The sequence below is a fragment of the Arvicanthis niloticus genome, chromosome 22 (genome assembly GCF_011762505.2).
Source record: "Arvicanthis niloticus isolate mArvNil1 chromosome 22, mArvNil1.pat.X, whole genome shotgun sequence".
In the NCBI taxonomy this organism is placed as follows: domain Eukaryota; kingdom Metazoa; phylum Chordata; class Mammalia; order Rodentia; family Muridae; genus Arvicanthis; species Arvicanthis niloticus.
This window is the reverse complement of record NC_133429.1, coordinates 27,643,124-27,715,212: the sequence shown is the minus strand read 5'-3', so window position 1 is coordinate 27,715,212 and position 72,089 is coordinate 27,643,124. Positions and strand designations below refer to the sequence as shown.

Sequence of the window (72,089 nt, the reverse complement as noted above, 5' to 3'; positions counted from 1 at the left end):
GAAATAATTTCAATCATTAGTAAATGACCCCCGTGGAACCAAACAGAATCCAGTTGAAATATGATACCAAGAGGCGTGGATCCATGGTTTGACAGTCACTCACTTGAAGGGATCCAGCAGACGGAGAAATTACACAGAATCAAGTGTGGGTTGAAGAGGACAAACAGGAGAGAGAGGGTGAGATGCAACCGTTCTCCAAGCAGCCAGCTTTGGGTGTGAGACAGATGGTAAAGCAAGGTTGTCTGCACTGTCTGGACAGGAGCACATTGTATAGAACCTCAAATTCAAAGGACAATTCCATACTCACTAACGGCAATACTGCTCTGGGATCGAGCTAGCTTTATCTACTTCAGGGGGCGGGGTAAGAAGCAATTACTAAAACAAAACAGCAGCAACAATAAATAAATAAACAAATAAATAAAGGTAAAAAAACAAAGAAAGAAAGGAACAAACAGAAACAAAGAAACAAAGAGGGTAGGAGGCATGCATTTCTCAATTCAGACTGTTTCTAATTTGGATTAAAATGCTGCTTGTCACAGTTTCGCCAAAGCAAAGGATGGATATTAACCTTACAAGTCTCTTAGGCTTCTCAGTGGCGGACCTTAAATTACCCAACATGCTGTTCCGCTGTTAACAAAATGCCCTCTGCAGTAATGTGAGATTGGAATTGTCTTCCTTCTTACCTGTCACTCACTCTGGGAACCTGGATCTAACACGGCTCTATGTTACCGGATAGTTATTGTTTAACGATTTTCAAGTTGCCAGGGTTGTGATGAGCTCAGTGTGAACAGAGGCCATCAGAGCTCAAGTTTATTTATTTTACCTTTGTTTTCTAGAAATAAAAAAAAAAGAGTTTCTTTAAGAAAAGTTAGAAATTAAAACTGAGTTTGGCTCATAAACATTTTCAGATTAAAAATAAATCTCGGGCGAGTATGGTCCCTGGTGGGTTTGTACAGAGATGCTCCCGCCCCCGGTTTGTTACTGATGAAGATCTGACGTCAGCAACAGATTAGCTGGACAGAACAGCTGGAAGTGGGTACAGACTGCTCAACAACATTCAACATCGTCGGTTTTGAATTACAGTGTAGGGCTTAGGTAATAAGAGGAAGGAACTCAGCGAGCTGACATCATAGCTTTTACATAAGCAGGAATGAGGAAGAAGAGAAGCAAATGCTTAAGTTAATAATATAAAGTCTCTGTTAATAATAATAAAGTTCCTTCACTCTCTCTCCCTCCCTCCCTCACCCCTCCGGTGGTGGTGGTGGCATGTGTGTATGTGTGTGTGTGCATGCGTGACTGTGTGTGTGTGTGTGTGTGTGTGTGTGTGTGCATGAACGCATGTTTTATTAATCACTCTTCACCTGATTTTTTGAGACAGGTTTTCTTACTGAACCTGGAGCTTATAATTTGAGGAGTAGTAAATCTCAAAGATTCTTTTTTCTCTGTCTTCCTAGAGTTGAAGTTATTTCTAGGTAATGAGATCTTGCATATAATTGAATTTTTCAGTTTTAATTTTAGTTTGGGGGGGGTGCAAATACCTGTTATCTATTTTTTCATTCCCCCTTTTCCCGGGTTTTGCTAATATTACTTAGGTTTAGATAAAGTTAATATCTAGATAATTTGAAAGGTTGGGACTTTAATTACCTTGTGTTTACTGAGAAAAAGGATAATTTAGAGTCACAATATAAAATGATATGAAAAGCTGGATGTAGTGTATGCCTATAATGCTAGCACTTGGGAATCTGAGACAGGAGGATCATTGTGAGTTTGAGGCCAGCCTGGTCTACACAGTGAGTTCCAGGACAGTCTAGGCTATAGAGTCTAACTAACTCACCCTACCACACCACCCCAAATAAAAGATTAGAAAATTAATGATTCTTAACCTCAGTTTAAAAAAGTTTGCTTTTGAAGATATTTTATTTTACTTTACTATGGTGAAAGAACATTCATTTTTGAATGTATGAGAATAAAATATTCTATTTTTATACATGTATCTCCTCTACAAGAGAAACCATCTAAAATAATAAATCAGACTGGTACTTGATTTCAACAAAATTAGGCAAAAATAAAATCTGGAATAATTAACAGCAGCTCTTTTTTTTTTTTTTTTTTTTTTTTTTTTACATTTGCTGTTTTGGATATTTGTACACGATGATTCCCTGGCAAAAATGACATCAGTGACAATCTGTATTTCTGAAAAAACATCCAAATTTATGTGTTTGTGTATTTCCCTCTTACAATGTTCATTCATTCTAATTTTGACATATGTGTGTGTGCGCCTGCGCGCACAATCTGGTGTATGCTTGAACACACTTATATTCATCTTACATATATTTATTCATGATAAATATTAAAAAATATTAGCACATGAAGATACCAAGGAAAGCCATACTTGCAAAAAACATTTATTGAATTTTCTTTATAGTAATTAACATTAGAAATTTATACTTCCTTTGCTTGAGTTGAACTTTTGAGAGTGCATATGTTAACTTGGTTTAGCAAATAAAAGCACGGACACAAAGCCAGCACACTTTTTTTTTTTTGTCGTCTTAGTTTCTATATTTGAGACAATGTCCTATGTAACTAACCTAGGCTGACATCAAACTTAATATATGTCTATGAATGTCTTCAAATTTCTCATTCTCCTGTCTCTTTGAGACAATGTCCTGTGTAACTAACCTAGGCTGACATCAAACTTACTATATATTGGAGAATGTCTTCAAATTTCTCATTCTCCTGTCTGTGCTTCCCAACTGTTAGGGCTACAGACCTGTGCCACCATGTCTAGCTAGGCAACTACTTTTCTACTGAAAAAGAAATGAACTATGTAACAGTGTTCTGAGATATGTGTATCTGAATACAGTATTCTAATCCACTGTGACAATGTGACACCTGAGTGAAGGGACAGGATATAACCCTAGTGTCAGGCCATCTTTGTCATTGGGCTACATTGATGATAAAATGTGTTACTTCAAGAAAGAAGCTTTTTTTTTTTTTCTTAAAAGAAAGTCTCCTCAAATGTGATTAAATCATTCAACATTATTAAAGGCTGTATTGAATTGTCATCCCATTTATAATATAAAGATTCTTATTGAATTTTATTCTTGTTAACCCACTTTATTGTGAAAGACAAAGGTAAAATAGGCAATAGAATCATGTCTCTTTGCCTTTGAATCTCAGATTATCAGAAAACTTAGATCAGATGAACAAAGGTGAGCAATGATTTGAAAAATACCATGTGTTTCAGCAAGCATCCTGAGGTGATGGGACTGGAGGGTACCTGCAGAACCCTAAGCTCAGACCTGCTTTTCAGGAAATCACAGGATGAAAGGAAGAAAGTACTTAGCTCAAAGTTGTTCATCTTTCTCGAAAGATCAATATTACTTCCATTAAACAGGTGTTTTAACTGCTATTACTTCCTTTTCTGAAAAACAAAGTTGCCAGCACTAACACATATTCTAAATCTTGATGTAGTCACATTTGTATGCTTATGTACTGTTTTCTTCTTTTGTCCCATTATTTAATTAGCTCTTGTATGTTTCATAATTCAAAGAAGGAATTTTTAAAGAAGAAACCTAAGTTTAAAAGTGATTATTTAGAAGAGTGGCCAACATTTAATACTGACCACAGTGAACCTACCTCCAGCACCCTTTCCTTAAAGACTTTCCTATTCTTACTAATACCTTGGCACGATAGCTTTATTCTGTGCTATTGAAAGTCCTCTAATAGGAATAGAAATATAAACCATCTCACTTCCATTGGTGCCATAATAATAAGCAGTCTACTTTCTGTGACGACCCTCTTCAGGGCAAACCATAGGGCAAATCCTATGGTTTACGTATAAGATTTTCCTTGTAGGATCATGTGTTTGAATTGGGTCAAACTATAAGAGTGCCGAAGACCAGAATGTTGAGAAAAATGCCTACAGAAGAAACCTGGTTAGTGAGATCCAAGAGGGAAGCAACGGCCCTGTTCTCAGTTGGGCTAGAAACAATTTAGTTCAGCATTGTTTCTGTGCCCTAAGAACTTGCATGGGACTGAATTAAAAAGTAACAGCCTAGGTTGTTTGACTAAGGGAATTTCAAGACATGAAAGTTGTAACATGGTTATTTCTTACTGTGTTTAGTGAGAAAAGGTGTAAAATTTAGTGAGAAAAGGTAGGAGAAGGCTTCTAAGGGATAGTCAAGGACAAGGCAGGTTGGAAAAGATTAGAACTACTAGTGTGCAAACAGGGACTCTGCAGTGGGGCCCAAGAGAAAATGTACTTGGAGAGGAGACTCCTTCCCTGAGAACTGCAGTGCACACCAATGCAAACGTTTTACAAAACTTTTATTTGCAAAGTGAGTGCCTGAACATGGAGAGCATCAACGGCATCCTGCTTAGGCAGGGCCACCAAGATAATTGTTTTCTCTGGCTCAGGAGAAATGGTACCAGGAGTCCATCACAGCTGTTGTGAAGGGACCACTGCAGCCTACATCTGAGGCTGGTGGCAGAACTTGACATTGTTCACTGGTGCTAGATTTGCCAGCAAGCAAAACCACCAAAGTTACATTGTTACTGAAGCTTGCTCCAAAATTCCAGGAGGCTGACTATACCGGCAGTGTACCAGGGTTAGACCCCAAGCAAAGAGGTGAAAAGAGGTCATTGTGTGATATTTTAAAGCAAGCCTGAGTAGCATTGTAGACCCCAGGTGTGATGGTTTGTATATGCTTGGCCCAGGCAGTGGCACTATTAGAAGGTGTGGCCCTGTTGGAGTAGGCGTGTCACTGTAGGTATGGGCTTTAAGACCCTCATGCTAACTGCCTGAAAGTCAGTATTCTCCTAGCAGCCTTCAGATGAAGATGTAGAACTCTCAGCTTCTCTCTCACCATGCCTGTCTGGATGCTGCCCTATTCCCACCTTGATGATAATGGACTGACCCTATGAACCTATAAGCCAGCCCCAATTAAATGTCATCCTCATAAGAGTTGCATTGGTCATGGTGTCTGTTCCCAGCAGTAAAACCCTAACTAAGACATCAGGTCAGGGAAAATGTTAGAAATGTTGGGCATGTGCCAAGGAAAGCTGTGGCACGGAGTGGGATTGGCTCAAAATATAGGTCACAACTTCTACGATCTGTGGAGCTAGAAAGGCAGTTCTACTCAAGCACACTGTAGCACAGACGATTTCATCAGAAGCCCTAGATGAAGGACATGGAGCTGCAGGGTTTGGCATTTGTCCCACCGTGGTTTTCTTTTTTTCTTGCTCTGGTCTAGACTTTCTCTGCTATGTCCCCATTTCTCTGTTTTAGAATAGAGTTGCTTGTCTTGCATGTTGGAATGTGAGTTGCTTTTTTATTTTAAAGACGAGAGATTGTCCTGGATCATGGGAGAGACTTTAAACTTTGAAGACCATTGGAACTGTAAGCCTGGGGGAATTGTTGAACTGAGGTTCATAGACAAGATATGTACTTGTGGTCCTCTGCCTGCTTCCTGATCCTCTGAGATTTGAGTATGTAGCCTTGTATTCCTCTTTCCACCATGTTAGTCCTGTTTTCCTCCCTGATAGATTGTACCTTTGAATCGTGAGATAAAGCACACACTTGCTTACATCACTCTTAGTGAGGAATTTCATTACCCCAATAGGCTAAGTAACCAGCACAGTAAGAAGACATTCAATGATGAACACATTTTAATAGATGGATATTTGAACCTGTCTTAGATGTCTCGTCTATAGAGCTTGTTTCTCCGTCTCTGTTACCTGACAATTTTTTTTTTTTTTGACAATTGACAGGAACTCAGGCTAATTTTTCTCATAAAAGTCATCTCTGTAGGAAATGCAGTTGATGGTAGGTTGTGGTTGGTCAATAACGCTAACAGAGAAATGTTAGGTCATTATTTCCTCTCACACCACAAATGATAAAATCCTATCATAGTGTTGCTTGTTCTACCGAAGCTTCTAGAGAGGGACTATTTGAGTTTTGTTCAATTACATTGTTTTAATGCCTTCTTTCTTAAAGGACAAAATGTGTGGACTGGAGAGATGACGCAACAGTCATGAACACTTGATGCTCTTGCACAGGACCTGGGCTTCCCAGGTCCCATGTCGTTTTCATACCCATTCACGATTACAGTTTCAGGGAATTCAATGCTTATTTTTTTTGATATCTGCAGGCACCAGGCACGGACATATTGCACATATGTACGTCTAGGCAAAATGCTCACACTTATAAATTTTAAAAAATCCAAATAAACCTCCACAAAGTATGTAAACATGAGCTTCCATATCTTTATTCACAAGTTGGTATTTCTGGTGTTATTTTCAGTTCTTAAGTCATTTTCTATTTAGTAATAACACACATGTGAATTTTTCCCTTTTAAGGTAGAGGTGTTTGTAAGTATACAGTGGTATTTTTAGAAATATATGCTGCAGGCTAGACATATAAATATGGCCAAAAATATATTCTGCTTTGGAGACCTGGTGTAAATAAAGTTTCCTAGGAGAAATATGATAAATTACCTGTTTTCATAGTAAAAAGTTTAGAACATAGCCATACCCAGCTGTTAGTCTGTCTTTTAGGTTGCTTTCACCCTAGATTTAGAAATAGCAAGCCTGCATATTGTCCTCAAGCTTAAATACTATCTGGCATCTTAAGGGAAAAGTTGGCTAAGCAAATATATATTTTACTGAATTTCTCATTGACTTTCATTGATTACATTATGATAAGATCTGTTGTAAATGGTGGTGATCATTGTAGTGGTGTGCATGTGTGTTCTTTAAATCACAAGTGATTTTGCGCATTTTTAGTATATTAAAATTAAATTCAGTTCCAAGTGCGTTTAAAAATTTGCTTTGCATTGAATAAACTGGTATCTGATTATAATAGCCATGGGTCTCAGAAAAACAGAATTAATAAGGGTACATAGATATGTATAAAGGAGATAAATTATGGATATTGGTTTGCTAAAGTATGAAAGCTGAGAAGCCCCACAGTCTATTAACTGCAAAGTAGGCAACCAGGAAAGGCAATGAGATGATTTATTCAAAAGGACTGAGAATTTGTGTGTGTGTGTGTGTGTGTGGGGGGGGGGCTACTTAGTCCTGGAGTCAAAAAGTCAAAACACCAGAAGTTCTGATTATTAGAGGCAGATGCTGGATCTCTCAGCTCAAGATGTGATTAGTCTGGGCAAGGAGGGATGGAAGGAGAAGGCTGAGAAAGGAAAGCTCACCTTTCTTATACCTCTGAATCTGTTCTGAACTTCGACATTTTCAACCTGTCAAGGGTGGATCTTCTTTCCTCAAGGTTAAATCTGTCCAGGTTCGTACTGCAGTGCCATCAGCTGGGCTGGAAAACAATGGAAATTCCTCTCATATAGTTGTAAAAGCTTTCTTTTCTTAGAGTAGTTGATGCTAGGAAGTCTGATGAGAAGATTTGGTGTTTGGTGATGGTGAATTTCCTGCTTTTTAGAATGGTACTTTCTCATCTCAGATGGAAGAAGAGAGTGAATGAATTCCCTTGGGTTTCTTCTATGAGTGCAGTATCCTACTCACAATGGCTTCATGACCTAGTCATCTCTACAAAGGTCAGTCACATCTCCTATCTCCATTTCTTTTGGGATTAGAATTACAGCATGAATTCTAAATTCCAGCGGTGTGCATGGAAAAATGGAGAAGGACTGTAGTCTCTAACCTGTTAACTCAAATAGCAATCATTTCGGAATACAATCTGTAACACCTACAAATAGTGCCTGTCAGTCATCTGGGCATCCCCATCACATACTGGTACTGATAAAAATAATACTTACTTTTCCCTCAAAATTATCCAGCTATTAATGTATATATAAGTTTTAATTCTGTCTAAAATTGATCATTTTTAATAAAATTTGTAATCTCCCAAAATATGGCACTGGACTGAAGGTCCATTCCTAAGCAATATATAATTCTCATGCATTCTAGTAGAATGTTTTTCTATTTGAGAGTGAAGAAATCATAACAATTATAATTCACAACGGATTGATTTTTGGCTAGCATCCGAGGTGCTTCTGGTAAACGGGAAAACAAACCTCATTTGGTAAGACAGAACCTGTCTGGACTGCTTTTTTCTCTCTGGTGTAGCCTCTTATGGGCTACTGGATTTTTCTTGCTTTCATCCATCTGTATAGTACATGTAAGGAGAAGGAGGAGGAGAAATAGGGGAAGCTGCAAAATCCCATCTTCCTGAGGTGCACAAGGACCTGATTTCGCTATCACTCAGGTCTGAGAGGTGCCTGCACATTACAGTTCCCTAGTCTACTCAGGAAATGAGACTTAATACAATTTCTACAATTGACTCTCTCATCTGAGAGGATGATTAATGAGGATGACATTTAGCCTGATTGTTGTGCTCTTTAGGAAGATATTCTAGACGAAGGACTCTCATTTCCAGGCTCCAGCTGGAGATGACATTGTTTGAGGAAGATGTACTGTTTGGCTGTTTCACTAACCACATTCTCAAGTACAGGTTTCTATCCTGGTCCTTCCTGTCAGATTCACAAGGCATGGTCTATTTGTTTTGAAGAAAGGAGTCTATCAGAGTGTGAGACATGAACTGCATGACTGACTACTTTTAAGCTTTGTTGAAGACGCCAACCCTCCACTTTAAATCACATTGATTGAAAATTTTATCCGAGACACTTTTATTGTAGAATCTCAGTCATTAATTGTGACCTTAGCTGGTAATTTAGGACTCAGATGTCTAAAGTTATTCAAGGCTTACTAACTATGACATTGCTTTTGATTTCTCAGATTTGGAAGGGCCTGCCAAACTGCTCAAACATTTTAAAAATTATTACTATTTTATTTAGCCTCGTGTATAGGATTCTATTATGGTGTGTGTGTGTGTGTGTGTACATTAGTTAGGCACACGTGCCACTGCATGCGTGCAGATGTCAGAGAATAACCTAGATAATGTCCTTTGCATTCCACCTTGCTTGAGACTGAGTTTCTGGTTATTTACTACTGTGTATACTAGGCTCATGCCTGTCTCCGCCTCCCATCTTGACATAGGATGGCAGGCAAGTGTTACTGTGCCAATCTTTATGTCGATTGTGGGGATACAAACTCAGGTTGTTATGCTTGAATGGCAAGCACTTTACCCACTGAGCCATTTCTCCAGTTCCAGATGTTTTAATCTTGAAGAGACTCTTAAACTCTTACACATGGACCCTTGGAAATTATTTTCACTCATTTTTTCCCCAATGGGCATCAAAAATTCTCAAAAATCTTATGTGTTTGAAGTATATTGGGTCCCAGGATTGTTATAATTCAAACTGTAGTATGAGTTTATTTATTTACTTTTTGTTTTGTTTTGCTTTTTGAGATAGGGTTTTTTTCCGTATAGCCCTGGCTGTCCTGGAACTCACTCTGTAGACCAGGCTGGTCTCAAACTCAGAAATCCGCCTGCCTCTGCCTCTGCCTCCCAAGTGCTGGGATTAAAGGCGTGCACCACCACTGCCTGGTTGGCAGTATGATTTTATAAAGAAATCATCACTGATTCTGTGTTGGTGGCAAGGTTCTCTGAAGGAAGCTTGTCTGAATGCCTCCCACATGAAAGCAGATACCATGTTTCCTGATTGCTTGGTCTAAAGTAGGCTGAATTGTTAAATATTTGAGTCCCTCACTCATACCATAGTTGCTAGTATGTTAGTTCCCATGCAGGTCAAAATTCAACTGTTCCTCAGAGGCGTGGGTCTTACATGTGATGAAGGTAGGCTGGGCTGCAGAAGACTGATTTATGAACTCAAGATTATAACACAAAGCAGATCTAAATTTGAGAGGTCAAACCTCAAGACGAAATTTGGGACTGATAGTCCAAATGAGATATAGACACAAGGCCAAGAGACAAGTATTCACCCTTACAAACCAAACAAGAAAGTGTTCAGATTTAAGGCAGTGCTTCTCAACCTGTGGGTCGTGATCCCTACTGTGTCCCATATCAATGCCTGGCATTTCGGATGTTTATATTACAATTTTGTTATGAAGTAGCCACAAATAGGATTTTATGGTTTTGGAGTTACCAACACAAGAGGAACTGTACCAGTGGGTAGCAGGATTAAGAAGGTTGGGAACCACTCGATTAAGGGCTAGAGGGAATTAGAAGACGGCCTAAGTGGGAGCTTTTCAAAATACTCAACTCTTTGGGGGAGAACTAGGCTTATTATTTTTGCAGATCAACCCAAAGGAGCAACCTCTGAGATAAGAATGACCCAGCTCAGAAAACTTTAAGATTGCTGTAACAGAAACATCTGCATGCTGTTCTAAATCAAGAGAATGGCAGCTGGTTCCTTGCTAGCCTACACATTTTTATTACTTCTAGGACCCTATTTATGAGAATAAACTGTGAATCACAGAACTAACTGTAAAAATAGATTCGGAAAGATCCCGCTATGAGTTTGCTGATAATACAAAGGGATTCAGGGAGACCTGTCTCTTTGAAGATAAATATATTTCCTCAAACGGATTTTTAAAAATTTGAATATTTCTAGAGACTGGGTGAATTTCAATTATATATTACACAAATGTCTTAGTTGTGAAGAGACACCATAAGCAAGGCAACTCAGAAAAGAAAACATTTATTTAGGGGCTTGGTTCAACTTCAGACGGTTGGTCCTTTATCAGGTTGTTGAAAGCATGGTGGCAGTCTGGGAGGTGAGCAGGCAGGTGAGCACTGTTCTGGGGCAGTGTGGCTGGAATGGTAGGGGCTGCCTCTATGTAAACGCTGGGGGCCACTCAGCTGCAAAAGCATCTCCTGCAGGAGGACCTGATTGAGGACTTCCTGAGACACCGAGGATTGCTGGTGCAGACAATGCCAATGAGGAACTGCTGTTTAGAAGAGATGCTTTCTTGGGACCAATGGGGGTTTGCGTGGAGGGTATTGAAGGAGCTTGCAACAGTGCTCAGATACTTGCTGCAGTGTTTCCCACCTGCTCCTGGAGCCTGTGTCCTTGACTCTGCACCACCTCACCTCCAACCCCAAAGGGCAGGTAGGATGAGGCTTCCAGTAGTCCAGGGCACAGGCAACAGGGCAGTATCTGAGAGTTTTAAATCCAGATCTCAGGCAAGGCAGAAAGTGAGTGACTGGGCTCTGCCTGGGTTTTTGAAGTCTCAAAACCCAGCTGCAGTGACACAGCTCCAAACAGTTCAGCAGATGGGGATTAGGCATCCAAATGTCTGAGTTTGTGGAAGCCATTCTCTCCCAAACTCCCACAAGAAGATACATTCAGATTCCTTTTACCATTAAAGTCATCATCTTATCAATGATCTATATACTTTGCATCTCAAGGCCTTAGAGAAAGAAGAAAATATTGATTTCAAGACTTGTTGACATTCATATATTTCAGTTATCTGTCATTTTACATGCGTTCAACTTCAACCAGAGTCTCAGACAAACTTTTGCTTTTAATTCTACTAGAGAAATCTGCTTCCTTATTTGCTCTTAAACACACACACACACACACACACACACACACACACACACACACACTCACTTCTGTTTGATAGCTTTATCCAACGTCATTCTCCTTTCTGCTCTTGACAGAAACCTTTTCTGTTTCTTTAAGGTTTCCCATCCTTGACTCTTAACTCTTAAAGAATGACCTTCTTGTCTTGATTGAAATGAAATGGACTGGCTCAATTCTTTCAGACTCCACTACACCAAAGTACACCTTTACCAATTTTGACTTCTATTATTTCTGTCTAAAAAAAAAAAAAAATGATTTTTCCTTCCACGCTCTCTTCTCTGGCTTTGCATCATTATTGATTCCTTCTTTCTGTAAGATTTTTCCATTTTCTCTGTATTGATTCCTTCTACTGAGATGTGAGCCATAATTGACTTTTATAGCACAAAATTGCACATAATTAATTTTAATAACACAAAACTGCTCCTTCCTACATTCGTTCACAAATTAGCATTCCTCTGACTTATCTTCAAACTTTTAAAATGATAAACTAACAGGGTGTCCACCACAAAGCTTTGTTCAGTCCTCAAAGTACAGAAGTCAGAATTGATCTTTTTGTTTAAGCGTCTTTCGGCGTTAGGTAATGTTACCAGCGGCACGTAACCCGTACATCATGTAATGGGCATCTTAATGCTTATTATTTTGTGTAAGATGGGAAAGATTTCTTAATCAACTTGCACATGTTTCACATACTGCTCTTTTTTTCACAATAGCATCAACTGAAATCTTTTAAAATGTAAGGGCACATTTCAATAATGACAACTCTGTATTTTGGTAGGCAACTACATATCCTTGAAAACTTACAGTCATACAGGGACAATTGATTCCTAAAATCACATCTTTTAACAGTAAATTTATTAATGATACTTGAGAATCTCAACTTCAAATCCTTCAGTCTTGTTTTTTTCTCTCTCTCTTTCCTCATTTTCTTATATATTTTTTAAAGATTATAACATAATTACATAATTTCTCTGCTCCATTTCTTCCCTCCAGCTCTGATACACCCCTTGCCTTCTTTCAAATTCATAACCTCCATTTCTATTAATTGTTGCTACGTGCCTATCTATCTATCTATCTATCTATCATCTATCCTCCAAAATACATGCATACATGTTGCAAAAAATTGTTATCTTTTAACTTTCCGTTTCATTATTCATCCCATATTTAGAATTTAATTCACTGCAGTGGCTTCACACAGTTTCTGATATGTCAGTTGCTACTAAATGTGTATTTACTTGTTCTCTGTATAGGACGTCTTATCTGAATATGTCAAAGTCAGTGTTCTATCACGCTTCTAGGACTGATTTCAGTTTGCATATCCAGGAACTAAACTAGACACTTCTACTCATAATAACACTTTTTAGTCTGTTGCTTGTGTATTGTGTCAAATAAAACAAATACTCTTTCACTTCCACCTTAGAAAGATTGACCCAGAGCAGTGCTGTTCCTCCACATAACTGATTTTCCTGTGTAGTTTCTAGTATTCTTCCTCACATTCTTGCCAATGATGGATAGATGTCATTTCCTGAAAATACTCTTAATGAATATAACCCTATCTTTTTTTCTCCAACAAAGGTTTACTCTTTGCATCTTCATTTTTTTCAGTTGTGGCTCTTTCGTTTCTAAAGAAGAGAACAACAAACCAATTTGTCCTTGTTATCTTTTGATGACTAACAAAGTAGACCCAAAACTTTGTGGCTTAAATCAACCTCATGCTTATTAAATCACAATTTCAATATTTAAGAAACTTAGAAATAGCTTAGTTGTGTCTTCTACTTCGAGGTCTCATAGAAGGCTGAGATTGATTTCAGCTCAAGACCTATAGTCTCAAGGACTTATTGAGAATTGATTCGTTTCCATGTTCAGTACTAAGCCCTGAGTGCCACTGGTTAGAGGATCTTGTTGCCTGTTGGTCAGGCATACTCTTCATGCCTGGCCCCACCAGCTTCTTTAATATGACGTATTGCTACAGAAGAGAAGTTACAGCTTTTCATAACCTAATTGTGTGTGTTCTTATTGTTGTTAATCTAGAAGCATGCTGTTATGTTTTTTGTCAAGTGGAAAGAATTGTACATGGGTGTGAATACAGGAGGAAGAACACATTTGGTAGCACTTTAGAATTGTGTGTTCTGTACCAATGAATCTTCATATCATCTTATAGATGATGACAGCATCATCTCCAGAGACCAAGGTTAGCACTGAGGGGTTAAGTACAAGTCTAAGAAGTGAAGGAACTCTGACTTAAACTCAAGAAATTGACCTCATGAGTCTTTGTGTTTAAGTCCCCATGACCTTCTAGGAAAGGAGAAATCATTGTAACCATGGAAACAACAGCCACTACTAACGGGAAAACAACATCAATGATCATAGTTTTTCATTCTAGCATTCACTAGTAAAATTATTTCTCAACTCTCTGTATCTATGGCACACATACCCTATAGTTAAGGCTCTTCCAGCCAATGGTTTAATTGCAACATTAATCTCAACCAATTAGCCAAGGAGGTAAACTCATATAGTATAGCATAGCGTCAAAATATACAGTGGTAGGGGTTTATGCAGTCAAGTTTTATGTGGAGATGGTGCCAAAGGTGAAGAAGGAAACCCTCTCCACTCCGAAGACTGAGATGAAGTAAAAGCTTTGAAAGCCAAAGTGTATAAGGATATAATTAATCTTGTCTCCATCTAACTTCAGATGAATGAGACTCAGACTATGATATTTGTCTCTGTACAATTATGGGGCAGTTACCTGTAATCTCAAACTCTAAATGCCAGTCTGGCTTCTAGCTTAACTGTGCTCCCCAAATATTAGCTATTTGAAACTCCCTAGGTTGCTTCTGCTCCAGCAGTCTGGTGTCTCGGGGAGGCATACGACTCTGGAATGTGCTGATGGTCCATCACAGCTCATGGAGCTATCCTGTTCCCCCATCTTCTATCCTTCCACACTTTCCCTCTCCCCTTTTCTTGTCCTCTTAGCACTACCAGTGACCCCCCTTCCCAGCAATTCAGACTCCACCTCTCTCTACTCCCTCCAATAATTGGCTGTCACCAGTTTTATAAAAGAACCCAGGCTCCTGACACGAGGTTTAATCTCCATTCAACCTGCACCCTTCAGTCACATAGGACACAGGTAGAGGGCTTGAACAGGCCCCAGGCCCTAGAGAGATTTACATACTAATGAGGTACCTGAGGGTGGAGTCAATTAAGCACTGCTCCCCTCCCCTTCCCCCCTCTCTCCCTGCTATTTAACTCAGGACTGCCCTGGGTTTTTTTTTGGGGGGGGAAGGGGGTACATCCATATCCATCCACCATCTGTCATGCCAAGAAACCCGTTTTGGAAACCCAAAGGCTTCCTCCTGTGTTGGGGCTACACCTTGAGGAGCCGTGGAGAGGCCTTTAGTGAGCAGCTGGGCCTAACTTCCAGCTGGAGGAACCCAGATTGTTCCCAGCCAACTACACACAGCTTGGCATGAGGAATCTCCTGCATCCCCCAGCTGCTTTTACCTACACATGAGGATCTGCTCATTGGTGGTAACCAGATCTTGGGAGCCAATATTTAGTATTTCAATACAAGCATCACCAGACCAACCCCCTACGCCAACGAGCAGTGCTGAAAGGTGTCCACAGGCACAACAGACTTGCACACTAGCCACCTTCTGCCAATCCTAGAAGCTACAGACCCCAAAGCTCATGTAGCAGGATAATTTCCTTCTACTGCTACATTATTTGCAATGCTAATGTGGGAGGAGAGAAGAGTGGGAAGGAGGAGAAGAGCGAGGAGGAAGAAGGAGGCTAGCAGCCATGGAGAACTGCAGATGATTTGAGAACAGTCCTGGGTAGTAACTTATCTAAAGGTTAAATTTTGGGTAACTACTCTAATTGTATGGGCATCTTGTTAATTGAGCATTTCCAAATATATAAACCAATTGCATAACCTTTAAGCTTTAAGAGTCTCATTTCTACTGGGTATCGGGAGGATGGTGGGTGTTGTCTGGGGTTCAGCTAAGATTTATGGAGACAGCATGGTGGATGGGCAGAGCCATTTCCCATACTGGCATCTCGTGGGTGCCAGGGCTGGTGTTTCTATATAGCAGGAGCTGAGGACCAGAGACAGAGCATCCGGAAAATGGCGGCTGCCTGGGAACAGCCTGAGCAAGGTGCCAATGTCTAAATATTGCCCGCTATACTCCCAGAAGACCACTCCCAGAAGGACCAAGCAAGCATCTCTGCCCAGGTCTGATAGAGAGGAGGCGCACATTTGACTGGATTTTTGTTATGATGCCTCAAATGTTGCCAAAAACTTAGGATCATCTAAATTGATCCCAGCTTGCTAATTCTGAATACTCATTATTTTTCGAAGAAAAAAAATTGCATGTGACCTAAGTCTTGGAGCTTGCTCATGAGTTAGTAGTATGTGTCACCATTCCTAAACTCTTTGCATATAGGTATGCAAAGCTGTGCCTCAGGTATCTCTAGCCCACATAATATCTGACATAATTTAAACTTATTGACATATTAGGGAAAAATTAATGTCCTGGTCCTTTTGATTTTCATAGTCTTGGCAACACTCATGAGGAGACAATCTCGACAATAAGGGTTTAATATGAATATTAATGGTGACAGGTGTATATGTCAACTTTCTTTCTCTTGTGGTAATTATTTATAAGAAATTATTTATAGGAAAGAATTCTGGTATATTAGGTCCAAGCCACTTAGGTAATGACTCCCATCACCTCAGCATCGTTCCCGAACTCATTAGAAATGAGAGATCTCTGGGTTCAACTCAGTCTGAGTGAATTAAGATCAGTAGATTCTGAATTCCATCAGTGTCTTTAGATACATCTGCATTTATGAAATTTCATGAGCATGGAGAGGCATTCCAAGGGACACTGTGTATCATAGCACAGAGTCTCACAAGGAACCGAAGAACTATCTGTGTTACAAATATTCCATGTGTGGTGTGGTGATGATTTGTAGATAGTGTTGATAGTAACTTAAAGTTAGGGTTTCCAAGGCCCACAAATTACCCATCAAAGATATCATAACATGTCAGAATTTTACCAAGTTCTTGAGGTGATTCATGTCCTTATTTAGATTTGAGAAGATCTGGGTAAAGTGTCCAACATCTTGGAGCCAGATTCCCTATCTTTCTTTTTAATGTGGGATAATGATAGCAACCATCCACTTGCCTTGTAAAGCTGCCATAAGTATTGCATATGGTAATATATGCATAAGCTTTAGCACATTGCTTGGGGCCTAGGAATCATATGGTAATGTTAGCTATCAAAAGCTGCTACACATGCTTGGTGTTGAATACATGCATGTTTGCCTCATCAAATTGCTGGCAATGGTAGCTTCAAGTAAATATTATGTTCCGTTGTTTTATTTTCTTCTTCCTTATTTTTTTCCAACTGTATTTTGGGATGTTCTTGTTTTCTTCCTCCCTTTCTCCTTGCTAGTGCTTACCATAGGAATAAAACGTATTAAGTAACTTTTTACATGAACTCTTTTGAGTGATAAGATGCATGAAGAAGGACCTGGGCAAATACAGGCAATACTGTGACCCCCCCAAGAAACCATTCAAAAGGAAATAAGTACATGGATAATAAAACGACATAGTTTTGTAACTAGTATGAAGAAATAGGTACAAATCAACAACCATTTAAAGTCAGCTATATAGAGTTTATCTAGCACAGTTACAGCGGGACATGACAGCTAGAATTCTGTACAGACTTAATATTTTCTGATTTCAATGTTCTTTCAAACATTTTTTCCTCAGATTTCTAAATATTATTTTAAGTCATCAGTTTTGTTATTAAGTGGTTATCTATTACATTATAGAAATGCTGACATCAGTTTGATTAAAGTTTGCTTCATCGATATAAATGCTTCTAGAAAGGGACAACACAGAAGATAAAGAATGGATCAGAATGCCCAGCCTTGCCATTCACAGGTTATATTTATAGTCAGAGGAAAGGAAAGAGCATGAAGAAGCAGATAGGCTATTATTGGCCCGTGCATTACATAAGTGTACATTAATTATCTGGCTGCATGTAACTAACTGAACTTTGCCTGCTATGATTGCTGAGATTTAGTTATGTGGTTACAAAGGTATGCTAAGGTTCTAATTTGTTTATATATTAAAGTAGTATCCAATTCACTCTGGATGAAAACTACATTGAGCCAAACATTATCACTAAGTATAGAGAAAGGTTTGTGTCAAACTTCCTTCAACTTAGTAATTACAAAAGACAAGGTTTTGAAACTGAAGTAAGTAAGTAAAGCATTGGAAAAGTTTTATTTTCTTGGTAGAGCCAGCATAGTAATTTAAATAGAACAGAAGGTTCAAATTTAAAATAGTTGATTGCTAAACATAATTAACTCTATACTATTTCTTTATTTAAAACCCAGGGAAGAGTATTCTGATTGCTTATGCAATATCAAATGGTTAATCCTAAACACCACACACACACACACACACACACACACATATATACATACATATATATATATATATATATATTTCTCCAATATATATTGTATATATATATACAATATATACAATGTGTATATATATATATATATATATATATATATATATATATATATATTTCTCCAATGACGTTATACAGACTGCATGACTGTGCATGGTGTATGCTGTATTTATATATTTAGGAATGTGTGTGTGTGTGCATATATATGCAAAAAATTTAAAAAGAGAGACCATATAATTGAAAGAGAGCAAAGGTATACATAAGCGTTTTGGAGGTAATAATTATAATCTCAAAACCTAAACTAAACTAAAATAAGAAACATAAATACATTAGTTCCATATTTATATGGAAATCTCTGCTATACTAAATACAGATGTGTAATTTGGACTGGCTCCTGCCTGCATCTCTGACCTCAAGTTTTAATGCCAATCCATAAGTTCTGTGCTTCAGATAAGTCTGTTTTCTACTTCCTGAAAATGCAGTAATAAAGTTAATTACAAAATATTCATTATAACCACAGAGTAAGTAGAAAAATGAGTATTTGATAAATGGATGGTTTATGCTATGTTAATGAATAAAGTGTGTCTTAATTTTTCTCTGTCAAAATAAACAAAAATGGATGTGGCAAGTGTAGAAGCCGGACAAATAGAGTCGGGCAGCATTGTCTCTGTGATTTTCCCTCTGTATTCAAATAATTCTTCTGTGATCTTTTGAATCTTAATTTTGTATTCTATATGGTAAATAGACTTTAGTCAGCTCTTTCCTGAAAGAAAACATTTGCATATATGAGTGATTCCTTGGTGTTTAGACACAAACTGACTCTTAGTTTTCAAGGGCAACCAGGCCTGAACTTGAGCGAAGCTTATCAGTTTGATTCTGTTCTTTTGTCAATCTGTCTAAAAGTAGGGAAATAAAAGAAATGTAGGAACATTTTATTTCTAAGTAAATTGATAAGATAGGAAGTTTTAGCTGGCAAGTGAAAAGGTATTTCAGTATCCTCTAGTCAGGTTTTTATATGAACATTTTCAATACTGGCAGCCCCGGATAGTGTAAAAATGGAGTGTTGGCTTGCATGAATATGATTTTTTTTTTTTTTTTTTTTTTTTTTTTTTTGGTGAGGTCAGGCCATATAAATGAAACTGCTCTGGAGCTCTCCGTGTTGTTCAGCATGGCCTTGAACTCACAAAGCTCTGCTGCTTCCTCCTATGTGTGTGAAAAAAGGCATTCAATTAGCAACTGGCGAAAGTTGAATGAGTTTAGCTATGAATGAGTCTAGACGCGATCAATGAAGTACTACTTGATGTTACAAGCAGATACTTCATATGAGGAATTAGGTTGGCTTGTAGATCTGTCTGAAGGAGGACACCATCAACATCAGTCACCATGTCTCTGTAAGCCAATTTTTTTTTTTTTTTTTTGGCTTTTGTGGCATGTGTTTGGTCTAAGGATCAGTGATTGAGAGTTTTGGCATCTTGTGAAATTATTGTTCTTTTAAATTATAACATCATTTATTAGTCAGCATGTTTGTTTAGTTGCTTCAGTTAAGCAGCTAGAGGTCAAACGTAGCATTTCGGTTCTTATATTTAAACATTACCTGAGTCACAGGGTTCCATCCTCCAATTCCAGGCTATCGCAACCAATGAGATTTCTAAAACTTGGGCAGAGTTTCCTGATGTTCCAACTTGAGAGCAACTTCTTCAAATTTTGGAGTAGAGAAACTAGAACATACATGGAGGAGGGAGGGCTTGAGCCTGCCTTACTCGCTCTCTTTCTGATTCTAAGCCGTTATCCTTTCAACTGTCTCGTTCATAGTAAATGATAAATTGTCCAGTCACAGAATGTCCCAGACAGCAACTTATTTATTTTTAATTTTCTTTTTTATTGGTTATTTTATTTATTGACATTTCAAAAGTCCCCTTTCTTAGGTTCCCCTTCAAAACCCCCCTATACCACCCCAGTTCTTCCCTCTATGTGGGTGCTCCCCCACCTGCTCCCCCACTCCTGCCTCAGAACCCTAGCATTTCCCTACCCTGGGTCATTGAGCCTCCACAGGACCAATGGGCTCCTCACCCAGTGATACCTGATAAGGCAATCCTCTGCTACATATCCAGCTGGAGCCATGGGTTGTTTCCATCCCCCATGTGTACTCCACCCCCCATGTGTACTCCTTAGTCCCTGGGATCTTTGGGGGGAGGGTCTGGCTGATTGATATTGTTTTTCTTCCTATGGGGTTGCAAACCCCTTCAGCTCTTCCAGTCCTTCCCCTAACTCCTCCATTGGGGTTCCCACGCTCAGTCCTATGTTTGGTTTTGTGTATCCACATCTGTATTGGTCAGGCTCTGGCAGAGCCTCTCAGGGGGACGGCTATACCATGCTCCTGTCAGCAAGTGGTTCTTGGCATCAGCAATAGTGTCTGAGTTTGGTGTCTGCAGATGGGATGGATCCCTAGGTAGGGCAGTCTCTGGATGGCCTTTCCTCCAGTCCCTGCTTCACTCTTGTCCCTGCCTTTCCAAGATTATTTTCTTCCGCCTTCTGAGTAGGACTGTAGTATCCTGGTGTGGTTTTCATTCTTCTTAGGTTTCATATGGTCTGTGAGTTGTATTGTTCCAAGCTTCTTTTTGGCTAATATCCACTGATCCCATGAAATTATATTCAAAACTTTAATGTATTGAGAACAGAAATTTTCTTAGAAGAAAGTCTATAACTAAGTTTAGCTTCCTTGGGTCTGCAATGCCATGTTGGTATAGTGTATCTGTATCAAATAGGTAATTTACTTATCTATAATTTTCACTGGATACTAAACATTATCAAACAAGCCCCATCTTTACCACTGAAGAAACTTTAGTACTTAGCACAGTACTTAGTACCCAAGAAAGGCTACTTCATGTTGAATAAATGAATATATAAATGGATAAGTGGGAACTATCAACATGTATTAGTTGTATGTTCTCCCTAATTTATAAAAGAAGAATTATTTAGTAAATTCATTGAGTAAAGTCACACCTGATAATTTCACCCTACATAGTTTACATACTGAACCCCAGTTATGTTAAATAGACAGAGTGAAACTCACCTACCTAAGATACTTTCTACCTTTTTAAACAGGATGGTTCCTGCTATCTTAAATAATTTCTATCTTTCCTTGTTATAGTCACAGTAAGTTTTCCTGCCTTTGGGCGTGATTTTATTAAATGTCTTTATGGAGAAACATCTAGACCCTGGATACCAGCAGCCGGGACCCTGTTAATAGTAATATTTCTAGAATGAAAGCTTGGCTGCATCATGTCAGTGGTTATGGCTCTAGCCACAAACCAACCTGAGAATAATCACCACATATCTTAAAAACCTCACCATTAATTTCTACTTAAATTTCTTATATCCAGCTCTTAATGGTCAGTGCATTAGAGTACTGCATTTTTTGTCTTATTAAATAATTAAAAATTGTCCTTGATGTATCCTCTCTTAATATAGTCTTAGCATGCATAGAATTTCTCCTGCAGAGTAGCTTTTATTAGATTTCATCTGCCTGATAAACCCTTTCTCAGATTCTAGCTTAGAATTTAATTCTTGGGGTTGTGCTTTGATACCTTCAGTAACTGGTACTATTGCAATCTTGCAAGTGGGGTTTACTTAATATTCCTTATTAGAATTAATTCATTATCAAATAGGGACTCACCGCTGGTACTTATCGTAATACTTAACAATGAATAGGAACCCAATGTTGATAAAGGAGTGAGCATATGGATATCTGATTGGGAGAATAAGGAGACTTGATCGATCCCTTTATAGTAACATTTATCCTCCTGTTATGATAATTTGGCCATTCCATTCAACTTCTTCCTTGTCATGGAAAAGATATTGTGTTTTCTATAACTAATTCACATTAGACTCAATTGATATATATATTTATTCTTTGTAGTTGTTATAATTCATATGAGGTAAAGAAAAGTCTTAGCAAATTACATACGATTAGATTATTTTACCAATTTTTGATAAATGTAAGAATTTCACACATAAATAGTTTATTTACATTTTTTTTTACACTCATTATTCCACTTCTGACTCCTCCCATGCTCTCCACGTCTGTCTCATACTAGGGTTCAATTCACCTATACATACATTGTCATATGTATGTATACAGTACGTTTGTGCACTCTGCTGAGCTCACCTGCCATTGCTTGTGTGTATTTGCCTTTAAAGCTGAGTACTTCAGCTTGGGAAGTCTCACGGAGGAATTTTTTTTGCTGAAGAAAACTGATTTTCTCTTCTCTACAGCCAATTACTTCTTGTAGCGCTTTGGCTGAGAATGGGACCTTGTCAATTTTACCTCATTATTTTAATATTAGATTCTGGTTCTTTTAAGCAACGACAACTTGGATACAATTTTCCAAAGATTTCTGAAGTTATTCTCTGTTTTTCCCTTGCACTCCGTCTCTACCGTGTCAATCTGATTTGTTGTTTATCACCTTGTTTAAGGCAGGTTACAAGCTGGCTATTATTCAGACTTCTGGATTCATATCCTTTCCTCTGTAATACGTTTCTGAAGCACACAATGTAAACATGTGTATTGTTTATATTGAACATTATAGCAAAGCAGTCACGGCATTCGTTGTTGTATGGGGAACCTGAAATTTTAATGAAAGCTCAATGAGGAGACTAAGTGGGGAAATGGAGTTCACTTGTTTATCTTTATGTTCTAACTCAGCAAACATTTGCAAAGCTACATTTGACATAAAATTGTTTTATGAGCGCAAAAGAAATGTTTGTGAGCTTGATGAAAGAAGTCTCTATGTTTGTAGCAGAAACTTCAGAGAGTGAGGTTCATATCTGAACAGGGGGCATTTTCATGGGAAGACTTTTTTTTTAAATGATTTATTTGTTTTATGTATATTAGTGCTTTATTCGCATGTATACCTGCATGCCAGAAGAAGGCATCAATTCTCATTAGAGATGGTTGTGAGCCACCATGTGGTTGTTGGGAATTGAACTCTGGACTGCTGGAAGAGTAACTAGTGTTTCAGAGCCATCTCTCCATCGCCATGGGAGGCCCCTTTCTCCCAAGATGAAGTGGTCGTATCAGCTTGTGCCTTGCCTCAGTTTATGCATCCATGACAGAATTTCAGCAGAGCATTGTGATACTGTATATACAAGTATTTCCTGAAGCTCTAAACACTCTTTACAAAGAGCTGATTGGGAATTGGATATACAGAATTTCTTAGCCTATGTATGTATTTAAATCCATAAATAAACACAGAACTTAAAGCTAAGCCAGAGGCCACATACTTTTTGACTAATGTACTTTGAGAAGAAAGCAGATATGTACTATTCACAGAAAAAAAAAAGGAAGAAGGAATATTTTCTCAAAGATTATTATTACATTAGCCTAAGTTATGATTTCTGGCATAAGTATACCATTTTCTTAAAAAAAACTATTGGCATCAAATATTTTATTATAGTAATTTTTTATTTCCACTTATTTTTCAAATCGTCTTTTTCTTTGATGTGTCTCATGCATCCCAGGCTGGCCTTGAATTCCCAGTGCCCTGAATCTGACTCTTGCCTGCCTCTGCCAACTGAACTTTATGCCCGACTTCTTTGTTTTTCTCACTGCTGTGACAAATTGCCTAACAAAGACAAGGTAAGAAAGATTAATTTTGGTTCAAGTTTTTTGGAGACAGTTTGCAATGTCGGAGAATATGACAGAGGAACATGTCACGGCAGTCACGAAGCATAGGCCAGTGAGATATTATACTTGTTCTGACTTTCTTTCCTGTGTTTTCATTTTAGGACTTCAGACCATCGCTTGCACAACCTGCATTCACTCTGGATCTTCTCTCCTCCCTTGCAAGTCTTGGCAAACTCCCTCAAAGACACACCAGTGTATGTCTTGCAGGTGACTCTGAATCCAGTGAAATGGGTCATGAAGATTAACTATCATACTTTAAAAAATTTTGAAAAGATATATCAAAGTGGCTAAAATGTTCTAAAGTATTTTTTTCTTTACTTTCTCTGTTAACAAACAATGGAGTCACAAATCAAAATCTTTGTTTTTAGACAAAACAAATGCTTTGGTAATAGAAACTTTGAATACATGTGAAAGGTTTTATGCTTCCTTCTATTTAAAAGAATGGCATGTTGGTTATTTTGCTTGGCTAGAAAGCTAAAACCTATGAGGAAAAAAAGTAAATGGCATTGTAATGGCTATTTCTGGTTGTCAACTTGACTATATCTGGAATGAACTACAATCCAGGATTAGAGGGCACATGTGTGATCCAGATCTTGAGGCTGGAAGACACAAGTTTCTGACCTGGATCTTGGCATGGTGATCTTGAGGCATCATGGTCATGAAAAGCTTAGGCCCAGGCAAGGTAGTACATGTCTTTAATCCTAAGAGGCTAAGGCATGGAGATCTCTGAGTTCAAGGTCAGCCTGGGACAAAACAAGATCCAGGTGGTGGTATACACTTTTAATCTGGGCCACACCTTCTGCTGAAGACCTACATGAGGACATTGGAAAAAAGAAGATTCTCTCTTCTAAACCTGCTTGTATTTACATACCAGCACATCTTCTGAAATCTATTTTTATGGAAGACCAGCTGAAACAACTAGCCTTGTGGGACTGAGCAACTACTAGATTCTTAGATTTTTCCATTCAAAGATGATCATTGTTGGTGCAGTTGGACTACAGACTGTAAGTCATCATGATAAATTCCCTCAATATTGAGAGACATTCCATAAGTTCTGTGACTCTAGAGAACCCTGACTAATACAGGTACATTATTGGGGTCCAGCCTGGCTGTGAAAGGGGTAGTGTGACACAGTTCCTGCCCCTGGAACATTGCCAGGTCATTGATCTTCACCTGTGCTGATGACAGCTGTTGTCCTGAAACTTACCTGCAATTTCATCTATGTGCTTTACTTTCAATATCTCATTCTGGGGAATATACTTCCCGAATTGCTCAGAGCTAATCATGCCATAATAAATAAAACAGATGCAGTTCTCAGGAATGAGGGATGGAGGAGGTCATGAGGCTGTGAAAGACTAGAAACAGACCTCCCATTTGGCTTTTATGACCATGGGAAAGGATCTAGACTACATAACCATAGAGGGCATAAAAACCCACATGGCTCTTTGTAGGAATTGCTCATTGTGAGACTTGGCCTTGAACGTGGAATTATAGGAGGAGGTACATGTATCCTCTGTTCCCAATGACTGCTGAGTTAATTAGCAAGGACAAACTTGGGGACACTATGGATAGAGAGTTAAAGTAGCCCTAAGAAGAAAAGGCATGCATAGGAAAAGAAGGAGGAATCTATAGAAAACAAGCAAATGACTGATGAAATTGTTTTATAGGAAGAAAGTGTGTATATGATTCAGAAACAAAGAGTATTGAGAGAAGAATATAGATTAATGAAAAGGACATTGGGCTAATGAATTGATATTCCTGGAGAGGTTGTCAATTTTGGACATGAGGCCATGTAATAGCTAGGATGAGGAAACAAAGATTAGATAATTCAAAGATGATGTACAAGCGTATGAAAAGTTAGGACTTCGTTCTTCTCACTACTTGAAGGGTTAGAGACGACAATGCCTAGAGAGATATTAGACAGACAGAGCTAGCTGCTTCACTTGCATAAATTTAAACACTTTATAAGAAATCATCTTAACTTTAGTAGTCTGTCACCTCTCTGTTCTTACTTGAAAATAGTTACTAAAGATTGCTGTCTGCTGTACCAAGAAACCACAAGAGCTATTGCCAGCTACCTGTGAGGAACGGGCTATGTAAAAACTATAAGGAAATGGGCTTTGGTTTTGTTTTTAGTTTCCGTTTTATAGAAGTAGAGATTGGGACTAATGATCTGGGATTCTCAAAATTTATGTAACGTTAAAGAATTTCTAAAAAATGATTACCAATGGTCAAAGCTTTGGTGATGCAGCTTTAGTGAATAAGAGACTGGATTCAGTCTCTCAGAGCCGATTGATGGAGTAATGAGAGAACACATGAACTGAGAGCTTGCGTCCACTACTGACCCCAGTTCTTACTGAATCAGCGCCTCTCCCACTCCTGCTGTTCTCAAGACCCTCCTCACGCTGAGGCTGGACCTCGGCAATGTTCCATACCACTTTGCTAAAATAAGATAGGGCTTAAAAGTTGGCTCTACTAGTGTAACAAAGGAATCTGAAGAAAAAAAAAAAAGAAAGAAACACTGGACAGCATTTTTTATTTTGAATGATTCCTGTTTTTAAGTCTTTATAAGGGCTGGGCCTGTTATCTTAGAAAATAAGTATAGTATAAAGTTATATTTTAATTTCAATTCAGAGGAAATTCAGGTCAGGAGACATTACAGATTATATACCTTGACCATCCACAGCCAAATATATTTAGAGTTTGAATTAGACCTGAAATCCTGGATTTTGTACCCCATATGTTCACTACTGTATATTACATTTCATAATCATTATGTTCTTTCTCATTCTATAATTTTATGTCTATGATTAATCACACAAAAGAACTGCTCATAAAATCCTTTCCTAACATTTTAAAATTTTAGTTTTACTTCACATGCGTGAATAATTTGTCTCTCCTCACGTGCATGTGCCTTATGGGTGCTTGGTGCCTGTGGAAAAAAGAAGAGGAATTAGATCACCTGCGAACTAAATTTAAGGATGGTTATGACCCACCATGTGGGTGCTTGGAATTTGACATGGATCTTTTGGCAAAGCAACAAGTGCTATTAACTATAGAATCATTTCTCCAGCTTTTTCCAACATTCTTGATTATATAAGTTGTCTGCATATAAAATATTAGCGCATAACCTACTTAAACATCAAACATATAGTATCTAGGTTTCTGTGGAGTCGAAATCTAGTCATCACTTTGCATAGTTCTCTTGGCTCTAACCTCCCAGGAGTCTGATCAAGGTCGGTACCAGGGTTGCATTCATTGCTAGGTTTCAATGGATATGGGGTAGGGGGACCTGCTTTCAAGGGCTCTTGTGATATCTAGCATGCTCAGTTACTCTCAGCCTGGCCTCACAGGCACTATGTTCCTCAAAGTGGTTCATTTGCTTGCCTTGTTACCAGAAGGCCCATAAGCAGCAGCTTGTTTCATTAAAGCAAGGGAAAAAAAAAAGCAGAGAAAGTCACATGCTTATTATTGTATGCATTTGTTTTGCAGTGTTCTACTTATTAGAACAAGTCAATAGATTAACTCTCACACAGCGCGTAGTAGCAGTGATAGGGATCACTCAGATCTATTTTAGATGCTGCCTTCCACATGGAATGAAAAATCTTCCTTTTAACCTATTCATTCTAGCATATTATTTGACTAGAAAGTTAGACTGGGAGTGAGTTCTGGAAGGTAGTCCCATTCGGAATGGATTACTGTCACTTCTCATTTATGTCTGTGAGCCTTTCCTGTGAGCTCCATGATGACAAAATATGACAGCATTCAAGGTCTCCTTGTAATGAGCTAACCCTAATCACTCGTTTTTTTTCCCTGCATATCTTAAGAGTAACTATTGAATGTTGAGAAGGCAGTATCTAGAGACATGAAAGAGCTTCTAAAGATAACACTGATTTTGCTCCCCCAAGGGAATAAGTTTTTTTTTCTTAGTCCTCTCTCCCATGAGTCAAATACCAGAGGGAGTAAACGGAGGGCAGTGTTTTCTTGAGCATTCCTACTATGCTGCAAGCAGGGCTTGTACACTCTGGATTTTATCTGCATTCCTGCAGACTGGATAAAAATTTTGTGGAAAATTCTCGGCTTCTATTGCTTGTTGCTGCCTTTCTGTGAGCAATTAACCTGATTCATACAACTTGTCCTGTATAAGGGTGTTTCATAGTCTTTAACTCAGACAAGTTGGTAATCAGTGCACAGTGATGCATCTTCACAAACAGATGCTTAATCTTGCTAATGAGCTATGTCAACTCCTGTCCAACACTGCTAACCCACTGCACAGTTATATCTCAAGTACTCTAGGTGAACAGGGCTAATAGGAAGAAGTAACATTTTATGAATAAATGATTGGCTTGTGCTCAGACCTCACTGCCTTTTCATATAGATCCTTTATAGGGTGGGCATGTCTGTAGATAACAAGGAAGTTCCAGTGGCTGGAGAGATGGATTGATGGTTAAGAGGCCTTGCTGTACCTGCAGAAGACTCAGGTCAGTTACCAGCACCCACATTGCAGATCACAATAATCTGTAACTCCAGTTCTAGGGCATCTGATTCTCTCTTGTGGCTTCAGCAGGTGCTACTCAGGTGCCTGCTGCAGATACATACATAAAAGCAAATGTGGTGGTTTTAATGAAAATGACTTCTCCATTGTCTCATAGGGAGTGTCTCATACTAGGAAACTTGGTCTTGTAGAAAGATGTATGTCACTGTTTGAGGAAATGTGTCACTGAGGATGTGCTTTAAAGTTTCCACTGCTCAAGCCAGGCCTAGTGTCTCACTCTCTTTCTGCTGCCTCCTGACCACTTCTCCTTCTCCACATCTGTGTCTGATTACATGGTGATAATGGAGTAAACCTCTGAACTTGTAAGCCAGCCCTAATTAAACATTCTATTTTATAAAAGTTGGCATGGTCGTGGTGTATCACCACAACAATAGAACATTCACTAAGGCAGCAAACATTCACACATAAAATAAAAATAAATTAAAATTTTAAAAGCAAAGACAGTTTTATATCTGTTAGAGTTCTTTGGTATTTTGTTTTTTTACACATATACGTACCAATTACTCCATGAGACATGTATAACATACTGAATATTATTATAAGCATGAAGCTTAGTCTTAATGAATAAGCAGATGCTTTGAAGTGAACTGGACTCTCATTTAATGACTTAAACCCCAACCCATCAGTCAGTGCGGTGATATTTGGAGATTTACTGTGAGGTGCTTTATGTTGTCCATGGTTAAATGTGCCCTGATGTAAAAGACCTCATTTACTCAGTGGATTAAGTCTAATACTTGAAAAGACAATTAACTCTCACAATATATTTTAAGTGTCATGTAAAAGTAAAGGGTAGAGAGGTTAAAGAGGATTGGAATTTTCCACCAGAACTCATCAACAAAAACTCTGAAAAGGCTCTTCTGTACCTCTGTTCATAATATCAAGGATGGCTGGAACTTAGAGGATGGATAAGGAGATGAGCGAGGATAGGAAAATATATTTTTAATGTTTTATTTCAATTATTTATGCTCATTTGTGGACAGGTATGTGCACTGGGTTCTTGTTTCTGAGAAGACAAGAAGAGGGCATCATATTCCCTGGAGCTGGAGACAGACAGTTGTGTGGCTCCTGTGTGGTTTCAGGGAACAGAACAAGGACAGTGTTAACATTTTGTCTATGCTCTACCCCACAGTTACCTGGTAACATCCAGGTATGCCTGACTTACTATAAAAGGGACTGCTTGCCCCCCACCCCCAGGTCTCTTGCTCTTCCTTTTTTGCTGTCTGTCTGTCTGTCTGTCTGTCTGTATCTGCCTTTCTCTGCCTCTACTACCCTCTCAACACCCCTCCCTATGCCCTCAATAAACTCTATACTATACCATTGTGTGACTGGTCCCTCAGGGGGAAGAAATATCTCAGCATGGGTCCCCTGAAGCACCCCCTTCCCCCACCACCTCACCACACATCCACAAACATATTTCTCCTTGTTTTATCTTTTTATAAACACAACAGATAGTATTGTATTTACTTACTGAGCCATCTTTCTAGCTCTATATTTTTAAATAACATTATAGTCATCACAGAGAATGACCAGGGCAAGCTTAGTTAAATTTAGAGGAAAGGTGAGGAAGAAGGATGCTCAGAAAGACAGTACCCGAAAGGCTCTGGCTTCCATTGGCTCTGTCTGAAAGGAAGAAGCATAGTGCTCAGGAGTATTTATTTCCTGAAGGACTTTACTCCTGACACTTCTCTAAAATGTATGAGATAACAAGGCCAGACCTACATGGATTTTGAAAAAAATGCCTACACAATAGTAAGTTCTCCTGTGTGGCATTTCAAATCTATTTGCCTGAACATAATGTTGTTTTCTTTCCTTCGTTCTCAGACTTGGTCAATCTTAGTTATTGGTGGAAGTAAAAAATAAAATAAAATAAAATAAAATAAAATAAAATAAAATAAAATAAATTCAGACTGAGAGGCAAATGGTTGATTTACTGAGAGTGCTCCTTACATTCTGAAGTATTCTGGACAGGACCCTAACTCCACTCATTATTTTGAGACAAACGAAACGTACCTAAAATTTCACAGGCTCAGGAAGGTAGCAGAATTGCATCCATCTATCCACCTCTTTCAGTTGTTCATCTTTTTAGTGTTCATTTAGCCCAGCCATCTTATGTCTTTAGCTCCATAAGGCTGAAGCACAGAGGAAATGGTGTTTTGTTTCAATGAAGTAAGTTGAGTTGAGGGACCACAGTTGTGCTTTCATTTCATTTTAGTCACCTCTTGAGAGTCTATCTCTTTAAGTGCAGTCCCACTGAACAATGTGAATTTTGGAGGGTGCTCTTCAATCTGTGACAAATAGCTTTCACACTAAGTAACTTTTCAGGGTACAGTCTTAACATCGTCCTCTATCATAGCCCAGGGAAATAAAGTTAAGTAAGTCCCTGAGTGTTTCAGTTTTGTACACATAAATTGAGCACTTATTTGGGGGCCCAGGAGCAAACAAAACCCTAAGTATGCAAAGGCAACTAAATACACTTGTTCTCCTTACTTTCTCAAACCAAGGTAAGAAACAGGAGTATAAATACATAATTGAAAAGTATAATGGTTAACTCTGTATATCCACATGACTGAGCTATGGTGTTCCCATTGATCCTCAAACGTGGCTTTAGATGTCTCTGTGAGGGTGTTTCATGGAAGTGATGACCATTTAAATGGGTAAACTATGATTCTAGCAGTTTGCCCCCCACCCCATATTGTAGGTCATTTTCTCAGTTGAGGTTATAATAGAGAAAGACCTCCCTGAATACGGGTGATCTCCCAGAAGATTGCTCTCAGACTTGCACTGTAGTGTCATCTTTCCCTAATGGTCCATTCTCCAAAATTTGAACTTGGAGCCTTTGCAGTGGCAAAAAACTCCCTAATAGTTTCATCCTAATAGACGTATCTCTCTTTCTTCTCAATCTCTGTGTGTGTCTCCCTCTCTCCCTCCCTCCCTTCCTCCCTCTGTCTTTCCCTCTGTCACTCCTTTTTTCTTCCCTTCTTCTCCTCCCTCCCTCCCTCCCTTTCTCCTCCTCCCTCCCTTTCTCCCCCTCCCTCCCTTTCTCTCTCCTATTATTTTTAATTTTCAGGAAACCTCTAATTAATTCACAAAACAAGCTTTTAATAACAGAGCCAAAAACACTCTATTTGTTTTGGTTTGAATGTAAAATGCTCTGTAAAGATAAGCTCATGTGTTTGAACACTTAATCCTCAGCTTGTTCCATTTTTTGGTAAGAATGTGTGAGGCTTTATAGCCACACATGTTTTCCTGCATTATAAATATGAGTGAGTATAATTAGCCAGGTGCCTCTCTACCTGCTGCCATGATGAACTTTCCTACAGTGATGGACTCCATCTACCCTTCTGAGATTGTAAGACTAAATACATCAGTTCTTCCTTAAGTTGCATTCGGCAGGTCACTTCATCCAAGCATTGAGAAAGTAACTAAGACACTGTTTTTGGCCTCACCTCTGTTTCTCTCCTGATTAGAACACAACTCCTTTGAGAAGCAGAGATATACACAGATCTAGATTGTCAGATTATGAAAACTGTTCAAATCACTTACCTATTCACCCTGTTTTTCAAATGATGTGATTGGATTTTATGATTATAATTCATATTTTTTATTATTTTATTTTTATTGGACATTTTATGCATTTACATTTCAAATGTTATCCCCTTTCTTGGTTTACCATCCAGAACTTTCTTATCCCATGTTCCCTCCCCCTGCTTCTATGAGGGTGCTCCCCACCCCACTCCCAATTTATAACATTACTAAACTTAGAGTCAGCAGCCTGAATTAGGTTGTAGTGTTATTTGAGAATAGTACATAGCTCTATATACCCAATGCACACTTTGGGTAACCTTCTAAATTACAGTCTTTTCTAGTGAGCCTGTTAACCTTGCCTGCAGGAAATTTGTGATAAGCATTATTAATTCCTTAGATACAGTGAGAGACACGGAAATGTAAGGAGGGAGATAATCTGCCATGTGTCATGTAATATATATATGATATATATATATATATATATATATATATATATATATATATATATCATATATATATTGCCTTGGAGACGATTTCACTGCAATCATGGAAACCACAGCTGGGGTCTGAAAGTTCAGTTACCCTAGAAAATATTTTTTTTCTATGGACGATATTATTGTAATACATATTACATGTAAAAAAGAGAAGGGGGGATAATCTAAAAAAGAAGATACATGAGTGTTCCAGTTTTCATTTCTGTAAAGACAAAGACAAACAATGCAAGTCTATGCTGACTCAGAACAGAAAGAAATGTCTCAGTATATATCACTGGGAATTTAGCTCCCGTTCTATTTGGATGTAATACAATACAGGCTCCAAAGAGATGTAAACTTAATGCTCACTTTACCTAAAAAAGTATGGATAGGGCTTAAGACACAATAACCCAGCTTTTTACTCTTTTTGTCTACTTTTACCCTTAACTGAAATATATAATATCTACCAAAATGTTTTCTTTCACATTACTGGAAGCATGACTAACACACTTTAGTTTTTCTATACCTTTGTCTTGATAAATGCCTCCAAGATAACTTGAAAACTGTTTTATTTTCTCTTCTGTTATTCTAGAGACTTTCCTGTCAAATTCAGATTTTGCTCATGGAGAGTAATTCATGGAACTTAAGGACTTGACACTTATCATACAGCTGTTTTTATTTAGTGTGTGTGTGTGTGTGTGTGTGTGTGAGAGAGAGAGAGAGAGAGAGAGAGAGAGAGAGAGAGAGAGAGAGAGAAGGCTGTCTTCATTTCTAACATAGTAAAAATTTCAAACTCAAGTGCCATATAATGTTTCTGCCCTGTGTGCTACTTTCAGCTATGTTTTACTGCCACAACTCAAGTAAATTAGGTGAAAAGTCACTGCTAGAGCCTCTTGATGGAGTTGGCTACTGTTCTAACTGAATGGATGGGTACCCTTGATGCTGAGCCAATAGCGGGAATGAGGACTTGGGGATTTAAAGACCAGAGTGTGCTTTTCCTTTAATGGTGTTCTCTCAGTACAGAGGGAGTGAAATGGCTCCCAAGCCTCCATCTTGTCTTCTCAAACTATTACACAATGGGTAAGGTGAGGATTTGAGTGTCAAGCAAGCCTAAGCTTCAGTTCTCACCCTTCTCTTTAATGTGACCTTGGAAAAATAAATTTGCTTTGATAGAATGGTGATTTAACAGAGGCTGATCATATTATACTTGCAATATTTATGCAGGTAGTTACTATTCCTACTTCATTTTTTGTTAGTAGTATCATTACTGATTTTTCTACTTCTGTCTCATTAAATATAGGCTTATATTCTATGTACCACTGTAAAAAGATTTATATGTGCATCAATTAACTCATTTAATTCTCCATATATACTAAAAAGTTATCGTCATCATTTCATATATTTAGAAAAGATAATTGAGTTCAGATATTTGTGTGGTGTACATTTTTGTGTACTTAACACAGAATACCTAACACAGAAAAATGTATATTTAAAAGGCATTTATTATCTTCGCAATTCCGGTGGCTAGAAAGCTTAAATGCCATGGTCTTAATGTCCCAGCTAACATTCTCTGACAGTGTCATAACATCAAAAAGTAGAAAAGGAATGGATGGCTTTACAAAGGCCAAGAGTGTAAGGCAGTTTACAAACCCTTGAAAGGACTTAAGTTTTGTTACCAGCTAGTATTAGTTACATATGAACTTAATTGATATCCTATGACCTCATTACTTTTCACTAGGCACACATTTTAATGGTTTTTCTTGCCACCCTGAGGGACATGATTTGTGTCATAGGAGCCTGTGAATGTGGACAGTGTGAGTGGAGGATACTCACTCAAGTCACAGGAGATGATTGTGTGAGGTGAATTGATATCTGATTGCAGGGTCGAGTCTAAACCCAGATGCTCATGACTTTAGTGCTATCCTATAAACCTTACCAGTTGTCACCTTGTATTGATCTAGACAAGAAGCATGAGTTTAAGATTTTATGAACTTTATGAGTCTTCCTTAACTTTATGTGGTGAGCTATACACAGACCATGCATTTCTCTGAGTATATGCCATGTGACTTTGCAATTGCTCTGTTGAAATACTTGAGAAATTTTATAATAATGTAGAAGAAAAAAACATTAAATGTCAGTAATTTGTGGAAGGCCAAAGTAAAATAAGTTTTATTTTGATTATAGGGAAAAAAGAAAGCATGTCTTATCTTAGAAGAGAGAATTTTTCATTAAGAACTAGCCATAAAAAGGTCATACATTTAACTTTTATTCATTAAAGTTGAAGTGATTAGTTTATGAAAATATACTATTAATAAAGGAAGACAGGGATCCAGGAGATTTTAGAGCTGTTAACATGTGTACACATTTGTATACACAGGAACCAAAACTGGCAGAATATAAAAAAACATTCTTGTAAGTCAGTAAGGCAACTGTGAACAACCCTAAACAGTAAGAAAGTGTTACACATTCAAACAAACCATTATCCAAAGCACTAAAAATATCTTATCTTTTGTCTCCATGGCAAATTCATGAAAGAAACAATTTAGAGGATTTGTTTTTTTTTTGTTTGTTTTTTGTTTTTGTTGTTGTTGTTGTTTCACATTTTCAGTCCAAGGTTGATTGACTGTGTTTGTTTGATTTGGGGCTGAGAAGACACAGAATATCATGGTGTTGGAAGTTTGGTTCAGGGACTATGCACCTCAAGAAGAACAAGAGAAAAATAGGGGCAGCAGGGAGAAAGAGAGAAAACTGGGGTGGCGGCACATAGGGAGGAAGGGAAGAACGAGTTTGGGGGATTGGTCCATCTTCTCAGGGGGCACGTTGGAGATACACTTCCTTGTATAGCTACCACTTTCTGTTTCAGCACCTCTCAATAATGTAATATTTAGGATATATCAAGTGATCAGTCTATTGATTAAGCCTGGGTTTTCAGGATCCTGTTACTTCTCAGTGTTTAAATTAAACTGGTCAGTACAGAACTATAAACACAGGAGTGTTTTGGCAGACTCAATATAAACTGTAACAGTGAAAGATCACACTTGACTTGTGTGGATGGATGGCTGCAGTTAGAACACAGCTATGCTAAAATATTTTGTGAAGTTACCTGCATTATTCATATATAAGGTCCGAATGACATATGTGAATTTTAAGATTTGGATTCTGTACTTAGGGTATCTCATGTATATGCAAATAGTCTAAAATAATGAAATACTATTAGCTCAAGCATTTTAGGTAAAAATCAATAATGAAGATGACTTTTGGTTGTAAATTCCAAAAATATAAGCCAATACTTTAGACACTTTATTTATTTATTTATTTATTTATTTATTTATTTATTTATTTATTTATTTTAACCAAAATGTGATAGGAGACTCGGCCAAGAGAACCGTGGGTTTTAGGGAAGCCCAATATGAAACTGAGGAAAAGGCAATGAGGGAAAGTCAGTAATTTGTGGAAGGCCAACATAAAATAAGACTTACTTTGAAAATCTTTTTCTCCTCAAGAGACAGATAATTGGTTCTACTTACCCTTAATGGAAGAGCTAGGGAAAGAACTGAAAGAGCTGAAGGGTATTGCAATCCCATAGGAAGAACAGTATCAGTTAACTCTACTACCCAGATCTCCCAGGGACTAAACCACCAACCAAAGAGTACACATGGAGGGATCCATGGCTCCAACCGCATGTGTAACCAAGGATGGCCTTATCTGGCATAAATGAAAGGGGGAGACCCTTGGTTCCATGGATGCCTCAGCATAAGGGGATGCTAGAGCAGTGAGGCAGGATTGGGTGAGTGGGTGGAGGAGCACCCTCATAAAGGCAAGGGGGTGGGGGAGAGACAGCATGAGATGGGGGTTTGTGGAAGTGTAACTGTGAAGGAGTATATTGTTTGAAATGTAAATGAATAAAATGATTAATAAAAAAGAACGTATTAACAAATTTTAAACTTAGCAACAACACCATTTAGTAGCTTTTCCTAACCTACTCTGCTTCTTCAGAGTAATATCTAACAGTAGACACATATATAAAACATAAGTTCTCCCTTCTTGGGGCATGCAGAGTAGTTCTAAATGTACTAAATTATTATTATTCTTGAGGGCACCAATATCATTATTTAATAACAGGAACCAAGGAAGCTTGTATTTACTACAGTGCAATATGGAATAACCTATGGAGAGCATCTCCAGTGTGGTGGAGCTAGGTATGATCATAGGACTAATTTTGTTCTTATCCAAGAAGTGGGTGTGTCTGGGGGTGTATGAATAACAGTCAGTCTATCACCTGAGAATGGTTTCCTATCAGAATGATAGATATGTAAAAGAACATTTATAAAGGGAATGGCATTTTACATTAAAAATATGTACAACTAAATTTTGTGGATCAAATAGAATTTGTTCACCTCAACATCTCTTTCTATCTTTGCAAACATGAGGTTTCTTGGAAGCTAGTTTCCTATACCCCCAATCCCAGAACTTGAGACACAAAGACAGACAGATTTCTGCGAGTTTGAGGTCAGCCTGTTCTACAATGTGAGCTCCAGGACAGCCAGGGATACACAGAGATTATCTGTCTCAAAAAGCCAAATAAACAAGCAATAAAAAAAAAAAAAAGATAGAAAATCATGTGGAAAAGTTGAAAATACAAACAAACTATAGATTTATTAAAATTATGTAGACCTGATTTAAATAATAAAACAACTGTCAATGACCCTACTAACGTAGTGCCATTTTAGTCTCCTATGAATAATGAACTTGTGAGGTTAGTATCGAAACCAAATATTTCAAAACCACTGTCTGGAAGAAGCAGGCAGTATTTGATTTGCAAACTTTCACTGCTAAGAGCTGCATGGGTGTGAGCTCTGAATTTTGTGAGAGTCTCTTATTGATGTCAGAGAACTTTTACATCTGCAGGCTGAGCAACTCACATTCGCGAAGGCTGTTACTCCAGAGGCCAGTTCTTAAATTATGTATGCAAAGAAACAAATTGTTCTGTTCTTTATCTGAAATTATGCCAATGCAGGCTTAACCAGGATAAACTCCTCACTGAAAATTCCGCTTCTTCTTCAGGCTCGTATTTTTTATCTTGTCACACTGTTCAAGCCGATGGAGATGAATCATGATCACACAGGAGTGCTTTGCCCAGGCTCTTGAGAGGGTAATAACTGGAAACCATGATAGCTGCTTTCACAAGCAAAACGAACAGGTTTTTCAGTTGTCGGGTTATTAATGTTTCCTGAAGTTATACTGCTGAATAAACAAAGCTGCAGCGTTATTATTTTTGATCGGTAGAATGCATTCTGATTTGTAAAATTGGAGGGTAAAAACTGTCACTCAAAATTTATTAGTTATAAAAATAATGAACTTTGCATGCCAAGGAAAACTCAAGACATTTCAGAGTTCAGCTCTCTGTTGCTAAAGGAATTGAAAAGAACTTAGCCCAAAGTGGTTTATAAACAGATGTAAAAAATTACAAAATCAAAACCAGTTTGGACAGTAATCAGTAAATCTGAAGTCAATCGATAAGATAATATTGTACTTATATTTGCTTGGTATTTGTGCTTGATTTTCTTAAGCAAGGAAGTCATAGCTAACAGTTACTTGATCACAGAACAGTGACTTCTGACATATTTTTATCCAGTGAGCTTCTGCTAAATATCCCAAGCTTCTGCTATGTTCAAGAAATTGTAGGACAAGGACAGAGTTTACTATTTTCTTTTGTATTTCTTAGAGTCATCGACACTACTTAGTCTTAATGGCCCCTTTTCTTTGCGTGTGTGAGCTCTTGCTATAAATTGTATGAGTCTCAGCAAAACTTTGTCACTGTGTCAAGCAAATTGTTTTGCACTGAAACAAATTTGTTTGCATCCCACTGGTCTATCTGCTTTTCTGTCCCTACCAAAGCCAAATGTTCTCAGTTCACTGATTTTACCATGCACTGAAGCTGTAGTTGAAAGTTGAACGGGGCTGCTTTTCCATATCTCCACTCTTATTATCCGTGGCCATTTTAATGAGATTTGTTCTTCTTCAGTAAGTTAAATGTTTTTCTACTTCTCATTTAAAAACAAACGTACATTGTGGTTTTTATTTGTATCAAAATGGACATTGACTTAGGGGAGCGGCAGCTTGGGCTGGGATACAGTGGCAGCCAAACGCGGGGCAGCCTGGGCCTCAACATTTTGCTCGGGCCGCGACACAACTGCCCATTTATTAACCCATTCTAAATCATAACTGCATTTTAGATATTTACCTGTATACCTTGTCTTTCTTAGGGTTAATAGTGTTGGGATGAAATACTATGACCAAAAAGCAAGTTGGGGAGGAAATTTGGCTTATACTTTCACACTGTAGTCCTTCATAAAAAGAAGCTAGGACAGGAAATCAAACAGGGCAGGAATCTGGAGGCAGAAACTAATGCAGAGGCCATGGAAGGTGTTGCTTACTGGCTTGCTCATCATGGCTTTCTCAGCTTGCTTCTTTATTGAAATCAGGACCACAAGTACAGGGATGGAACCCACCGGAGTCAGCTGGGCCCTCTCCCATTGATCACTAAAATTAAGAAAATGCCCTACAACAAGGACAATGATATGGGCTGCATGGCAGGCAGGAATATGACATTGGCCAAGGACAAGGAAGTAGGTTTTAGGCAGAAATCTAATATTAAGTTAGAACAAGGAAACAATCTCAGGCAGGAATCTAAATATTAGGCTAGAATGAAGAAGTGATTTCAGAAAGAAATCTAAATTTTAGGCTAGAATAAGGAAGTAGGCTTCAGACATGAAAACGACCTTGGGCTAGGACAGGGAAGTAGGCTCAGATATTATGGTCATCCTAATCAGCCCTTAGAAACAGTGAATCATGGAAGTGTTCATGTAATTGGGTTAATGCTTTGCTTTTTCTTTGACTATTTGTGTTTGTTGTCTTGCTTGTTTCTTGACTCTTTGCATCCATTGTATTGCTAGATCCTCAACCTAGAACTGACCTTAATACATGCATGTAATCAAAATGGTTTAAGAGCATAAAGGAGGAGGGGGATGGGATAGAGGGTTTTAAGGAGGGGAAATTGGGAAAGGGGATGACATCTGTATTGTAAATAAATAAAATATCCAATAAAAAAAAAAGAAAAAAAAAAGAAAAAAAGAAAATGCCCTACAAGCCTACCTATAGTCTGATCTTATAGAAGCATTTTCTCAAGGCTCCTTGCTTTATGATGACTCTAGTATGTGTCAAGTTGACATAAAACTAAGTAGTAGATACACAGAAAGACAAATGATGCTTTCATCCTCAACCAAATAAAAATGCTTTTCTTGTAACAAATGGAGGCCATTATTGATAAACTTGAACCCATGAAAATGCAGAGAACAGCTGATTGTTTAGTACCTAGTCTCAGCTGATCTGTTTACAATACAATTCTTGCACCAAAGGCTTAGAAAACACTGGGTAACAAGAGACTGAAAGATTCTAAGAGCCAGGGGGACATGATGTCTACTAGGAAATGATGTCTTCTACAAATGTCAGGAAAGCTAGACTCATGAGGTCTCACCAACTTGGCTACCTCAAAAAGAACGGACCAAGCATAATAACAACAAACATTCATGGAAGGGGAAAATCTCACAGGGCCTCACCTCTAGACAAAAGCTACACACAGCTAAAGAATGTGGAATGTGTGAAAAATAGTCTACCTCAGAAGAGATTCCACAAATTGGTTATCCAATACCAAGTTGGGTCAACCTGAAATCATACAGTCAAGTAACATTATACAAACTGAGAAGATTGTATACACACACACACACACACACACACACACACACGTATGCATGTGTGTGTGAGTGTGTGTGTGTGTGTATGTGTGTGTATATATGTTTGTGGGCATATGTGTAACAACAATTAAAGAGGCCAAAAGCCATGAATGTGAGAGAGAGAGAGTAGGGGGCAGTAGATGCTTATGGGGGGAGTTGGAGGAAGGAAAGGAGAAAGTGAAACTGAGGTAACTAAATATACTTTTAAATTTCAAAACAATTAAAAAGATTCATGAAATAAAATAATGTAAAATGAAATAAAAATCCAAATCAAAACATAGGTCTATAACAACCAATGTACAGTGTGGTTTCCATGATATATCAATTTACACGTATTAAGGAATTATTTACTTAAAAATTCTTTAAGAACTATTTGAAGCTTAATGGAAGTGGATTCTGGGTAGGAAATGGAGGCTCTTCTGTCCTGCATCTCTTTTGAGGCAGAAAGGAGGCAGAAGATTGAAGTTGGGATGATGTGAGAGGAAGTAACTTGAGTAAATGTAGACTGTAGACACAATTACTATAATTATGCTTCTTAAGTGTAAAATATGTTAACATAAAATAAAACAATCTCAGACTATCAAGGGTGTAAATTATCTGGCCTCAATTTTAAACAAGATCTTCCCAACCAAAATCTATGTATTCGAGACTCTTCTAATTTTTTTGTTTTTGATTTTTTTAAGTTTTTTTTATTGAATATTATATTTACATTTCAGATTTTATCCCCTTACCCCACTTCCCCCCACCACCCAGAAACCTCCTATCCCATACCCCTCCTCATGCTTCTATGAGGCTGTGCCCCCACCTACCCCCTGTCCCCACTCCCCCTTCCCCACCCTCACATTTCCCCCCACTCTGTGTTCATCCTTCATGGGATTCACATCTCAAAAACTTTATTAGAAGTTGGAAGTTTAGAAATTACAAGAAATCATTTGAAGACTAACTTCACAATTGGAGAATTAGCACTGATAATTGCTTATTTTTCTTGTAAGTGTATTTCTAAAATAATGAATGTCCTTAGGGAATATTTATCTCTTGACATAGAGTACCTGATGTAATTAAACTCAAGACAGAGCTTCACAGCTGCTCAGATGACTATGGGTGTGAAATTGAAACTTCAGAGTTACAAGTGAAAGTATACATGAAAAAACTGGACATTTTTATCAGATACAATCATAGTGCATAAAGATACAGTTTATTTTTAAGAAGTCTTTTTTCTTTATAATTATCCACTTAATAGAATGAACATGAACTTACAAAGCAGTAACTCAATAGAACACTCAAAAAGCAGTGAAGTGGCAATGAAGTAGAATCCTCCCATAGTCCAGATTTTTGTGGTCATTATTTTGTTTTTGGAATGATCCTTGTTTGCTGTGTCTTCATCTTGTGGCTTTCCAGAGTGTTTGTTGCTAGCAATATCCACCTTGTGAGTGTTCATGTAGTAGTCATACCCTAGCCCAAGAAGTGTGGGCAGAAATGACTTGTTTATATTAGAGGCAGAAACTTCACGGGTCTATATGGAGTTCTTCATGTTTTCTTCCCTCTATCAGTGATTATCACTATTCCAGGGACGACCTTCACCCTGAAAAGAAGGTAGCATACAGATGTGATATAAACCAGCCTTTGACACATAGACAGCCTCAAACAAAATTGACTTATGCTGGCATAGTTCATCCATGTAAAAGTTTGTAGTCAGTACTATCAAATTAGAGCTCCCTTTGATAATTTTATTTACAGCTCAGGTGAGACAGTGATGAACAGTTGTGATAGAGCATAGACAAAAATTTTTTGTGTTGAAAGAATAAAATTTTAGGAATAATGCCTAAACTCTTCCTACTATATGCTTTAAATATTCTCATATATTATCTTGATAAAATGTATTTATGTGTATTTCTGTGTGCACTCATGAGCTCATGTGTGTGTATATATGACTGTAAAACCCTCAGAGGCCAAAGTGGTTGTTAGATCCCCAGGAGCTTTTGAGGTATGTCGTATAGGTTCTGAGAACTACACTCAGGTTCTGTGCAAAAACTGTAATTGCTCTTAACTGCTGACCCATTTCTCTGCTTCTTGTTTCCTTTTAACATGTTAGAAGCAAGTAACATTTTCTTCTGTAATCAACTTATTTTTATATTGAATAGTCATATAATTGTACACCTAGAAAGGTTGGTGATTATCTGGCTATACCATTTTGTTTTTCATCATGTAGGATACAGATATAAGTTATGGGTTATTGTTTGTATTTAGATAGAATCTATGGAATTATTTTTGGAGCAAAAGAAGTTTAAAGGGCAGTAAAATTAGAAAACTTGTTGCCTTTGGCTTTCCATGAGAAAAGAGCAAGCTAAGAGGGAATGAAGCATCATTTCAGATATATGTATATGTAAATGTGAGACAAATGAGGACAAAATCAGGACAGACATGTCCATCTCTGGGTGTCTAAGAAGAGAGATGACTGAGAACACATAAATTGGCATGCATGATGGGTGTTTAAGATTGCTTTCATTGAAAACTCAGGATGGATTAAGGTTGTGAAGAAGAAATTTGTGGCCAATTTGTCACACGTGACTAGAAAAAATAAAAGACTGGACAATGTTATTTGTACTTCTAGACCTACATAGTGTATTATATTTCCAAAGCCGGGATATAGAATAACTGAAGTCTTTTATCTTATAAGGAACTTAGGTGCCTTTGCTGGTTCTCTTACCAGACTACTTGACTAAGGGATCTCATCTAGTTAGCCACAAGTTCCTTTGTTTTCTACCTTCTAACACTGAACACACACACAAGTACATGCACACATGCACACATATGCAGCACATGCAGACACACATGAGCCCACATGTGCATACATGCATAAACACACATGCACATATGCGCATGCGCACACACACATATACACACACAGACACACTACTCAAGACCCATGGAAGGTCATTGTGACTTAATGTCTAAGCTGTTTATAAGCTAATGAAACTGTTTAGAACCATGTATAATTTTATCAGTTTTTGTAAATAGCCAAGTTTGGAGTAGTTTATTGCTTCCATCAAAACATGACATGGCTTTACCAATAGTAGAAAATTGATGCATACAGGTTATTTATAATTTGGTCTTCTAAAGACAACTCTTCAATTGTGCATAGCACAACCTTTGACAACAGGAGATGTAAAGGCCTTTCTCTGACATACACACTATGATTTTATATTGCAGGTCTCAATTTGATGGAATCACAATTTAAAGTCAATAGTTAAATTTAATATATTAATATTTATTTTTCAGTGGTAGCCTCATTCTTCCCCACTACAAACAAAGGAGAATATGATCAAAATCTTTTCTTCATCTTCATTTAGGAGTGAGCCTTGTGCTTGTGAGATGTTTTATAAGCTGATAATCATACATTTTTCAGTTGAAGCAAATCTCATGTCCAAATGTTGATCTATGATTTATATTAGTTGCTTTAGGTTTGGTTATTGATATCTTTACTAACTTGTGTTTTATGGCCCAGGTTGTCCATATAATTATTATATAAATTTTGGATGATGTATAAATAACAGTTTATAAATATATGTTTCTCATTTGACAGGCATCCAATAAGAGAAAATACTAGGATATTAATCATATTGATATAAAAAGATTCTGTCTATTCATGTCACTATAGAACTAGAACTAGCATACTACCATATTTATCTGAAATATTGATCTATGTGAGTAAAAGTTTCTCATGTATCCAATTTATACATTTATAATATAAATTTAATAGGATGATAATCTTTAAAAGTATTACACATTTTACTGTTTTTTTTTCATAACTACATCGCTTATTAGATTCTCTGGATTTCAAGGATCTTTAAGAATATATAAAATTGTGTATGTTTTTCAGGTATTGGATTTTTTGGTATTTAATGACGTTTAGGAATATAGAAAACTGTGTATGTTTTTGTTCTAGTGTTAGAGGATAAGAAACAAAACAACTTGTAGGGGGTTGAAGAAATGGCTCAGTGGTTAAGAGCACTGACTGCTCTTCCAGAGGTCCTGAGTTCAATTACCAGCAACCACATGGTGGCTCACAACCATCTGCAATTGGATCTGGTGCCCTCTGTTGTGTCTGAAGAGATGAATGATGTACTCACATACATAAAATAAATAAATATAAAAAGAATGATTTAAAAAAAAACAACTTGTATGTTTCTAGATGAGAAAACTTGTCAAATGGTCAGACCAGGGAACAGGAACCTCACTATATATATGCAAAATTACTATAAAAACATTGCAGTAGTGGGGTGGATCTGGGAGGGGATGAAGGAGGGAATATAATATTATCAAAATACATTTATAATATTTAAAAAATGTTGCTAGCCATTAAAAATGTCAGTGATTATATAAGTAAATATAGCTATAATGAATGCCATTTATTTTAGAACATTTCTATATTTATTTTATGTTTAAAATGGCCAACAAATTAGGGCTTTCTCTCTGTATAGATGTATGCACACACATGTAACACATTAGTCAAAAAAATACTACCCGAATTTTTAACAACCTGTCATTGAATGTTGTTTATCAATTCATGGGACAATTCAAACATTAATTTAGCTATTTATTCAAATATATTTACCAGGTATAGATGTTTGCTACACAATTTTTAAAGTTCACTCATTTTATGGTCTTGAATATCTGAATTAAAAAAAATCTGTCACCATCTATTTGTGTCTGGATCATTTTCAGGATCATTTAATATATGTAAATTCTAGTCCCCAATGAATTTTAATTATGATAACATATTGAGTCTTGCCTGATATATCTTTTCCATCATTGGAGCCTAGAATATCAGAGATCTTTTATGAGTAGTATGAGGATGAAGATATGAATAAAAATAAATAAGAATTTAGATTATTTCTGAGACAATAACAAATCTCAAAATTTTGGTATTTATCTGCTATGGTATTTATATTACAATTTCCTAATGGATCATACTAACAACTGTTATTTCACAATTTAATGTACATTTAATCTTTTCATGTAAAATACATACATTTAAAATTATATGCATGTATGTAATAGTTCCAAAAAGAGGGTTAATGTATATTTATGGTCTTTTTCTATGGCTGCCTTCAACTTTTGATTTGATATTTAATGCGCTTGGGTTTTTGTAGATTGCTGAGAACTTTCACTGATAAATTATTCTGCCATCAAGGTCATTTTTTACAGGTCAGCTCCCATCCCCTCTCCCCTGTGCAAAGGTCTGCTATATATCACTCATTTTGATTTATTCTTCTTAAATAGATTCTTCTGTCATTAAGCAGTAAATCCCAGACGCACTTTTACCCTGAAAATAGTCGACAGGCTTATTGAAATGACTGTGAAAATATCCATGAAAGATTCAGCCTTTTTATATTATTGAGTTGTCTCAAGTTTTCTAGCACTGATAGAATGATGGAATTTTAAAGGTGTGATTAATTAAAATTCTAGTCAGAGTCAGCAGGGCTGAGTGTCACTCATCAAGCTCATTTGATATAAGGGATGTGGGACTTCAAGGTTAGGCAAAGGTGAGGAAGGATTTCAAGGGAACTCTGCTTCTCTTTGTTCTCTTCTGAATGGAGATTCTTAACCTACAACAACCAGAAGAGGAGGAAAAAAAGAAAAGAAGAAAGAAAGAAAGAAAGAAAGAAAGAAAGAAAGAAAGAAAGAAAGAAAAAAGCCTTAAAGGAAGCACACTGTGATACCAAACCTTGCCTTTGAGTTATGCTTTGAGTTCACTCTTCTTATTTTAGAGAACATTTTATGTTAGTTACCCCATGAAAAGTGTTCAATCAGAGATGATGCACCTAACTCTCAAGAGACTGGGAGGCCCTAAGGAGTTTAGATATCAGATGGAGCAGGAGTTTGGGGGTGGGAACATCCTCGTGGAGACAGTGGGGCGTGGGTTGGAGGTATGGGATATAGAACAGTTGGAGGGTGGACGTTGACAGAAAATAAAATCTGGAGTGAAAAAAAAACCCTTAAAGTCAGGATTTTATAACACAGAAAATATAAATTTTTGATAACCAGTTTGATACAACCTTATAGCAAACTAAAAATTAATCTGCATGTTTTATTTTGGTACATCAAGAAATAACAATTTTCTCTGCTAAGTATTTACAAGCATTTGAGGCAAAGGTACAGGAATTGTCACATTTACTGGGACAAGAGATATGGCTCAGTGGTGATAAATAGTTTTTCATCTTACAGAGGATAAAAGTTCAGTTCCTAGCACCCAAATGGTGGTTTGCAACTATCCATAACTCTAGTTTCAGGTGATTGGAAAACCTTTTAGACCTCTGTAGGTACCAGAAACACAATGTGTAATATATACATGAAAGCAAAAAGATTCATATGCATAATAAATAAATAAAATAATTTCAAAAGCATATTTAGAAATATTTGTTTTAACCTCCATCAGACTGAAGGTCATTATTTTATTAGTGAATTTAACTTTTGAACACAGTCATAGGTATTTCTGAATAGATGCCAGCGTTCTTTCTATGATACTGGCTGTGTATCATTTGCTCTTAGGGTACAGTGGGATTAAAGTGAACAAGGGCTGGAATAGTTCACTTGGAGAGTGAAGGTATAGGTTCTCCTAAGCCATGGTTTTATGTTGAAAGACATGAGACACTATTGGAGATTTTTGGACACCTATTGTAATGACATTGAGTTATTTTCTAAAATCTATTATGTGTGGAATTAATACTAGAGCAGTAAAAATAGATAGTCTTTCAGAGCCAGGTGCTTCCTGAAAGAAAAGACTCAGCTCTTCAGATGTGAAACTTGTAGTTGGCTCCCATTTTCAAATGTTGGTTGACTCGGTGTTGGTGTTTCAGTTTTTAAGGTAAGCTCAACCTTTCTTGGAAAGTCTTTGGCTGGTCACTGAGAAAGGTAAAGGTATAGATAGGGAACACACATTTCCGCTCTACTTGGTTCTCTTCTAAGCTTCAGAGATTCATGTTTGCTGGGACAGGAGAGGGCTGAGTGGGCATCAATGCTTGGTACCAACATCTGTCTAATCCTCCTTCTTTCTGATGCTTTTCACAGGTCATTTTCCCTAATCAACTTTTTTGCACTCCGACCTCTGCTTCCTGGAGACCCCAAACCTGCAACACATGTAAAGACAGGATGAAGTAAGCTGTTATCTCAAGCAAGAGATGTTGCTGGGTTTGATTAAGTGTTAGAGGAATGGTTGTGGATATATCGTTAAATTGATATGTGACATTAAGAAAAATCAGAGCCAAGGTTGATCTTAGATATTTGTTTTGAGTAATTGGGAGCATGTTGAGAACGTTAGAGGAGGAGGAGGAGGAGGAAGAGGAGGAAGAGAAGGAGGAAGAGGAGGAAGAGGAGGAGGAAAAGGAGGAGGAGAAGGAGGAAGAGGAGGAAGAGGAGGAGGAGAAGGAGGAAGAGGAGGAAGAGGAGAAGGAAAAGGAGGAGGAGAAGGAGGAAGAGGAGGAGGAGAAAGAGGAGGAGGAGGAAGAGGAGAAGGAGGAGAAGAGAAAGAGGAGGAAGAGGAGGAGGAATAAGAGGAAGAGGAGAAGAGGAAGAGGAGAAGAGGAAGAGGAGAAAGAGGAGGAGGAGAAAGAAGAGGAAGAGGAGGAGGAGGAAGAGGAGGAAGAGGAAGAGGAGGAAAAGGAGAAGGAGGAAAAGGAGAAGGAGGAGAAGAGGAAGAGGAAGAGGAGGAATAAGAGGAAGAGGACGAGGAGGAAGAGGAGGAGGAGGATGAAGAAGAGGAGGAGGAGAAGGAGGAGGAAGACAAGGGGGTAGTAGTAGTAGAAGCAGTAGAAGTAATAGATAGTCTGGAAGACTCCAAGAAAAACAAATAAAAGCTCAGTTGTGACATAGTAATTACTACATTTGATACTAATTAAATATATTAAATTAAATTGACCAGTGTAAATTTCTAGTGATTACTCAGTGATGAGTATTTGCATGGGAAATTTGTCAGTCAGTGGTAGTATTTAAGCCATCAGCATGTTGAAAGCTTAACCAGAAAGTAAAAATACATGTTAGAGAAGAGTTTATATTTCACAGAATGACAAAGTCTGGAGGAGAAACAAGTATGGTAAAGGAGAAAAAAAGAAATTGAACCAAGGGCAAATTGAAGAATATATATTTTAAGATATATTTAAGATTGAAACCTGGCCATGGGTTTCCGATAAAACATTACTTTTTAAAGAATTAGAATTATTATGTATTATATTATTGTCTATGCAAAATTATTGAACATCTAGCATATAAAAGTGTTGTGTTTTATGTTTTAATTCACTTATTTTTCTTGATAATATTGTTGTTGTATACCTATTTTTCAGATAAGAAAATCAAGACATCTACAGAAGTGAAGAATGATCATTGGTCAATATCCTATCAGCAGAAGAAAGCAGTCATATAAACTTTTCAGGGCTGTAATAATTGAATAGTGAAGTCCAGCTCTTCTCTAGTTTCGCTGAGTCTCTGGTCTTCAAAGAGGTCTTATTTCCATTAGTTTCTTGTCTTTGATTTCTTCTGTCTGCTCTTACCCAACAGTTTCCCCTCCTGAACATTTTCCATACTCACCTCCAAAGCTTCAGCCTTGCATCCATTTTTACTTGGAAACCACCGTATTAGAAGGTCTTCTCATCTAACAGAGTCATGGAGTTTTAGGTATAAATGCTGTACCTAAATTGACTGTTGAAATCTGTAGGATGAAATTTGCTGAGTGGCTGGGTCAAGTAGGGGGGTGAACACAGGCTAAAAATCCAGAGAGGATGGCTTTCCAACAGAGAAGTGAGAGGTTCTTAAGAGTTTATAGTAAAACAAGTTAATATAAAGTTTAGGATGAACAGAGGAATGTGTGCAAGATAGGCCTGAATTAAAACACACATACACACACCAAACAAACAAACAAACAAACAAACAACCTGAGTTACTTTTATTTTCTAACTTCAGTAATGTCTTAAGGACATTTTAAATTTCTAATGTCCTCTATACCAGCATAATGAAAAAACAAGAAAACAAACAAATTGAGGGCTTTTCTATAGTAAGACAGTCAGCAAAATATATGTGTTTAAAGTCCATGGTTGGTGTAATTTAAGCAAAATGATCAGCATTTTGATTTGTAGTTAGCCACTGCAGAGGATCCAGGTTTCAGTTTTGCTCAATATGCTTCAACAGATGTGCTATGCTTTGATTTTATTAACTGTAACGTGTACTTAGAATGACACCAATGGAGAGAGCATGCGTTGTGGTGTTTGCCATAGAGAGTGACCATAATTTCATGAATGAAGAGATGGTTCTGGAGGTTAAATCACATAGGTTGAGTTAGAAATAGTCAATTTTAACTGTACTTAGTGTTCTCTTCCTCATTCTTATTTTCTTCTCAGTGATTAGTTACTCTTTAGGGAATAATAGAACTTTGACTTGCCAGTATGAACCATCATGATACCAACCATTATGATACCACTAGAGGGTATGAGAATCCCAGTTGTTTGACTCTAGGTGAGGCTCCTGATAACAATATATATTTAAGAAACATTGAATTATGGGATTATTAATAGCTTACTCTGGACATTTACAAATTTACTTGGGAATTGTGGAATATACAAATGCAGATTTTGGTGTAATGGGCACTCATTTGCATATGATCTAGTGCCAATATTTGTTAACTCATGGACATTTCTCTCTTTTATGTGGTGATCAAACTTTTAATTCATAAAGCAATCGTTTTAGCGACACTAAGTATATTGGTTACTTTTCTTCCTGTATGAAAATGCCTGACCAAGAAACTGAAGGAAGCAAGGTTTGCTCTGGGCAGCAGATTGTGTGCTGCCCATCATGCTTGGGGAGTTATGGTTTGGATTAGTTTGAGATGATTGGTCGCATGGTATTGACATCCAGGAAGCAGAGAATGATGAATACTTCTACTCAGCTCATTTTTTTTTTTTCAATTAGTTGAGGGCTGCAGCTGAGGTTATGATGTCACCCATACTTATAATCAGTCTTACTGCTTCAATTAACATAATCTAGAGGATCCTTCACTACAAACTGAAAATGTGTTATGTGATTCTAGGCCTTGTTGGCAATATTTGACCTCACTGTAATTTTAATAGGAATGATGATAAGTAAACATACTGAAATTGTTGTAAAAAAAAATTCTTATAAATGGTGATTCATATGAGAACCTGAGTTTGAATCAGAGGTCTAATTTAAAGAACATACATACATACATGCATATATATTAAAAATAAACAATCCACAGAATCTAGCCGACAGTTGAGTAAGGTAGGCTCTAAAATATTTTGCAAGGTAAATGCCCACTTTTCTTTTATTCTTCTGTTTAAATGTTTCTACAAGTCTACTAAAAATCAATTAGAATTATATATATATATATATATATATATATATATATATGTATATATATCCTTTGTTAAAATAATGGTGATTTTATTATTAAAATATGCTGCCAATTTTGTTGATTAAAATAATTTTAATTTAATTAAAATGTAATTTTTACAATTTTGGAAAGAAATAGAATTCAGATCAATGTAAACTTCACAAAAAGAAGCTTATTAAAAGTATTCTTAGAAATAATTAAATACAATTATCCTCCAGTATCCCCAGAAAAGTAGTTCCATGGAAGTCCGTGACTATTTAAGTCTTTAATATAAAAGAGCATAGCAATTGCCCACATTGTATATACATCCTTCATATACTCTACCTACTTGTAAGAATTAATACAATAATAATGTCATGAAAATGCTATGTTCTTTAGGGGATAATTGTAAAATAAGTTTTACATGATCAGTTCAGACAATTTATCCCCAGTACATTTTTTTTGACTGCAGTTGCTTGAATCTAACATGGGAGGTCTCGAGGATATGCAAACCTAACTGTATATTGTTCAAATATGCTTAAGAAATGATTAAATAATGTTTGATAAAAAATCACTTATAGAGATCAGATGTGTTTCTAGTTAGTCTATAACAAAATAAGACTATGAAGTACAAATTAAAGGAGAGTAAAAACAAAAAAACAATAAAAAAGAAAGTGTCAGATACACAATGCTTACGTTGTTTTTAGCTGTGCTTCTGTTAGAAGTCAGGAGTTGGCTTGATTTTATTACCATGCGGCTTGGTGAGTGACAAAAATCTGTTTTTTATATATTGGAATTTCGTGACTCAGGAGTCTCACTGACACAGCCCTTGGTTTAACACTGAGCTATCATGAAGAAAAAAGAATAAACAAAACTGGTTCTCTAGTTTTTATTGGAGTCCTACTGTCATTTCAAACACAACACCAAGAAAAAGTGACTCTACTTTGACCTGGATGTCACAGCTTTTAAGGACAGCAGAGAGAAAGAATCATCAAATGAGGGGTCCACATCAATTGTGCTCTGACACAATGGCATTATGGGAGGTGGTTCTTGTAAAAACATACCAAGAAGGGTAAAACTGCCACTTTTATCTCTCTGCCTTGAGGAGCTCAGAATCACTAATAGAGAAGAATCCCTTTGCTCATCCACTGCCATCCCCATTACTAATGTTGAAAAATATAAAACTTCCAGTGACATGTTTGCTCTCCACTCTGCCAGAAATTGGTGTGTAGTGGTGTTTGTATACAAATCTGATTAGTATTCTTTGGAGAGAACTACATTGGTTCTGCTTTATCTGAGAGCAGACGGAGCCAGCCCTAAAGTGAGGCTGGTCATATTTTTCAAAGGTATAACCTATTCTAGAAGTGTTCTCTTTTTAATGAAATGAGCCATCAGGGTGGAGAAGAATCTCTTGTCTTATGACTAATGTGCATGGATAATTGATAATCTACTTTGGAAATCATGGTTTTTTTTCTCCAAGGCTGTGGGCAGAGATTGATTTTAAAATTTAAAATATCATCTTCTACTGTCTCACTTGTAATTTAATTGAATTAGGATTTTATGAGTTCCTTCTTTCTGGACAGTTTGCTCCCTCTTAGCTGATTGTTTTGTGAGAATGTTGGTGTCCAAGGAAGAGGCAACTTGGGTACATATTGACAGGGAGCATTTTGGATGAGTAGTCACGTGCTATGCAAAGTGTCTTTCCAATATCAAGACATTATCAAAACTTGACAACTTTCTCTATTCTTAAAACATTTTTTAGAATTGACAACTAACCTACAACAATACAATACTTATTTTTATTTGTAAACATTAATAAAAATTGCCAAACAGTAACAGCCTTTCAATTTGATTAAGTATACTACTATCATGACTGAAAAGTTACACCTTTAGAGAAGACATATTTTTTTAAGATATTCATTCTTTAATTTAATGAACATTAATTTTCAATAATATATGTACCCTATATAAAGGAAGCTAAAGCATCCTTATATCATACCCATACTTAAATAGCATCCATTGGTCATAATTAAATCTAAAATAAGACTGAGTATCTTAGCAACCAAAGATTTCATTTTAGGCTTAAAATAAATTTTTTTTCCCCCAAAGAAGAGGCAAGCTGACTTCATGAAACATTCTGCCTATAATAATTCTATAAAAGTGGATAAGTGTTGCAAGCATATTGGATTCAAAAAGAACTTGTGAAAAGTTCTAAGCACTGAGATCTAATCTAATTTCATTTCGGTTTCCTTTTGTAATAGCACTATAGCCTAGAACAATGACCAACACAGTCGATATTTGTTCAATGGTGAATGAAGTAAGGAATTATCAGTGTAATATCCATGCACACTCACTGAGAAATGTTTTCACTAGCATTTGTGGGTTGGATAGATGATTTCTCTTGCTTGAAATAAAAAAAAAAAAAACAATAATCAAGTTGTCAGGCAGCCAGTCAAACTCATACATGTAATTTTATACTTTCAATTTCAAACCTGAGGCTGCAGTGTCAAGATTACATGTGATTTACAACATTAACTGATATCAACTGAATTTTAATGAGCACGTGACCTTTTGCATAATTAATATGACTTGTTTCAGTTTTATAGCTATATAGTGTTTTCACAGAGCATTTTTGAACACCAATGGTTGTAAGATGTTATCTTCCTTGAATTAAAAGAAAGCTAATCTGTGGAAGCCTCTGCAGATGTCAAAGGGCAAAAAGTACCATCATCTATTGTGATTTTATGAATGGACTGGCATAGCATTTAGAGTTCTGAATGAGGTAGAAAATACCATGTAAGTTATACTACTGCTTATATCATGCAATGGTTAGTTTTACTGTCTGCTTCACTGATTTAATAAACAATGAGGACATTAATAGTGTATCTGTGAGTCTTTAAATGAAGAGGACTCACAACATTGGGAAAATGGAGCCTGGGGAGGCTGCCTCCTGTGATCCTTGGTGGAGCAATAGGAACACCAACCCACCCACAAAACGTTTGACCCCAAATTTATCCTGTCTACAGGAAATGCAGGGATTGGGGATGGAGTAGAGAACTTAAGGAATGGCCAACCAATAACTGGCCCATCTTGAAATCCATCTCATGTTCAAGCACCAGTCCTGAATACTATTAATGATATTCTGGTATGCTAGCAGACAGGAGTCTAGTATGACTGTCTTCCCAGAGGCTCTACCAACAAACTGACTCACACAGAGGCATACACCCACAGTCAAACCATAGATTGAGCCTGGGAACTCTTGTGAAAGAATAGAAGGAAGGATTGATGGGGAGGTCCTGAAAAAGACTGAAACTCCACATGAAGAGAAGCAGAGTCAACATCTTGGAAACTTTGGGCTCTCAGAATGCAAAACATCAACCAAAGCACATACAGGGATGGACCTAGGCCTTCCTGCACATATGTGATTGATATGCAGCTTGCTCTTTATCTGGATCCCCAAAACTGGAATGGGAACTATCCCAACAGCTGTTGCTTATATTTAGGATATGTTCTAGCTGGGTTGCCTTGTGTGGCCTAAGGAGAAGAGGAAGTGCCTAGCCTCAGAGAGACTTGAAGTCCCAGGATGGGGGCATTTCCAGTGGGTCCCCACTTTCTCAGAGGAGAAAAGGAGGAGGGATGGCAGAAGTATTGTGGGAAAGGGTGACCATGAGATAAGAATAATAATTGAAAAGGAAATAAAGAGAGAAAGAAAGAAAAAAGAAAGAAATAAAGGAAAAAAGGAAGGAAGGAAGGAAGAAAGAAAGAAAGGAAAAAAGGAAGGAAGAAAGGAAGGAAGGAAGAAAGAAAGAAAGAAAGAAAGAAAGAAAGAAAGAAAGAGAAGAGAAGAGAAATGCCTGTGTCCATGAGCTATGTGCCCAGGAAATCTCTAGACATAGAATGATGCCAGTCGACTTAAGAAGACACATGGGCTTTACACTACAGATCTGTAATGATGGAGCCACTAGGTACCCCTCTGGATGATACCGGTAAAGCCCAAGTGTCCTGACACTGGACTCAAGCAACAGGGTTTGGTGTTTGTTACATTTACTTTTTATTTCAGTCATGTTTCTTACTGTTGGTGTGCCCCTCATACTCTTTTGGAATGGGAATATTTACTCTTTGCTAGTGTTTATTAGGAATATGCATATTTTTTAAAAATTCTGATAAGCTCTGAGTTAAGATGTCTTCAGTCTCTGAAAAGACTTTGATCCTTGTAGTTTTAAAGAGTCTTGGGATGGTTAAAGATGAGGAATTTTTAAAGTTCGGCTAAAGGCATTCAGCATTATAATATGGACATGAGCCTGTCAGGTACAAGTTCTGAGTTAAACTTCTTTGTTTTTTTTGTTTTGTTTTTTTTTTTCATGTTTCTCTCTCTCTCTCTCTCCCCCCCCCCTCAATTCAAGAGTTTTGGTGTGAGAGTCAGTTCACTTCCTCTATCATGTGAATTCCCAGGATTCAACTCAGATCATCTAGCTTGGCAGCAAGAGCCCTTACCTGCCATGTCATCTTGGTCATCCATGTCACAGTTACCGTGAATTATCTCTTATAGTGTCAATGTGGTAAAGGGTAGACTCGTGATGGTTGACTTTAAGTGTAAGTTTGTGTGGATTAACAAATTATCTAAGGCATTAGGTAAAACTTTGAGTTTACCTATCTTAAATGAAGAGGAAAGATTTACCTAAATGAGGATGAAACCATCTCATGGAGGTTGGGATGCCAGGCTGAATGGAAAAGAACAAGGAGCCGAGCACCACCATTCCTCTATCTGTATGATGCCTAGAGCAGATACAGTATGACCTGCCACCTCCTGCTCCTGCTATTAGAGATTTTCACCATGGTAACTGGGCTGCATCTCTTTGAAGTATAAACCAACATATGCTTTTCTCAAATTGTTTCTGTAAATATAAGTATATATATAATACACATATTTATTACATATTATACATATATACATACACATTTATATATGTTATGTATTATATATGTAATAATATTTATATATATTTGTATATAAATATATATATAACTATTACATTACAAATAATATAAATATATATTGAATAAAATATAACTATGTTCATATAAAATAATATTCCTACATATATTTATATGTATGTATCTGCTTTCATAAAATCTCCTGGGGAAATCTACTTCTAATTGATACTTCTCAGAGGCAACATAGGCATAGAGCAGCAAAGAACATTTCTCCTCAGTGTCCTATTATGATTAGAAAGCATTAATTTGGAAATGAAGAGGTAAAAATATTTAAACTTAAAACAAAAAGTTTGAAGACCAAAGTCGTCAAAAGAAAAATACAAGATCTCAGAATATTTTTAATTCCAAATATAGGCATACTACAATTTTAGGCTTTTACGTCTGGCAGAACACACAGCAGAGCCTGGGACCAATAACTGAGATTTCTTTGTACCTGAGGACAGAGAAAGAAAAGAGAACAATTAATGCAGTGGTTCTCAGACTTCCTAATGCTATGACCTTTTAATACAGTTTCTCATATTCTAGTGACCCACAACTATAAAATTATTTCCATTGCTATTTTATAACTGTAATTTTCCTACTGCTATGAATGCTAATATAAACATCTGATAAGGATATGGGGGCACGACCCACAGGTTGAGAACCACCGACTTGGCATTGTATCATCTGTTCAGATTTTGCTTAGCTCTTGGTTTTGTTACATATGTATTCCCTCATCTTTAAGGTGCTTGAAGTATTGGATTTTATCATTCTGAGTTAATCACAATGTTCATGACAGTTTTAAGGAACATTTTCACAAAGGTTTGTTTATAAAATAGTTGCATTTCTTCACCTTCAAAACCTGAAAGTATTTGAAATTACACAGTAGTTAATCATTGAGAATTTGGATTTTTTTTCTGTTACTCTCCATTATTTGATTGGATTATAAATGCTATGATGACTACATTTTTCACTACATCTATCAGATGGTACTTGAGGCTGTTTGTCCTATCATTGGCATTTTAATGTTGATTCTTTTGATAAGATGATGTCTCTCCATGGTTTTTTGTACTGTATAGCTATTCTCTTGTTTTAATAATTAGGATATAATAAACACACATGCACATGATTATTGTCTTTGAGGCATTTATCTCAGTCTTTAGCCTAGGCTGGCCTGGGGCTTACTATGTAGCTCAGGCTGGCTTTGAAGTGATGGCCATTCTCCAATCAAAGCTTCCAGAATGAAGGGATTACAGGCGTGTGCCACCATGCCTGTCTCTTAGTTATTATAACTTTGGTCAACAACTAGTACTTATTAAATTCTATAATTGCTTCTTTGTTCATTAGATGTCACTTTGATGCTTGGCAGGCTCCTTCCCTCTCTTCTCCTCTCTTTCTTTTCTTATAATTTCTTCTCCCCCCACTTTTTTTTTACCAGCATGTTCTTATGTGTGTGTGTGTGTGTGTGTGTGTGAAAGAGAGAGAGAGAGAGAGAGAGAGAGAGAGAGAGAGAGAGAGAGAGAGAGAGAGGAGAGAGGTGGTGCAATGGGCTATGAAAGGCAGCTGGGTACCTGGTCAAGCAGGCTTTGAACCCCAAAGACACTTAGGGATGGTAGGAGTTTGGCCTTGCTCCTGGGCCCCTGGCTCCTTTCACATAGCAACAGCCCCCATAGAGAGGTCTGTGGCCATCTGTCATGTAGGACGAAGCATCTACTAGCTCCTCCACAGGTAGAGGGCATGACTACAGGGCATAGAGCCTCAAGATAGATGACCATATTAATGAGATACCTAAAGGCTAGAGGGCATAGCCAATTAAGCATTCCTTCCTAGACCCTCCTTTTTGCAAAAGGTATTTAACCTCAGGCCCTCCCTGAGAATACCAGGGTATAGCTTCATCCATTTTCCCCCATGACAACAGATATCTTAAGACCATAGCCTATGACCATAGACTATCTCTTTTCTTTGGGACCCACCATGAGGAATGTGGAGAATGATTTCAACTACTGAGCCACTGTCTAATCTCCCTCCACTGACCTTTCTATACTTCCAGCCATGGAGGCCTGTCGAGCCCAACTCGACCAGCAAGGAAGACGCGAACAACCTGATCCTTCTCAACAACCTTTATTGTAGAAGCGCTTCATTATTAACCCAGGGACTCCAAGCACCGAGAGCGAGCTGCTTATATGCTCAGCCCTAATCGGGGAAAGCGTGTGGAGGTGCACGATTGGTCAGAATTGCAGTGCTTCATAAACATATCCTGCTCAGGAGGGGTTAGTGCCAAAACTGAGTTGGCCCAAGGGTGATCGCATGCACAGTGCACTTGTTTACTGGTAGAACATACCAGAAGCCCAGAAGCCAGCGCCATCTTGACCAGCCGCGTCGGGTCAGCGGCCTACAGAGGCCACCAACTCAAGCAAGGAAGCCAAGCCAGTTGTGACCCAGTCAAGAGCATCGCAGTGACCAAAAGTCTCATCCCCTCAGGACACAGCCAGAGCTTCTTCCCTTCCCCTCTTCGGCTGCAGGCCAATCTAGGTCAAATGCCCCTACTTCGGTCAGCCTTTCTGCAGCTTCTCAGCGGTGCCTGACAGCCCAAGGGCCTGAGAACCAAATGGTCCCCTCAAGAGCTCTTGTCCCCGTGGGACATCAGACTGTGCTCCACCAACCCCAAAAGGAGTCCTGCAGCTTCTCACAGACAGATGTCCATTCTGCACACATCCTGCTCTGGCGTGGAGTGACCACAGTCAAATTCCCACACCTCTGTCTCTCTGAGCAGGAGCCCTAGCCCCTTTTGGGGGGCAGATGCAGGACCCACAATGGACCCACGCACGCTACATCCCCACATACTGACATTTGACATGATTGACTTGATCCTGTTAGCAATTGATACAAGGAGCTATGCTATGTTTTAGTGAACTTTTTCTTTGCTATTGGAATACTGTCTCTCTGTGGATTTCTCAGTGCTTAGATTTAGATGTTCTGCAGCTATATTTGTGTCCTTGCTACAATTCATTTGGGTTTGTCTTTCCGTATTTGTATGAGGTTATTTTGGTTTTGCTTGTTTGTTTGTTGTTCTGTTGTTTGTGGTGGTGTTTTGTTTTGTCTTTCAGTGACAAGGCTGGCTTCATCACTCCCTCAGAGTCCTGTCATATTTCATCCCTGTGAGAACTTTCTTTTTCCTGGCTAGGGAAGAAGAAAGGACATTATTGATTTTGAACAATAAAATAAATGTGAATATATAGATTTTTTAAAACGAGGGTAATCATGGAAGAGACGGCAGAAAGAATGTAAGAGCCAGAGGGGATGGAAGACACCAAGAAAACAAGATCCTCTAAGTCACCATGAGGAAAGCTCATATGAACTCATGGCATGCACAGGACCTGCCCGGGTCATCATCAGCCCTCTGCACTTGCATTATGGCTTCCAGTTCAGGAGTTTGATGAGATTTCTGAGTATGTAAATGCTCTGATCTCTTATTCTTGTGTCTTCTCTTGAGCTCTTTTCCTTTTGCTGGTTTCTCTTGTGTAATTTCAATGTGATGGTTTTTGTTTTATCTTATTACATATTGTTTAGTTATATTTATAAATAGATGAGTGAGTGGATGAATGAATGATTGAATGAAAACCTAGCCACTAGGGTAAACGTTAACAACTTAATTTTCACTTAAAATTTTTGGTAGAGGAAAAACCAGTTCTCTCAAATGGAGGACTCTGGCTCTCCCAACTCTCCAGTGCAGACTTCAGGTTTAGGAATAGTTGACCAACATATAATAAACTTCAGAGATTTGTTTGTGTATGGACATTCATTTGGTTACAATTTGGTGGGTTTTCTTTGTGTTTTCTTTTGGGGTGTTGTCTTATTTTGTTTCTCAGGTTTGGGGAGTTTTGCTGTTGTATTGGGTTTTAGTTTTTTTGAGAAAATATTTAAAGTTGGGTGAATAGGAAGAGGGAGAGGATCTGGAAGGACTTAGGTGAGGGGAAGAATATAAGTAAAATAAATTCAAAATAGTATCAAAGTAAAAAATTAGAAATTATTTTAAAATAATATAAATATAAAAGAAAAATCTAGGGTAAGTACATAAATGTAATATTTTTCAATAAAATATTGTTCTACAAGATTAATTATACCATAGCTTATTAATAAAGTAAAATACCAAATACATTTTTTTAAGTTCATATGTGTACCTTCATGTACTTTGCCTCTTGAAAATCTAACATTATTTTCTAAATGGCAATGGTCATGTGTTTGGACTCTATTTTTGCTTCTTGTAAATTTCTTAGGCTTCAAAGGGAAAGTAAATGAACACAGGGATGTCTTGATTTCATTTGGCTAACTGCTGACAGATATGCTGTCCAAAATTTTTAAATGACCATGTTTTAATTTAAAAAATATGACCAAATTAAAAATAAGCTCCTCGAATGGAAAAGAATCTACAATCTCTGAAATAGTTTGCGAGTCTTGAAGAAAGTTCAAAACAAAAATATCCTGACATCCTCGTCTTAAAGGTTGCGTTTCAAAATAAAATGACTTGACAAACACAAACCTTGATTTGATACTGAACCATAGCATCACAAAAACAGACATCTAAAAACAAATATGTCAAGAGACAGCAAATACCAAGGCAAGGGAAATGTCCTCCCAAGAGAAACAAGAGTAGAGGCTAAGTCTATTTTAGCAAGCATTGCTGATTAGATAATCCACAAGGTATAGGCTGGCTTGTTTCATCAGGAGAGGGCTACAACTTGAAACACTTTTGTCTTTAATTTTTCCTAGAGATTATTCATCTGTAGGTTCTTCCCAGCACCTGGAAACATACCATTTTTGACTTACAGAAGCATTTCCTTTTCAGACTTTTTATCACCCATTCTAAGTCCTCAGTCTGGTTCTTATTTTAAAAGAAGCTAAGTTTTTAATACATAATGAACCCCTGTCTCTTCTCCAGGATTTCTGCTCCCGCAGCCATTATGAAGATGTATCACAGACCTGTCTCTGTGCTGGGTGGTAGGTGTTGAGTTTTCTGATGGATACTATTTTATGTAGTCGTCAAAGCTATTCTCAAAAAAATCTACTATGTGAAGTATATCACTGTCATTCTAAAATCCTCTTTTTTTGTGTGTGTGGCTATAATTTTAATAATATTCTTGGTTATGAGTTGATGAAAGTAACTCCATATAAGAAGGTAGAGTAATGTAAATATTCAGTCCCTTGTTCAAAATAAGGTCAAGAAACCAGGAAACCAGGAGGATATGAGTGTTGCTCAGCTATAGTAAACACTAAAAGAATTTGAATGGCATTAGTATACATAATGAAGATGCTTATACCAAGAGGACTACATCAAATCATTAGGTCTGGCTAGAGGGTCCTATCTTCAGAAAGGGTATCTAAGAATATAGGCTCATCAAGAATCCTAGGTTTTCTGAGTCACTCATGGTTTTAGTGCTAAGTGATATTCTGTCCCAGGAAACTACTCCCGAACAAAGGAGAATCAGTAGTTGTCCTTACAGTAACATTTGACTAATGGTTTACCCTTGTTTAAAAAAACAAAACAAAAACAAACCAACCAACCAACCAACCAACCAACCAACCAAAATCCCAAATATTTAAACATCTCAATTGAAAATGATAGGAAAACATGTTCAAAATCAATATACACAAGACTGACTATACAGGCAGAGTTCTGTAAAAATTTCAATTTAGCACAATTTAAACTGGTAGTTTAGCTCAGTAATTATAGCTAGTGTTACCAATCCCTTTCTTCAGGCACAATCTTAGTTAATTTATATAGGATTTCCCCCACATACTTTATGGCTTGTAATAAACTATTCAGTTACAGTAGATTCATTCTTCACAACTCTGGACTCCACTGAAATGGCTCCTGACTACATTTGAATTGTTAGCTCAGTATAAGGATACTTCACTGTGACTTGCTGCTGCCTAATGTCTTTGCCAAGTGTTTCGAAGAGTGCTCTATTCATACCACCAGATTGGATTCTTAAATCTCTTAAGTGGTACTCTGCTATTAATCCTTTATGAATGAGTCGACTGTGTCAGCGAAAACTGCTCATGTTCCTGTATGCAGTAGTAAATAGAACAAAAACTAAATACTACACATTTGCAACCCCATAGGAAGAACAACAATATCAACCAATTAGACCCCCCAAAGCTCCCAGGGACTAAACAAGCAACCAAAGAGTACATGTGGAGGGACCTATGGCTCCAGCCGCATATGTAGCAGAGGATGGCCTTGTCGGGCATCAATGGGAGGAGAGGCCCTTGGTCCTCTGAAGGCTCAGTACTTTAGTGTAGGGTAATGTGAGGTCAGGGAGTTAGGAGTGGGTGGGTAGGTGGTAGAATGCCCTCATAGAAGCAGGGGAAAGGGAATGGAATAGGGGGTTTCTGGGGTGGGGGGAACTGGGAAAGGGGAATAACATTTGAAATGTAAATAAAGAAAATATCAAATAAATAAACAAATGTCATCTAGCAGCTGCAGAGGTGTCTCAAGTGGGTAAAGCACTTTCTCCACAAGTGTAAGGACCTGACTTTGGATCCCTAGAATGCATAGAAAGCCAGAAGTCATAGTCTACATCTGTAGTCCTCACTTGTGTATGTTGAGGTGGAAGCCTGAGAAGGGTGAATCCTTGAAAGCTTTCAAGACCAATCAGAACAATTTATACAGTGCTGAACATGAGATCCTGCCTTAAGCAGAGTTAAAGGCAAGAACCTTCACCCAAGCTTGTCCTCGGACCTCTCCATGTGCACCTTGGCATGCAAGTAGTTGCACTCATGCTCACACATGCGTGTAAATATCACACACACACACACACACACACACACACACACACACACACACACACAATGTGTATAATATTTATCTAATTGTCTTTCAGAGCGCATTGGCATCTTTTAAACTGCATTATTTCATAGAAAGACAATGATTCTTAGGAAAGAAGAAAATACTTTCCCTGATGGCTGATATTTGACATTTAGGAGCAGGTTGTCACAAAGCCCAGTAACTGTTTTATATACTGATTCCTAGGTTTTCTGTACATACAATATGTTTTTGTTTGGTGTGGGTCTTGGTCATTTCCTATGAGAAAACAATAATAAACAAAACCAAATCTAAGCAAGCAAAGAAACAAAACCTTTACCATGTGATTTTTTTTGTGTGTGTGCAGCCAGAATTGAGAGCTTAGTGTTATAGTGTATTATTTAGTGTCTTTAACTGTATATAATTAAAAATAAAATGATTGGATGATCCTAGGTAAATTGAAGAAGGACTGATTGACCAGATAGGTGTCTAAGACAACGTGTGAAACTATTATGAAAACTGAGTCAAAACATGGATAGATAGATAGATACCAGGACTTAACTGAACCATAACCCAAAGATCAACGAGGCACAAAAACAAGCTTATTAAATGCCTTACTTTGATAGATACATTCAAAATGTCTTACTAAAAAATAAGGGGAGGGGAGAAAGTTGAATATGCTAGGCTCAAATTACAATGACAGGTATAAGTATAGAGGTACATATCTAAAGACGTCACTGTACTAAATACATTTGATTCTGTCAAACTTCTATTTTCTGAAGAGTTGTGATCTATCTTTTTGTATTTCCACTGGGAATGTATTTGTTTCAACTCTTGACACATTCTATCAAATCTGTAACTGTAGTCACCCACTGTTATAAAAGGGTCACTGGAACACAGCAACTTGCTTGGACAGCACGGTGCTGCCCCCTTAAATTAGACATTGTTTCCAAGTCAATCACCATGCGGCTCTAAGTGAATGAATGTAAAACACGTCCGTAATTTTGATTTCAAAGAGTCTACTTTCGATTATGAGCTCTTCTCAGGTAAGAAAGAGAAGAGACTTGTAAGATATGAAACAAGGAGATTTACAGTCTAGACAGCTAGGAAGTGTGCGAAGAAGAAATATCTCAAGCAGATATGTATGTGATATATAGGTATAAAAATAAAATACAAGATAAATTGCCTGAGTGGTAGCCAGAGTAACCTGGGGATTTTTAGAATTGGTATCCTCAATCCTGGGGGCAGGGGCATTTTGGAATGCTGCTAAGGCTGGACCTGATGTGCAGCTTACTTTGGCTGTCAAGTTGAGTACTTAAGTGTTGTGGGCTCAGCGGCAGGAAAAGGAAAGTGATTTTTGACAGCCTAATGGATGACCCCAAATCCTTTTTGATTGAATTATGTCATAGTTAAAGATAGGGCCATTATACTCTATTGAAACAATTAACCACCTTACACTAAATTATCTGTGTGATCGTTGATGGATAACAGGTCTTAGTTATGTCAGTGTGGGAGAGGCACATTGGAATTCTGAATCTTTTTCTTTTGGATCTGAAATAACTACACTGAATTCTGAGCTGAAAGTACTTTCTTGCAAAGGTATACATGCTTTGGTAGAAAGTATTACACACACACACACACACACACACACACACACACACACACATACACGTGGTTTGTAGAAAAACACAAACTGTATGAAAGCAGATGTGGTACTTTACAATAACATCAATGGGGTCATACAGTTGTTTGATTGGTCTTGTGAATCAGCACATTTAAAGTAAACAGGTTGGCAGAGGAAAGCCTTTCTCTTGGGAGTACAGGCTAGACCATCTGTCAAAGGGAGAATTGAAACCATGTTTCCATTCGTGGTGGTCATTGATTACGTGGTGATGATTTCTGCAGACAAACTGGATAGATTGTGTCATATTCTACTATCTTATCTCACACGCTCAGGCCTCAGACATCCGTTAGGAAAGGCAATTTGCTGCATAGGATTTGATCAGTGTTTTAAAATGTGTTTCTGGGAGACGAACTCTGCAGACATCAGTTGGAAAAAAATATAGTTCGAAACAGGGAATAAATACTTTGTGTTAGATCTGAGTCCCAGTAAATCAGCTGAGTACTCTTTAAGACAAAATCCAGGGACACTTTCAATTCTGAAAGAAAGAGAAGAGAAGAGGAGAGGAGAGGAGAGGAGAGGAGAGGAGAGGAGAGGAGAGGAGAGGAGAGGAGAGGAGAGGAGAGGAGAGGAGAGGAGAGAGAAAATTATTTACTTATCTGATGGATAAGGAAAATTGAAAAAAATATCTACAAATGAATTAACTAAAAAAATCATAAAAGAAAGATGTGATTTGAGAGAAAGGATACTTTGAGGGAACTATTATTACTTAATATAAATATCTCAAATCACCTAATGTCTCTTTCAGATATAATTGTACATGTGGATAAGTATCTAAATATCATTATTAATGTTGAATGCTGAAAATGTATACATGTGGTCAAATACATCACTGTATCCATTTCTGTATTTTAAATCTCATGTATATTTAATATTAATCATCTTTATGTTTGGGAAGTAAGACTGTATGGGGTTGGAGAAGGAAAACATTTCTCTTAATTCTCAGCAAGAATATTTTTTGTATGGTCATACCTATATGTTTCATTAATTAAATTTTTGATACTTTAATACATGTCTAGTTTATTAAAAAATTTTTCAGCCTTTATTCAATTCCTCCCTCTCCTTTCACCTCCCTCATCATTAACCTCTTTCCCACATTATTATCTTTTTTGTTTGTTTGTGACTCACAGACCAAGTCCACCTGTGTGACTATAGGTTTGGAACTATCCTCTGAAGCTTATGGGGTCATCAGTATAAACACAACAAAAGACAGTGGCTATCTCTCCCAGACTATATTAGTAGCTAGTAGTTCAGCGAAACCCCCAAGACCCTCCTCCACCCATGAATGTCAGGAGATGTCTTTCATAGCTAGATAATGCTATTTCTAGAAGCAGTAGGATACTAAGAAAATCTCTGGTCCCAAGTATGAGATAGTACCATAGGAGTTGTTGGTTAAAGGACCACAAGAGGTTAACCAGACAATTCAGGTTTTCATTTTTCTGCTTGACTGTGCACCAGAAATAGATTCTAAGAACCTAGTCCCAAAGATACCACATGTCATGTTTATAAAACACAGAGAATTAGAGCTGAAACTGTGCTGTAACTATTTCATACTGGCTAACTTTCAATGTTGTAGAAGGTGTTATGGGGTTTGTGACAGAAATCAGGGGGTTTAATCAGGTGTGAACTCTCTGATGTAAAATATCAACATGCCAAGGAAGAAGTATACGTGCAATAGTGGCGTGATAGTTCATGTGCTCTTTGACTGAATTTGGAGCCTGGTAGTACAAACCCAGTCAACATCATTATTAATACAGAATTATCATTTAATTGCTCCAATGTAGATATTGTTGAGTAAAGAAAAGACAAAGAACTTGCTGAGGGTATAGATCATTTTATCTATTTTCTTGTGTCTTCTATTGTAACATTTCTGTACCAGACATTTGACAAACACTTATTTATTGATAACATGTAATATTCATGTGGGTATTATATATGAAATAGCTTAAAGGAATTTTAAGTATTCAACAAGTATAAATTATTAATGTCTACATTAGATAAAACCATCAATTTATTTCTTCTGCTGTAGGCAATATTCCCAAGCTATTCATAAGCTAGAAAGAAGATGCTATGCCCTGGGAGCAGTACACAAATGTTTTTTTTTTCTCCATTACTATCAATGTTCAAAGATAAAATACAGTGCTTAACAAATATTTGCTTTGATTTGACCCTTATAATATTCTCAAAAATATCTATAAATCCTTCAGTGTGCTAGCTGTATAAAAGAAGGAACAATAGTTTTCCTGTATACAATGTTATTACTAAGTCTTGATTCTTATTGAAAATAGGCACTGTTGTAGGTATTCAACCTGAACAACTTACATCAACTCATGTCTGGGTATATAGGATAAATGGGGCTGTGTTTATTGAATAATGTAGGGGGCAGGTTAAGAGGTTAGATGAGGTCAGGGGAGCATTGGAAAGGAAAATTACAGCATCTCTTATAATTGCTGGCAAGATGTTTGTTCTCTTCTGTCTGCCTCTATAGGCTGGAATGAAACAGTTTAACTCTCTTCTGTAATGAGTGTTTCTAATCTTTACATATTAGAAGGAATTCTAGAGATGTTTACTGATCATCAGTATTGGTCAGTGAATGGTCTTATTTATAGTTGTCGTGCCTGTATACACCTTAAATCACAGTGGGTGTGTGTACATGTATGATTCTATTAAGTTACAATTGTAATACACAATCGCTAGAGTGAACTTTGATCTGGTATGTCAGTATAGGGAGTTTTATATTCAAATCAATGTGATTGTTTTCAGAAATGTTATGATATGGACAGACTGCTTTCTCATTACTTCCTATGTGTGCTTTAAAATCTATACCATGAAGAACTTCAACTTTTAAGTGGTCATGTTATTCAAACTATAAAAATTAAGGCAGTCATATTGGCACGTTATATTTAATCTTTAGAAAGATTTATTTATTATGTTTTTATGTGGTGTGTATGTATATTTGCACATATGTGCATGTGCGTGTGTGTGTTTGAAGGCATATGTATGACCTATTGTTCATGTAAACTTAGGGTACAGATTTCTTAGGAGTTGGTTCACATCTTCAGTCTTTTGAGGTACATGTCTCTCTGTACTCAGTATTTCTGGAACTGTGCTCCATAGGCAAGTCTCTGGCTGGCCTGGGCTCCCCTTCACCTTCCATCTCACCACAGTAGTGCTGGGATTGCAGATGCAAGGCAGTGCTGCTGCAGCTGAATTCTTTTATGTAAAATTCAGGGACTAAACTCAGTTTGTAAAACTTGCACAGCAAGTGTTTTTTATCATTTAAACAATCTTCCTGGCTCCCCATTTACTTTTAAAGTAGGTTTCTTTTCTTTCTTATTTGGATATATGTGTGATAGATCTGTATTTTAAAAAACTTCTAAGAGGCTTTCAACTATAAGCACATCTCTGAATCCACTTTGGCAGAAACTTTCATAATCCTAAAAAGAAAAATAAAACCTCCCGATGATACAATAGCTTCTAATGTTCTTAAATTTCCATAATTAACTATAAACTACAGTGATAAGTTGAAATATTTCTGAAATTTGTTCTGTATATAGGGTTACATTTCTTTGTAATAGATGAAGGAATGCTTCAAATCTCTTTATAGGCCCAGTCTCTTCTCATCTAATGACAAAAAATAGATTTTTGTTTTCAAATTAAATTAAATTTAAACTTTCCTTTAGCTCATAAACCTCTCTATTCCTCCACCTTCCTACTGGCTTTTAGATAAAACTGTATTTCCTAACACATGTCTTTAACATCCCCCTAAAATGCCAGAATATTGTGTCTGTTGTCTGCTTAAAGCTCAAGGATGCATTTTAAGATGGGAATGAATTTTTAGTGCTTGTTGGGAATGACTTCCCGACAGTTTTAATCAAATCTGACTCAAAGAATAGCATCCCTGGTGATTAGCTAATAGGGTTAGGAGGGGCGGGAGGCCATCTGCAGGAAGTGCAGGAGAAATTTCATTTACATTGTCATCTGGCTGCCCAGGCTCACCATGCTACTCTGAAAGCATATAAAGAGCCAAGGATTTAAAAGTTTTTCACAATCAATCCAACCAGAGAAAGGCATTCACTGAGCGATTTAAAAACAAAATCTATCCACTTAGATGCTACTGTTCTAAACACAGTGACTCCCAGAGAAATGAGACCCGAGAAAGCACTGCATTACTACTATCATATCGAAATGCCAAGTCTGAAGATGTATTCACACAGCCTATTCCAACAGCATTCCCCCAAATGAACAAAGACAAGCCTGTCACAGTACTTCTCCCTGGAAGAAACTACCTCTGCTCCAGCAAAATGTCTCACCGTGAAAGATTAGATCCTTGGACAGAATAAAGCAAAAAACTTGACTAGGAAGAGCTTTCTCTCATGCTGTTATTAACATCCATCATCAAAACCCAGAGTCCTTTAAAATACTACTTTCAACTGACTCCTTCCCATCAGGCAAGATTACTTAGGACTTTGTTCATGAAAGCGGGTTTTTGGTTTCCTTTCGATAAGTGGCAACATGTTTTTGCTAACCCCACCATCAAGTCAGTCTCCTTTACCTCTGATATAAAATGCAGTTATCTGTCAGTGACATCATTTAGAGGTATAAGGCAAGGGAAGGAATCTTAAAGGAGACAGGAGCTAAATGTATTTAATCCACAGTGTGTACTTTACCATCCCAAAGGAGTCAGATGTAAGTATTTCTCTCACTCAGCCTTCCCTTCAGCGTCTCGAAAGGAGCTATGAAGTATGTTCATGCTGAACTTTTGAACTGTCTGAACTGATTCTATCTGATGAAATATTGCCTCGAAAATGCTTTTTGAAAAACCAGCGACATGTCAGCTAAAGCCGTTGTGCTCTGCATCATTCAGCTGGACGATATTACTCTGAGACTTACGTTTACTAAGCATTGTTCTGACGTCTCTGAAAACGGATAAGCCGTCTGCTGGATAATTAATATTGTCGGAGTCACTCTAAGCCTCTGTGGAGAGTCTCTCCCATACAGCACTGGATAAATCCCTAGTACAAAGCAGCTTTGATTTAATCCATTGTCCAGTCCAGATTTGTTTTTCTTTTACTAGCCTGCCCTCTATGCAAGACATCATATAAATAAAATTACTGTTTCTGGCTTGAATCAGCACTAGATGTGAGTTAGTGGTTGCATGAAAGGCTAATTTAAACAACAGGCAGGGCCGTGGCCTTGTACAGAAGACAGTAAGGAGCCCCATCCACAGCCATCCTTGGCAGGAATGCTCTGTGCAATTAGAAAGAATCATATTCACATCATATGTAAAATATATCATACTAAGGTAAACTAAGACTGTGCTCTCATAGACTCAAGAATGAAAGCATACTTCAGAGGTCATTAGCTATCGTCTCAGTTTCTCAGTTTCTGAGGACGACAATTAACATGTCCTTGAGACCCATCTGCCAAGTCCTTAAAGTTATTCAGACAAGCAGGCACCTCTGTCTGCTTCTGTAAGTCATTACCAGGTTTGCCAGCCTTTCTAGACAGATCTGCTTACTATTTAGCCCAGCCATGGAAATAGTCTTGGACCAAGTATAGTAGTCCCAGGAACAGATAGGCAGAATGTCTAATTTTAAAAATGGCACGAGAATAAAACAATTTCAGTTTTTTTCCTCTGTCTTGTGTCGATAATTTTTCTTCTTGGTTTTCTTGATAATCATTCTTCTGCAAGGAGCCCCAGTTTATTAAGCTGGTGAGACAGACCCTAATTACCGCATGGTACTTTGTCTGGCCCTAAAACCTGCCTAAAGTAAAAAATGTGTTCCCCCCAAAGGAGCGCAATGAAGAGGAGGCAGCCTTTAACAGGGATTTATCTACTCCACACTTCCAGGCAAATGATGTGAGAGATATAAGAGCGTACTATGTCATGAGTACTGACAGGGGATTGTCTATGATATACAAATGTTATTATCCTAGTAGATTCAAAAGAGGACAGTAACTTTTCTAATACCTGATAGTTGGCAGAACGCAGCTGAACATAGGCATTTGATGCCAAAGTCCATCTAATGTTAACAGAGTCAATAATACCATTGTAAAATTACTTTTGCTGTTTATTTTAACCACTTCATGCAAGTATACAATGTATCCAGATTGTATGCACTTAGAATTAATCCCTCTGTTTTCTCACTCCTTGCCTTGCTAACCTTACATTCTCGTATGTAGTCCTCTTAAAAGTCATAGCATTTGGTGATCACAAATTTAGATATTTCTAAGCATTGGGAGCTAACCTCACAAGCAAGCGAACAAAGCAAGCAAACACAACCTGTGAAGGACATAAGGTAAACAGGGTCATGGTACATGCAAGCAATCTATGAAAAAAAGTTATTCTCTACATTTTTCTAGTGGTGCTTCTCTTAAGCAGCTGAAAAATGTCTTTAAAAATTAAAATTTTACAATGTGTCCATTCAAAACAACCCCAGAGCATGGGTCAGATCTGAGAGTACGCTAAGTGAATTGGGATGAGAATGCCAATCACACTGGTCAACAAGAAGTAAAAGTGATATGTTGGTTTTGTGCTAGCCACACCATCCAAAGCATTCTTTTTGCATTTTTGTGACCAAAACATCCTAATTGCTGAAAGAAATCTATAAGACAGAATTATGAAAGTTTGAAAAATAGGATGGAAAACTGTCAGGTTAATATAAGGGAATTCCTAGTATTTGTGGCAAATATTAGCTCTTCATTTATTTTGTTGTGATAACTGAACTATGCAACTTATTGGTATGAAATAATTTAAGGTAAGAGTTAAACAACAATAAGTAACTTTTTGTTGTGGTTTCAAGGGGGGGATGCTAGCATTGATAACTAATTTTTAAATAATCACCTATTCCTTAATTCCTGGAGGGCTACCATATAAAATCTCCAAGAATACTTGTTTCTTATTTTTTCCAAGTCATCAGATTTTTTCCCAAATTTATATACCACACCAGAACCTCCAGCCCATGACCCTGTGCAACTTGAGCCCATGAATGTATGACTTATTTTAATGAGAAAGTGATTAGCTTAGTTAGGGTTTCTATTGCTGTGAAGAGACACCATGAAAACTCTTATAAAGAAAACCATTTAATTGGTCTGGCTTACAATTTCAGAGGTTTAGTCTATTATCATGATGCGAAGCATGGTGTTATGCAGGAGACATGGTACAGGAGAAAATGCTGAGAGTTCTACATCTTTTTGTTCTTATTATTTTTCAATATTGGTAAGGTTCATTTATCAAATTCTGCTTTTGAAGTATGAAAATTTAAAGCATTCGTGTAACAGACATATCTTTTTTTCTTTTTGAAAAATTTATTTTGAATTTTAAAAGATTACATGTTTACTCTTTCCTTTCCTCTCCCTAAGCCCATTCAGTATATGTCATCCTTGCTTTTTCTGTTTCTTTTCTTTCTTTCTCTCTCTCTCTTTTAATTTGGCAGCAGAAGTGAAAGCCACAGTAGAACTATCTTGAGCATATGAAACCTCAAAACTCTCCCCAGCAGTGACATACATCTTCCCATAAGGCCATACATACGAGGCCATACCTCCTAATAGTGCCACTCCTTAAGGACCAAGCATTCAAACACATGAGTCTATGGGGGCCATTCCTATTCAAACCACCACAGTGGTTTCTACACCATGAACCCAATAATACATTAGTGCTGGTTGCTACTTCACTATAAGACAAATCTGTTCACTTGTTTTCCTAGTGTCCATCTTCTGTGAATTCTTCCTCTTTTAAGAATAACCTGTTTCTTACTTGTTGACCACCTCTAGTTAGTTAGTTACTCTTTTCTTATTAGCTTTTGGCTTTCTTGAATTAAATGCTTACCTTCTTAGCTTATTTAGCTCCTGTATTGTTCCTTGAGATTTATATGGTTTCTGCTCTCTCAGCCAGGTGATAGCACCTCTCCTTACAGTTATGCAGTGAGTGGCTTCCAGTAGCGTCTAAGCATGGGAAACTGATGCTGATATTCCATTGTGAATTGTTCCTTGGGAATCTATAAGTTATTGTTTTATCTCTTAACTCATTGCTCTGACCCAATGTCTTCACATGGACTTGACTTACCTGATATGATTTTCTTTTCAACTATCTTCTTTACTGAGAGCAAATTCTTCTTCAATTTGCACCCAATATTCCAGTTGAGTTTATGATTATTCTGTGTGTTAGGTTTTCAAACAAATAATAACCTTTAAAAATCTCTCTCTCTCTCTCTCTCTCTCTCTCTCTCTCTCTCTCTCTTTTATCCATCTA

General features: G+C 37.4%; 1 long non-coding RNA gene across 1 annotated transcript; it reads left to right on the top strand.

The window, feature by feature from the left end:
- Positions 1–23,767: 23,767 nt before the first annotated feature.
- LOC143435702 (uncharacterized) lies at positions 23,768–50,331 on the top strand. Its single transcript, XR_013106167.1, has 3 exons — positions 23,768–23,845; positions 47,069–47,154; positions 48,337–50,331. It is a non-coding gene; the product is annotated as an uncharacterized LOC143435702 (long non-coding RNA).
- Positions 50,332–72,089: the final 21,758 nt, after the last annotated feature.